This window comes from Protopterus annectens, chromosome 6.part0 (assembly GCF_019279795.1).
Source record: "Protopterus annectens isolate FY-2018-M chromosome 6.part0, PAN1.0, whole genome shotgun sequence".
NCBI classification, from domain to species: domain Eukaryota; kingdom Metazoa; phylum Chordata; order Ceratodontiformes; family Protopteridae; genus Protopterus; species Protopterus annectens.
Window position 1 is genome coordinate 1,195,474,085 of NC_056737.1, and position 72,089 is coordinate 1,195,546,173.

Here is a 72,089-nt window from a genome sequence, read left to right on the forward strand (position 1 = left end):
TGACTAGCTTGGTCTGCAAGGCTATGGAGTGCATCATCATGGAACTCATTAACAGAGACATTGGGAACCTCCAAACACTGGACCCTACCCAGTTCAGCTTTGTTAAGAGCAGATCATGCCTCCTAAACCTGGTGGACTTCTTTGAGACAATTACCAAGGCTATAGACGAGGGAAAGATGGTACACACAACCTACCTAGACCTCACAAAGACCTCCGATACCATTCCCAATTCTGGTATTATAGACAAGCTCACCAGCCTGAACATAAACCCCTATGTCACAAGATGGGTTTCCAACTGGCTCATGGACAGAACCCATATGGTGAGAGTTGCAGGAGCTAGGTCCAACTCTAAACTGGTTGCAAGTGGCGTTCCCCAGGGCTCAGTCCTGGGACCCCTCCTGTTTGGCATATACTTCTCAGAGGTACAGGCAAGCACAGGAGGACTATGGCTGACCAGGTTCGCAGACGACTGAAAACTAGGGGCTATAATTGACTCTCCAGCTGACACAGACATCCTCCAAAAGAGTCTCACTGAGACGGATACCTGGTGTCAAAATCATGGCCTCAAGCTAAATGCCAAAAAGTGCATAGTCATCCCCTTTGGAAAAAACAAAGTACCCACAAACTACCACATAGGCGGTAGTCTCCTAAATATGGAAGATGTAATAAGGGATCTGGGGACCGAAGTAGATAGTAATCTCACCTTTGATAATCAAATTGCCAAAGTGGTTAGAAAATCCTTCTATGTGGCCCACCTAATCACAAAAGGGTTCACATCCAGATCAAAAGAGTTCATTGTGCCCCTCTTCTCATCACTCATAAGACCCATCATAGAGTACAACACCCCATTTGGGATATACCTTACAAGGCACCTGCAACAGCTGGAAAGACCACTGAAGTACCTTACCAAGAGGATCACTGGCCTCAAACAGGTGCCCTATGCAGCTCAACTGAAGAAACTCCAGCTGTACTCAGTTGCATACAGTCTACTCAGAGGTGATCTCTGCCTGACATACAAGGCCATGTCCAACCCAGAATTTATGGACATGCTCCACCTAAAGAAAACCTTATCCCCTCGAGCCACACACTCTAGGGATGTAAACCTCACCACAACAATAAATAGGATGTGCTGGAGGGATAGATTCCTGTCCCAGAGACTTCCCATGCTTTGGAACAAGATTCCAATCTACATTAGGCAGAGCTCCTCGCTAACACTCTTCAAAAGAAACCTTAACGAGTGGATGGGAAACAGAAAGTTTACCCTGGGGGTCACTTCAGTGGCTCTGCTGGACAGAGGCACAGGGAACTAATCTAAGGGGGCGGCGAAAGCCAACACATTCTGGCTAGGCTTATAAATGCCTTTGGGCAGATAGCCTATTACCTACCTATGAACCTAAGAACCTAAACCACAACAGAACAATTCCATACTCACCAGCTTGAGGCTGCCATCCCACGCAGATTGGACGGACCTAGGTAGTTGTGGGAGAGAAGTACTGTCAGTAGACTTAGATGTGGCATTGGTACAGGATGGATGCAGCATGTCTCCACATTTACAGTACAACACACAATACTACAAAATTTGCTGTCCATCACCATAGATGTGCACTTCTGTGCATTAGAAAACACCATCCACAACTGCAGTCTGACCTGACACATGCACATAGATACTCTACAAATACAAGTATGTCTGCTACACTAGTCTAGTAATCTCCACTGAGGCCTTAACTGCACACTCCTCATCCACTGTCTGGGTTCCACCCACCTCCAGCATGTGGGTGGGTCTGTATCCTGATGTTGTACTGGGATGGGTGCTCCAAGGTTGCTGAGGAGGACCTCAGTGGGTTTCAGTGGGGGCTGCATGGCTGAGGCCCCACCTGTGGCTATGTGGTCCCTGGACACTGCAGCAGCCCTTTGCCGGGCATGGTGTATGAGTTCATTTGCACAATGCCGGACCTGCTAGTATGTACGTGCATGCAGGCCAACATCATTTACCCTGTGGACAAGGTCATCCCACAGGCCGATCCTCTCCCACAAATGTTGCTGGCTTCGGCCAAACATTATGGCATAGTTCCGTAGTATGGCTTCTATGATTATATTTGTCTGAGCCACTGAGAATGTTGACCTTTGCTGATGCAACATTGCACCTGGAAGACATAAAGAGGGAAACACATCACAGGACCTCATTCATTTGGCAACAGTATGTACAGAACCTGCACAGCTACATTGAATACCAGCAGCCACCACTCACAACCACAACATACCCCCGTAATCTATCAGCATAGTATCAGCTTGCCTTGCACTGCTGGTTCTGATGTGTCATATTCCCCCCAATGAGGGCTAGTTAGTTTCATAATCCTCTACCCCTCATTCATGTCTGTGTAGAGGGATGACATTGGCCATCTTCCATGTGGATGGGGCGGGGATGGTGCTACTTCTCATTCATGTCTGTGCAGAGGGATGACATTGGCCATCTTCCATGTGGATGGGGCATGGATGTTGCTACTTCTCATTCATGTCTGTGTAGAGGGATAACATTGGCCTTCTTCCATGTGGATGGGGTGTGGATGGTGCTACTCCACAGTCATGTCTGTGTAGAGGGATGACATTGGCCATCATCCATGTGGATGGGGCGGGGATGGTGCTACTTCTCATTCATGTCTGTGCAGAGGGATGACATTGGCCTTCTTCCATGTGGATGGGGTGTGGATGGTGTTACTCCTCATTCATGTCTGTGTAGAGGGATGACATTGGCCATCCTCCATGTGGATGGGGTGTGGATGTTGTTACTCCTCATTCATGTCTGTGTAGAGGGATGACATTGGCCATTTTCCATGTGGATGGGGCGGGGATGGTGCTACTCCTCATTCATGTCTGTGCAGAGGGATGACATTGGCCATCTTCCATGTGGATGGTGCTACTCCTCATTCATGTCTGTGTAGAGGGATGACATTAACCATCTTCCATGTGGATGGGGTGTGGATGTTGCTACTTCTCATTCATGTCTGTGTAGAGGGATAACATTGGCCTTCTTCCATGTGGATGGGGAGTGGATGGTGCTACTCCACAGTCATGCCTGTGTAGAGGGATGACATTGGCCATCTTCCATGTGGATGGGGTGTGGATGGTGCTAATCCTCATTCATGTCTGTGTAGAGGGATGACATTGGCCATCTTCCATGTGGATGGGGAGTGGATGGTGCTACTCCTCATTCATGTCTGTGTAGAGGAATGACATTGGCCATCTTCCATGTGGATGGGGAGTGGATGGTGCTACCCCTCATTCATGTCTGTGTAGAGGGATGACATTGGCCATCTTCCATGTGGATGGGGTGTGGATGGTGCTACTCCTCATTCATGTCTGTGTAGAGGGATGACATTGGCCATCTTCCATGTGGATGGGGCGGGGATGGTGCTACTCCTCATTCATGTCTGTGTAGAGGAATGACATTGGCCATCTTCCATGTGGATGGGGCGGGGATGGTGCTACTCCTCATTTATGTCTGTGTAGAGGGATGACATTGGCCATCTTCCATGTGGATGGGGTGTGGATGGTGCCAAGGCTTGATGTGACTACAGTGGATAATGGAGCTGGGAGCACATGCCTGAGTTCATGTAGGATGCGGGCAGGGATGTTATCAGGTCCCATGGATATACGTTTGTTGCCTTTCAGTAGGCAGTATTTATCTGCTCACTGGTGATAAGGGGAGGGGTGTGGGTGCAGTGCATGTCCACCTGTTGTGATGCTGTGCCAGGAGGTGATGTTTGCCCTAAACCTATCTTCAGCAGGTTGACTGTAGCTATGTTGTGTGTGTATGTAGTCTGATTGCCCACCATTACTGGTGGTTTGGTTTGTTACCACTGAGATTGCAGACATATGTGAAGATGGCCTTGTGATTGGCCTTAGTGGATGTGTCCAATTTATACTCATAGTTAGCCTTAAAGTACTCCACCTGTGACCTTATATACTTGATCAGACAAAGGCTGATGATGCCAAGTTGGTGCCAGCTCCTAATTTTCCCTGTACAGCCCATATAGGGACCAAGTATGTGGTCTGTGCATTGCTGCCCTCTAGCAAAGGGGGATTACTCTACTTCTACAACTCAAGTGCTCTGGGTTGCACTGCATCTGAAGTGTTTGTGTGTTTTAGCTGCTTTTCTGTATATATAGACTTCTCTGTATATGTAGACTAGCTACTTATTCTGCTGTGTTATGGCTCTTAAATCGTTTTTCAGTTGTGTACTTGCCTTGCTTCATTTAAAAAGTTTTAAATTGCTAATTTTGTAGAGTTTTAATTGCATTTACTGTTTAGGACTATACACTCAGCTTTGCTTTTCTCATGACTTTATTTTCTGTGTTCAGAGTTATCCAGACCTTGCTGTGGTAGAGGGAAGTCCTACTGCCTACGAGTAGGACTGGTGAGCATTGTACTGCCTATCTAATGCTAGAGGAGTGGTTTCCAGGTCTGAAATTGTAATTTTATTAGCCTTTTTTGGCTGATTTCTATCCCTTTCAACTTTCTGGCTTAAAAAAGCGTATGTTTGCACACTTTTCACATTGTACAGCACTGCGAGGCTATAGTTAAACTATTCCAGGTGCCAAAAAGTCTGCTCTTCAAATTTTCCCTTAGAACTAGCTGGTTTCTCAGTAGTAGCACTAAAGTCTGAACCCCTTTGACTAGCACTTGCTCTAGAACCTGCTGGAAAGAACTGGGAAGCCTAAAACTGATACAAGCACTCAGCTCTCCTTGTCAATAAGGAGAAATTTATCATAGGCACTAAACAGCCTATAACTGCAAAGTACCTTGCAAAGGTAAGGGAAAACAGCTCTTAAACTTTACAAAAAGCACCTAAACAGGCATGTCCAAGGGTCAGCTTCTGGTGATTTCTGCTGTCCACCTGGTGAATCTGGGCATACTGGGGTAATGCAGCAACTGCCTCATGTACACAGAGCATCCTCTCCTCCTACCACCCAACACTACAACCTGCAAGAGATGCACTTACATAGCTAAACTGGAAGCAAAGCTCTCTCCAGCCAAGATTGTGCTAGACAGTCAAGAGGAGAAGGTTAACACCTGCATTACAGCTCAAGCAACTCATAGCCCTTCAAAACCCACACCATCAACACCCACACATAGCAATACTAAACCCACATATGTGGAGGCCCTTAATATTAACCTGCCCAAGCAACAAGGACCTCCAAAGCCAAAACACAAACAAATACCAGTCACAACCAAAGTAACACATAGCTCACAACACCAGTGTGCCACCCAACAACAGCCCCTAAGGCAAGACAATGTACCCAACACTTTAGTCATAGGTGACTCTATACTCAGGCACACTGATGTCCCACTCAACAGGCTGAACAAGGAGAAAATTGCAGTCAGCTGCCTGTCGGGTGCCAGGATCCGCCACATAACGCATGCACTCAAGTCACTCCACAACAAGTACAAATATGACTCAGTCATTGTCCATGCTGGAGTGAATGACTTGAGACGTACCTCCCTGGACTACATGAAAAGAGACATGGAAGAGCTGTTGTATCATGTGACCCAGGCAGGTATGACCCTAGCCCTGAGTAGCATCTTGCCTTCGCCCAGAATGATGCCACAGTATAAGGGCAAAATGATTGACTTCACCAATTGGCTAAGCTTCTGGTGTCATTCAAAGGGGATCCAGTATTTGTCTGCCTGGGAAGACATGATCGACAAACCACGATGCTTTGCCAGAGATGGTCTGCACCTGTCACCCCTGGGATTCAGGTTACTGGCTAAAGCTCTTGCCACCCCTATAGTGCCTTTTTTAGACAAGGTTCAAAAGATAAAACCAACACTGTAACAGATACAAGCATGCAAAATCTGAAGGTAATGCTACTCAATGCTAGAAGTCGAAACCTCAAAATGCACTCTCTCGAGGCACTCCTAAAAATGGAGAACTTCGATATCTGTGCAGTAACTAAGACTTGGTTCAAGGCTCCAGAGAGCACCCCTGCAATACCAGGCTACAATTCTTACCACACTTTTCGGCCACAAAACCAAGACCGAAACACTAAAGGTGGAGTGTCCATATTCACCAAGGATATTCACACCTCCAGGCTAGTTGCCCAACACAATGCATCTGAAATTCTCCAGGTGCAACTAACACTAGGTAAGACTGCAATCCAAACTGTAACTTGCTACAGATCCCCCACCATGCCCCACGATTCTCACTACACCTTTCTAAACATACTGGAAAATATTAAGATACAACCAAACACCCTAATACTGGGTGATATCAACTACCCTGCCATTAACTGGGAAAACTACTCAGGTGCCAACTCCTTTTCTCAACGGTTCTTGCAATTCATAAATTCCAACACACTGGATCAACTAATCCATTGTCCCACCAGGGGCTCCAATATCCTAGACTTGGTCATTACCAACATGGGAGATAGATGCTCCACACCAGTGGTCACCCCCTCATTGGTCAGGTCTGACCATAAGCAAATCACCCTTGACATCCACATCCCACCCCACCCCCCAGTAAGGAAACCTCCTTAAAAAACTTCTCCAAAGCCAACTTCATGCTACTGAAGTCAGAAGTGACAAACTTCACAACACCCACGCAGATGGGATCTGGAAGTTCGACTGCAGAATCTTACTCTAAGGCACTGTACGAGCACATCAACTCTTGCATGAATCGTGCCATCCCAAATAGAACCAAGATGCTCTTCTCCAAAAAAAGGAAGTCAATCTGGTGGTCCCCTGCTATAAACAAACTATACAACAGAAGGAAGAAACTGTTGCAGAAAAGAGGAAAATCCCAGGATGCAAAAACTCCCTCACCAGCCTCAGTAAGAAGCTGAGATCCCTCATAAAATTTTCCAAAGCTAGTTACGAAAATAAAATTGCCAAAAATTCCAAAGACAACCACAAGACATTCTATAGTTATGTCAAGAATCTAAATGGCAATGCTCAGATATGCTCTGAGCTCAACAGAATGGCATTAAATATACTGATCCCAAGGATATTGGCAATATCCTGGCAGATCGATTTAGTGCCAACTTCACCCCGCTCTCACCCCCTAAAGGGCCCATCTCAATACCAAAAGATTGCCAAATTCCGATAGTCACAGCCACACAGGTAGAAACTGTTCTCTTCAAAGCAAAGAATACAGTATCCATGGGACCAAATGACATCCCAGGCTATGTACTACATGAACTACAAAATGAACTGGCACCTCACCTAAGTGTCATGTTTAATCATAGCCTCACCTCAGGCTTTGTGCCCACTGAGTGGCACACAGCTACATTTATCCCGCTCCACAAGGGAGGATTTTTTATTTTATTTTATTTTATTTTATTTTATTTTACATTTATTGACCGGGCTAGTCTGGCTGGATACATGTCCATTTTCAGCAGAGGCCCGAGGAGAAAAGCTCCACTATATACTAGTACATAAAACAGCACAGTAAGAGACTGGCATGTAAGTAACTACAGAACTAATGTAAAAGTAACAATTTACAGAACAGTATCAATTTAAACAGAAAAAAATGTCACGAGGATCCCCAATCCCATACTCTTTAGAGAAGCAGGAACTGGAATGAAAAAAAAAAGTAAACAAACATCGAGTCTAATACATTATTAACAATATTTACAGATATAATCAACATTTTGTGCCAGAGCAAACAGATTTAATGCCTAGACTTATACAGAAGGAAGCAAATACAAGGGTTCAAATAGAAGGTGAGATAACAGTTTGCAGTAATATATGTACTGTAAATGAGAAAGTGAAATTATAGGAATAGTAATATCCAAGTGGATGCCAGGTAAGCTGCAAAGGAGGAGTAGGAATAATGAGAGAGATAGTGGGAAAGAATGGATGTATAGCAACAGGCTAAGGAGAGAACTACAATGGAAGTTAGATGCTGATCCACCTTGGATCCTGGGAACTACCGTCCCATCAGTCTGACAAGCCTGATCTGCAAGGGCATGTGACGCATTATCATGGAACTTATAAACAAAGACATTGGCAACCTTCAAACAGTGGACCCCACCCAGTTTGGGTTCGTGAAGGGCCGATCTTGTCTCCTGAACCTGATTGACTTCTTCGAATCAGTCTCCAGAGCTGTGGATGAGGGTAAGGCGGTCCACACAGCCTATCTGGACCTTGCCAAGGCCTTCAACACCACCCCCCACTCTGGAATCATAAATAAACTTACTAAGCTGGGCATAAATCCCTACATCACTCGATGGGTTGCCAACTGGCTTATTGACAGAACCCAGACTGTAAAATTGGCCGACTCCAAATCCAGCTCCAGACAAGTGACAAGTGGAGTACCTCAGGGTTCAGTCCTGGGACCACTCTTGTTTGGCATCTACTTCTCTGAAGTACAGGCCAACACTAAGGGACTCTGGCTAACAAAGTTTGCAGATGACTGCAAACTGGGAGCCATTATTGAATCCTCAAATGATGTGGATATTCTACAAAAGGGCCTTACAGAAACAGTTGCTTGGTGCCAGAGCCATGGGCTCAAGCTTAATGCCAAGAAATGTATAGTTATCCCCTTTGGAAAAAAACATGTACCCATGAATTACAACATAGGTGGCAGGACACTAAACATTGAAAGTGTGATGAGAGACTTAGGGACACAGGTGGACAGTGGTCTCACTTTCGACAATCACATCGGCACAACAGTCAGGAAATCCTTCTATGTGGCACATCACTAAGGGCTTTTCATCCAGAAAAAAGGAGGTCATTGTCCCACTGTACTCATCCCTCATTAGACCCATTATAGAGTATAATGCCCCATTTGGTATGTACCTCACAAGACATCTGCAACAGCTGGAAAGGCCACAGAAATACCTCACTAAAAGAATCACAGGCCTAAAGCAGATGCCATATGCTGACCGTCTAAAAAAACTCCAGCTATACTCTGTGGCATATCGTCTACTCAGAGGCGATCTCTGCTTAACATACAAGGCCATGTTAAACCCTGAGCTGTTGGACATGCTCCACTTAAAGAAATCCCAATCCCTCAGAGCCACACGCTCCAGGGATCTAAACCTTATCATCACAATGAACAAAACATGCTGGAGGGATAGGTTCCTGACCCAGAGACTCCCCATACTCTGGAATAGACTGCCCATACATGTCAAGCAGAGTGCCTCACTGGCCCTCTTCAAAAGGAACCTTGATGATTGGATGGGAGATAGGAAATTCACCCCGGGCATCATGTCAGTCGCCCTGCTAGACAGGGGCCCAGAGAAGTAAATATTGTGGGAAGAAATATCCAGGGAATTGTTATGGCTAGGCTTGCATAGGCCATAGAGCCGATAGCCTAGTACCAACCTATGAACCTATTTAGTGGAGGCAGGTTTTACAAGTAAGGTATTGCTGAGTCCATACAGCTATGTTCATGTTCATATAGCTGTTTGTAGAAGGCATGGACACACAGTCATAACACAGTTGGACACTTCTCCAATTTCAAACTGATAATCATGCTTATTGTAGTACCCATGGCTGCCCATGGCTGTGTCAGGGCAATGCAACAACCAGTAACTGTAGAAATGTCACTCTGTTGGATGCACAGTAACTAAGATTACACACATGTACAACATGCACAGCTTATTTAACTGACATTTTGCATCCCATGTCTGTTGTTATGAGGCAGCCAGATACACCTACTCATACTGACATGTGCACAGGTAATGCCTGATATACATTTATGTTCTCTGTCAGTATGGCACACTGTATTCACACTCTTCCTGCCCAGTCATCCCTCTCAGCCCATTAGAGCAGGACATCTGTAGGATACCACACATACATGGACAATGGAACAAAATTAGTGACACTGTCTTAATATTGCTGTAACACACGAGTCATTCAATAGCACAGTAGCCTTTGCATTGACAGACATATCCTTGAGGATGTCCAACACGCATATGGCAGGAAGAGAGGAGAAAGGCTAGGAGTGTGGTAGTGAGAGTAAGAACTTTTAATGTTGGCAGTATGACTGGCATGGGACAGAGCTAGCTGATATGATGGCCATAGGAAGGTGGATATATTGTGTGTGCAAGAGACCAGATGGAAGGGGAGTACAGCTAGGTGTATTGGAGCCAGGTCACAATTGTGCTATCATGATGTGGATGGGAGGAGAAAGGCTGTAGAGGTTATCCTGATGGAACAGTATGCCAAGGTTTTTTTTGGAGGATGACATGAGTGTCTGACTGAGTCATGTTTATGAATCTGGAAATGGATGGTGTAATGATGAATGTTGTTAGTGCATGTGCTACGCAAGTTGCTTGTGTGATGGATGAGAAAGAGCAATGTGAAGACAGTTGGATGATGTGGTGATGACTGTACCCGAGGGTGAGAGAGTGGTGATTGTAGCAGATTTCAGTGGCCATGTTGGTGAAGGGAGCAGAGGGGATGAGGAAGGGATGGGTATGTATGGTGTTCAGCAAAGGAATGCAGACAGTGAGATGGTAGTGGATTTTGCAAACAGGATGGATATGGCTGTGGTGAATACATACTATAACAAGAGGGTGGAGCATAGGGTGACATACAAGAGTGGAGGAAGATGCACACAGGTGGAATATATCCAATGTAGGAGGGCAAGTTTGAAGGAGATTGAAGACTGTAAAGTGGTGACAAGGGACAGTGTAGTTAGGCAGCAGAGACTGTTGGTATGTAAGATGACGTTGATGATCAAGAAGAGGAGGAGTGTGAGGGCAGCACCAAGGATCAGATGGTGGGAACTGGAAAAGGGTGATTGTGAGGTGGAGTTCAGGAAGAGTTAAGACTGGCACTGTGTGGCAGTGACAATTTGCCAAATATCTGGGGAAGTACATCAGAGCTAGTAAGGGAGACGGCTAGAAAGGTGCTTGGTGTGACATGTGGATGGAAGAAGGATTACAAGGACACCTTGTGGTGGAATGAGGAAGTACAGGACAGTATACAGAGAAAGAGGTTGAGAATGAAGTGGGATTGTCGGAGAGATGAAAAAGTAGACAGCAGTATGGGGAGAGATGAGCTGCATGGCAAAGACAGAGGTGAAAAAGGCTAAGGATGAGGCATATGAAGAGTTGTATATGACAGGCTGGACACTAAGGAGGGATGACAGGACTTTTACTGGTTGGCTAAACAGAGGGACTGAGCTAGGAAATATGTGCAACAGTTAAGGGCGATAAAGGATAATGAGAGAAACGTACTCACAATCAAGGAGAGTGTGTTGAGCAGAAGGACAGAGTACTTTGAGAGGCTGATGAATGAAGAGAATGAGAGAGAGAGAGAGAGAGAGAGAGATGGTTGGATGATGTGGGTATGGTGAATCAGGAAGTGCAATGGCTTAACAAGGAGGAAGTAAGGATAGCTATGAAGAGGATGAATACTGGAAAGCCTGTTCGTCCACATGACATACCTGTGATAGCATGGAGGTGTTTAGTGGAAATGGCAGTGGTGTTTTTCACCAGATTGTTTAATGATATCTTGGAAAGTGAGAGGTTGCATGTGGAGTGGAGAGAAAGTGTTTGTGTGCCGTATTAAGAATAAGGTCGATGTGCAGAGCTGTAGTCACTACAGAGGGATAACATTAATCAGTCACAGCATGAAGTCATGGGAAAGAGTAGTGGAAGCTAGGTTAAGCAGGGCAGTTGAGTAGTGGTCAGCAGTATTTTGTCATGCCAGGTAAGAGCACTACAGATGTGATGTTTGCTGTGAGAGTGCTGATGGAGTAGTACAGAGGAGGTCAGGAGTTGCTTTGTGTCTTTCTGAATGAAGGGAAACCATATGACAGGGTGCCTAGAGGCGAGTTGTTGTACTGTATGAGGAAGTCATGAGTGGCAGAGATATATGTAAGACTGGTACAGGATATGTACAAGGGTGATGTGACAGAGGTGAGGTCTGCGGCAGGAGTGACAGACGCATTTAAGGTGGAGGTGGGATGACATCAGGGATCAGCTGTGAGCCCTTTCTTATTTGTAATGGTGATGGACAGGTTGACAGACAAAATCATACAGGAGTCCCCGTTGACTATAATGTTTGCAGATGACATTGTAATCTGTACTGAGAGTAGGGTACAGATTTAGGAGACCCTGTAGAGGTGGAGATATGCTGTAGAGAGGAGAGGAATGAAGGTCAGCAGGACTAAGACAGAATATCTGTGTGTAAATGAGAGACATGGTAGTGGAATGTTGAGGATGTAGGGAGTAGAGTTGGCAAAGGTGGATGAGTATAAATGATTGGGATCAACATTTCAGAGTAATGACAACTGTGGAGGACAGGTGAGAAAGAGAGTACAGACAAGATGGAGAGGGTGGAGAAGAGTGCCAGTACTGATTTGAGACAGACGAGTACCAGTAAAAGTGAAAGGGAAGGTCTACAACAGAGTAGTGAGACCAGCTATGTTATATGGGTTGGGGACAGTGTCATCGATAAAAAGGCAGGAGTCAGAGTTGGATGTGGCAGAGTTACAGATGTTATGATTTGCACTGGTTGTGACGAGGGTGGACAGGATTAGCAATGTGTATATGACAGGGTTAGCCCATGTTGGACGGTTTTGAGACAAAGCCAGAGAGGCAAGATTATATCAGTTTTGACATGTGCTGCAGAGGGATGCTGAATGTATTGGGAAGAGGATGACACTGCCAGGTAAGAGGAAAAGAGGAAGTCCTCAGATAAGATTCCTGGATGTGGTGAGACAGGACATGCAGGTTGTTGGTGTGACAGAGTAGGATGCAGAGGACAGGCAGAAATGGCAACAGATGATCCACTGTGGTGACCCCTAATGGGAGCAGCCAGAATAAAAAGATGTTGTAATGTCAGTCTTCACAGATTTGCCAATGTTTGCCAGACATAACACAACTATATGAGTAAATGACTAAAAATACAAGGCACACATATGGTCAGTGTGCATAACACTGGACAGTTTAATGGTATGAGCTCAGTATATGACATGCAGTTCAACCCATGTGTGCAACAGTAATTTACTATGCAAATACCATTTATAGGTCTCTCACATTTCTGAGACATCCAGGTATATCATAGTTGTATTCACAAGTAAGATATGGATATGTACGACATCCCAGTAGCTGGCCTAGCATTGTCACAGTCAGTATTGTTCAACACACACTGCAGTAGTAGTCATATGTCAGCCATCCTTTCCTGAGGTGACTCAGGGGCTTGACCTATGATCTATGTCACTGCAGGCAGACCCAAATGCTATGGCCATAGGTTCTGATCAGCATTATATCAGTACAGCAAGTCTTGTTGAGACATATATTTTACAGTTCCTATTTCCCATTCTTGCATACCCCCTACTGCAGTCCATTACATACTTACTTGTTTGACATGCCTGTTTGTTTTATTCAAGTGTAGGTGGTTATGTCCTGCTTGGTTTTTATGTTTCTTTTCCCTGTCTCTCTCTCTCTCTCTCTCTCACTTTTTCTGTAAAGGATATAGGGTGTACTTCTGTTTTTTATAGGCAGCAGTGTGGCTTTTGTAGGTAATGCTCATGAGCAGCTGATGGCCTGTGCACCAATTGGTGTCACCCATTTCATAATTGCATGCAGGACAGCTGTGTTGTTATTCATGTAGCCAATGGCATGTCAACACACTCCTATCATTGAGTACTTCATGTGACCGTTGCTCCTTTTCCTTCCCAGTGAGGACTTCATGGAGGTGTGTGAACAATAGCATCACAGAGGGTATTTGGAAATACCTCTTACAACCACAACTGTGGAGACAGGCCAACAGAATAGGGGAGAATGTTCCAGACATAGGGGCAGAATGTAAGTATTTGTGTTATACATTTGGATTAATGCTAGTCTAACAGGGTTTGTGTGGACAAGGAGTTCTTTGATGATTTTAACTCTGACAGTGTTATGTGTTTGACATAACTTTCACCTGTTGGACTATCCACAGAATGGCCAGAATTTGGACTCCTATTTTTGGTGTGTTCCTCAGACATTTTTGTCTTTGGAAAATCAGTAGCATACTCTGGGGATTGCTGTCAGTAACTGCTAAAATCCATTTGTGTTTCTGACCTCATGTTCCTCAGAAAAGACATGTTACAACTAACCCTGTTACAACAGCAACATTCTCAGTTTTATAACAGCAATATTTCAAATATGCCCCGGTTTTTGGGCCTCTGTCCCACAATTATGTAAGGCTTTGTCCTGATGTTATGCAGTAAGAGGTTGATAGGTATGGTATATGATTATTTAGTGCCTACATTCCTGACATTATCCCAGTGATGTATCAGGCTGCCAGCCATGTTATGTGTAGGAGGCCTTATATATGAGAGGAAAGCCTGGACATCTTGTGGGACTCTGTACAGTTGAGAGGTCTGTGTATTTCTGGTGATTGTTCACAGACTGACAAACAATGTTCTCAGTAGAAAAAACACTTTAATGTGAGGAGCAAAGCAACTCTTTCTATGTGGGTAAAACCACGCGTAAACTTAAAGATAGGATCACAGAACACAAGTCTGAAATTCGAAGATGTGTGGACACTAATGCTTTATATAAACACAGGCTATGTTTTGGTGAACAGCATGTATTTAAATTCAAAGCTATAGACCATGTTTCACCTTCTCTCAGAGGTGGTGATATCAATAATAAATTAGAAATTAAAGAATATAACTGGATAGTTAGATTAATGGGTGATTCACCCCCTGGTTTGAATAGAACTGTCAGCCTTAAACCTATTTTGGTCAGAACGAGTAGATCTAGATTATGAGATTCTTTCATTTATTTTATTTTTCATGTATTTGAGTGTACATTTTATTTTTAGGTATAAAAGTATACCTTTTATAAAAAATATACATTCTTGCCTTTTCAAATGTTTTTTGTTTTTTTATGTATGCATTATGCTGTTGCATTATTTTTTAGCTCTGCATATCTATTTTTATATGTCTTGTTTTGTTTTATTGATTGGGTCATGTGACTCCTTGGCTGTCGGTCATATGACTTTTTTAGACCTATATATACTCTGCATTTGCATTTGTATTTTCAGTATTGATAAAGCCGAAAGCTTTGCTCCTCACATTAAAGTGGTTTTTCTACTGAGAACATTGTTTGTCTTGCTGGACCTCTTGGCATTTGTGTTTGGATTGTTCACAGACTGTCAGGATTGTGTAGCAGTGTAGTGTGTAGATGTTATTTGGCCTGTTTAGGGAAGGGGGTAGATGTAAGTGTTATGGCTCCTTTTCTATCTGCCTGTGCATGCTGCTCCTGTTTCTGGTTGTCTATTGGCTGTATATGTTTGTAGGGGCAGACTGAGACATGTCCCATACCACAGTCAGGCATCATTCTACACTGTTAATAGGGTCAGTATATGTGGGGGTAAGTGTGTGAGTGGCAAACATGTTGAGATGTTTTTGTTCACACAGTCCTTATACTGTACTGTTCCTTTGGCTTACTGGTACGTCACTATGACTCTGGTTGTATCGGTTGTGGGTATGCACTTTCACATTGGTGTCTGTTTTACAGTGCTGTGACATCCCTGTAGTCACTGACATTCCCTAATGTAATGTTATGTCCAGATGTCTGTAGGACACAGTGTTGCCTGGGCCCATAAGTGTTGTGTATTTCTGAGACATCAATGGGCTGATGTGAGGATTTTAGTCACTAACTAGTGGGAAGTAATTGAGTCTTGGACTTGTGCTAATTCAGTCAATATATGTTAGGACAGACATGAGGGTGTTACTGCAGCAACTGTGTCAGCTTATCTACTCCAGTATTTCAGATATGTCCCTATTTCCATGGTTTTCTCCCCCACTTTTTCAGGCCTGGCCCACGTTCATTGCACTAAGGGGTTCTGAGCCCACCCAGGACTGTGTGGATTGTTGCAGTATGTCCAGGTTGATTGCTCATATTTCTGGTCTGTTCCACAGATGCATTATTTTCATATCCCTGGTAAAATCATTGTGAGGATCTGAGGATTTTTGTGAGTAAATTATAACATACATTTCAGGTTCAGAACTCACATCCTTCAGAACATATATGCTGAAACTAACCCTGTCACTCTGGCAACATTCTACATTTATAAGAGCAAGATTTGAAATATGTCCCTAGTTTTGTCCCATCCCCCCCCCCCCCCCAATTGGGACAGCCTTGGGCCAAATTTCTTGCAGTAAGAAGTCGGTAGGTATGGTTCTGAGGTATGACTCCCACTACATGTTATGAGCATATATATCTATATATTTAGGTCTACTTCATATGATTGACAGCTCATATGATCGACAACCAAAACATTCACACCAAAACACTGAAAGCTCATATGGTTGACAGCTCTTATGGTCGACACATAAATCCAAAGCATTATGCCCTTTTCCCATTGTAGCGCAACCCTAGAGTAGGAATAAATAGTTAGGGGGGGTGGGGCACAGCCCCTCCTACATTGGTGGTGCAGGGGCGTAGCCCCCCACATTATTTACATGACTATAATCAATTCAGTTAAAAGTATCCATATGTATGTTTAAACTCTATGATACATGTGGGAGGCTTCACCCCCCCACACCCCCCAATGTAGGGGGCTGTGCCCCCACACACCCCTAACTATTTATTCCTACTCCAGGGTCATGCTACAATGGGGAAAGGGCATAATGCTTTGGATTTATGTGTCGACCATATGAGCTTTCAGTGTTTTGCTGTCAGTCAAATGGTTATAGATCGTATGAGCTTTCAGTCATATGAAGTAGACCCATATATATATATATATATATATATATATATATATATATATATATATAGATAGATAGATAGATATATTCACATAGGTTCATAGGTTCATAGGTTCATACTAGGCTATCTGCCCTAGGGCATTTATAAGCCTAGCCAGAGTGTGTTTGGCTTTCGCCACCCATTTTAAATTAATTTTGCTATGCCTTTTTTTGAGGTTAGTATACTGTGCCTCTGTCGAACAGTGACACAGAAGTGATAGCCGGGGTAAACCTACGATCTTCCATACACTCATCAAGATTCCTCTTGAAGAGAGTCAATGTGGGACTCTGCCTAACCTGGACTGGGATTTTATTCCAGAGTGAAGGGAGCCTCTGGGTTATGAATCTGTCCCTCCAGCATGTCCTATTTATTTCAGTGCTGAGGTTCAAGTCTCGAGCGTAGCTTGATGGGATTTGGATTTTCTGAGGTGCAGCATGTCCATTAATTCCGGGTTGGACATGGCTTTATACGTCAGGCACAGATCGCCTCTGAGCAGGCGGTATGCCACTGAGTAGAGCTGGAGTTTCTTTAACCGGGCAGCATATGGCATCTGTTTGAGCCCTTTGATCCTCTTGGTGAGGTACTTTTGGGGTCTTTCCAGTTGCTGCAGGTGTCTGGTAAGGTACATCCCAAAAGGGGCATTGTACTCAATTATGGGCCTGATGACGGATGAGTAAAGAGGCACGATCCTCCCCTGATCTAGATGTGAATCCCTTCATGATTAGGTGGGCTATATAAAATGTTTTTCTAACCACTTTGGCCACGTGGTTGTCAAATGAGAGATTGCTATCAACTTGGGTCCCCAGGTCCCTAATGACTTCTTCTGTATTTAATGGATTACCACCTATGTGGTAATTTGTGGGCACTTTGTTTTTGCCAAAGGGGATGACTATACACTTTTTGGCGTTTAGCTTGAGGCCATGGCTCTGGCACCAGTTGTCTGTTTCTATGAGGCCCTTTTGGAGGATGCTTGTGTCAGCTGGAGAGTTGATTATGGTGCCCAGTTTGCAGTCATCTGCGAACTTGGTCAGCCACTGTCCTTCCGTGTTGGCCTGTACCGCTGAGAAATATATACCGAACAAGAGAGGTCTCAGGACTGAGCCTTGTGGGACGCCACTTGTAACTGGTTTGGAGTCTGACATGGCTCCAGCAATTCTAACCATGTGGGTTCTGTCCTTGAGCCAGTTTGCAACCCATCTAGTGACATAGGGGTTTATATTTAAGCTGGTGAGCTTATCTATAATGCCCGAGTGGGGTACTGTATCGAAGGCTTTTGCGAGGTCCAGGTAGGCTGTGTGGACCACCTTCCCCTCGTCAATGGCCTTGGTGACTGTTTCAAAGAAATTGACCAGGTTTAAGAGGCAGGATCTGCCCTTAACAAAGCCAAACTGGGTAGGATCCAGTGTCTGTAGGTCCCCAATATCTTTATTTATGAGGTCCATGATGATCCTTTACATAGCTTTGCAGACCAAGCTAGTCAGGCTTATGGGGCGACAGTTTCCAGGATCCGTTGAGGCACCACCTTTGTGGAGAGGGACCACTGTTGCTGTACGCCACTCTTTGGGTACATATCCTGTAGTAAGGCTAAGATTGAACAGTAGTTTTATGTTTGGGTTTAGCTCTTCTTGGAGTTCATGTAGGACGCAGCCCAGGACACCATCTGGTCCCATTGATGCTGTGTTTTTTGCTTTGGAGAGGGCGGCTCTTACCTGAGCATCTGAGATGTCAGGGGGGCAGCACTCTGTTGGGATAGATATTTGCCCTTTTGGTGGGGATGGGGAGGAGAAGTTTGCACTGAACCTGTCAGCTAGGATGTTGGCAATGTCTGTGGGCTCGGTGTATTTTTTGTCATTTTGGACTAATTCTGAGCATATCTGGGAATTCTCACCCAGGTTCCTAACATAACTAAAGAAAGCCTTGTGATTATCCTTAGTGTCCTGTGCAATTTTTCTCTTGAAGCTGGCCTTAGACGATTTTATGAGTGTCCGTAGTTTTTTGCTAATACTGATCAGAGATGCCTTCCCTTTTTGGGATTTTGCTCTATCATGTAGTAGCTTCCTCCTTCTATTGTATAGTTTGTTTATGGCTGGGGTCCACCAGACAGGACGTCTGCCTTTGGAGGATCGGGTCTTGGTTTTATTTGGGATTGCATGATCCATGCATTCCTGAAGGTGTTCACAGAATGCATTTATAAAGGATTCTGCGGTCTGGGCCATATTTTCCACAGGCCCGGGGGCTTTGAAGGATTTCGCCTCAGTTTTGAGGCATGTGAAATTTGCTTTAGAGAAGTTTTTCACTGCGGTTTTCTGGGCAGAGGGTGGGGTCGGGATGTGAATATCCAGTGAGATTAGTTTATGGTCTGATCTTACTAGTGAGGGATACACTTCTGGTCTGGAGCATAGTGTCCCCATGTTGGTGATGATCAGGCCCAGTATGTTTTCCCCTCTTGTGGGAGTGGTAACAAGTTGTTCCATAGCATTTGAGTTTATAAATTCTAGGAACCTTTGGGCTAGGGTGTTGGAGCTAGAGTAATGCTCCCAGTCTATGTTTGGGTAGTTGAAGTTGCCCAATATAATGGTGTTTGGAGAGACCTTCATATTTTCCAGTATTCTCAGGAAGGCCGAGTGGGGTTCCTGTGTTTGGGAGGGGGTCAGTAGCAGGCTATAAACTGGAAGGCAGTTTTACCCACAGTTAGTTGCACATGGATAGTCTGTGATGCTTCGTGCTGTGCCACCAACCTGGAGGTGTGGGTATCTTTGACGAATATTGATACTCCCCCTCCTTTTGTGGTTCGGTCCAAGTTTTGGGGCTGAAAAGCATGGTATGAGGTATAACCTGGTAGTGCTGGGGTGCTCTCGGGAGCCTTGAACCAGGTTTCTGTTACTGCACAGATATCGATGTTCTCCATGCTAAGGAGAGTTTTGAGTGCGTGCATCTTGAGGTTTAGACTTCTGGCGTTGAGTAGCATTACTCTTAGTTTCTTATCCCTTGTGATACCTATGGAGGTGGGTTTGTCTTTTGAGCCTTGCCTAAAAAAGGCACTATGGGGGTAGCAAGAGCCTTTGTCAATATCCGAAAGCCCAAGGGTGACAGGTGCAAGCCGTCCCTAGCGAAGCATCGTGGCTTGTCGAGCATGTCATCCCAGACTGACAGGCATTGGATCCCGTTTGAATGACACCAACACTTAAGCCAATTGTTGAAATTGATCATCTTGTCTTCATATTGTGGCATCATTCTTGGTGAGGGTAAGATGCTACTCAAGGTCAGGGTCATACTGGCCTGGGATACATGCTCAGAGAGCTCCTCTATGTCTCTTTTCATGTAGTCCAGGGAGGTACGTCTCAGGTCATTCACACCAGCATGGACAATGACTGAGTCATATTTGTACTTGCCTTGGAGTGACCTGAGTGCTTGTGTTATGTGGCGGATTCTAGCGCCCGACAGGCAGCTCACCGTGACCTTCTCCTTGTTCAGCCTGGTGAGCGGGACGTCAGTGTGCCTGATGATAGAGTCACCTATTACAAGTGTATCAGGTGTGTTGTTTAGCCTTAAGGGCTGTGACTGTTCGGCACACTGGCTTTGTGAGCTATGTGTTGCACGTGTTTTGTTTTGGGGTAGCGGTTGCTTGGGTGTCTACTTTGGAGGTCTCTGCTGCTTCGGCAGATCTTTATTTAGAGCCTCCAAGTATGTTTTTGTGTGATTATGTGTTTGGTTTGCTGTCGTGGTAGGTCTATGTGAGACTGGAATTGTAGTGAGTGTGGTTTCCTTCTCCTCCTGACTGGTTATGCCAGTACTGAGTTGAGAGAGCTTAGCCACCAGTTTGGCTATATGGTTGCATCTCTCACATGTGTTGGAATTTGTTGGGAGGAGGAGAGGGCTGTCTGTGTACATGAGGCAGTTGTAACATTGCCTCAAGATTCCCAGATTCACCAGCTGGACCGGAGAGGAGATTGACAACTGACCTTTGGACATGCTAGAATAGTATTGGGAATTCCTTTATTATTGAAAAAAGGGCCAATGGGGAACAAGGTACTCAAGGGGAGTCTGTGAGGGTGTAGTGCTTTTAATTTTTTAGAGATGACTTATACAATTGCTTTAGTGAGCAAGTGCCAGGTAACTTAAATGCAATGTGTTACAGGTAACTTAAATGCAAAAACGACATGGTCAACATTTCAGAAAGCTGAAGACCATATGGCCGAGACCATATAATCGACTTTTGAAATGTCAACCATGCAGAATGGGCATCTCCATACAGTGAAGAATGGAAAGATTTCCATCTTCCACACTGTAGTGTGATCTCAGAGTTGGTATATTTAAGTTTCAGGGGATGCAGGGGGGCTTGCCCCTCCTGCTAATAATGTTTCGGTTACTGATTGTTGTGTTTTTTTTTTTTTTTTTTTTTACATGATTGACATTTCAAAAGTCGATCATATGGTCTCGGCCATATGGTCTTCGCTTTGTGAAATGTCAACCATGTAAAATATATATATATATATATATATATATATATAGATATAGATATATAGATATATATTTCTATATATGTATAGTTTATATATATATATATATATATATATATATATATATATATATATATATATATATATATGTGTGTGTGTGTGTGTATATTTTATATGTATATCACTAAATTATGTATATATTTGCCCATATACAGTGGATAATATAAAAAGTTTACACACCCCTGTAAAAATGCCAGGTTTATGTGATATAAAAAAATGAGACCACAATAAATAATTTCAAAACTTTTCCCACCTTTATTGTGACCTTTAACCTGTACAATTCAGTTGAAAAACAGACAAATCTGTTAGGGGAAAAAACATAAAAAATAAAAAACATACAATAAGCTGGTTGCATAAGTGTGCACACCCTTAAACTAATACTTTGTTGAAGCACCTTTTGATTTAATTACAGCATTCAGTCTTCTTGGGTAGGACACTATCAGCATGGCACATCTTGATTTGCCAATATTTTCCCATTCTTCCTTGCAAAAGCGCTCCAAATCTGTCAGATTGTGAAGGCATCTCTTGTGCACGGCCGTCTTCAGGTCATCCCACAGATTTTCTATTTGATTTAGGTCTGGGATGTGGCTGGGCCATTCCAAAACTTTAATTTTCTTTTGATGAAGCCATTATTTTGTTGATTTGGATGTAGGCTTAGGGTCATTGTTGTGTTGAAAGATGAAATTTCTCTTCATCTTCAGCTTTCTAAGAGACACCTGAAGGTTTGTGGCCAAAAGTGACTGTTATTTGAAACTATTCATAATTCCCTCCACCTTGACTAAAACCCAAGTTCCAGCAGAAGAAAGCATGTTACTGCCACCACCATGCTTCACAGTGGGGATGGTGTTCTTTTGGTGATGCGAAGTGTTGTTTTTTCACCCAACATACTTTTTGGAATTGTGGCCAAAAAGTTCAACTTTGGTCTCGTCAGACCATAACACATTTTCCCACAAGCTCTCTGGAGATTTGATGTATTGTTTTGTAAATTTTAGTTGGGCCTGGATGTTTTTCTGTGTAAGAAAAGGCTTCCGTCTTGCAACCCTACCAACTAGTACTTGTCAGAAATTCCTGCAGCTCCTTTAGTGTTGCTGTAGGTCTCTTGGCAGTCTCCCCGACCAGTTTTCATCTTATCTTTTCATCAATTTTGGAGGGACGTCCAGTTTTTTGCAACATCACTATTGTCCCATATTTTCTCCACTTTTTGATGACTGTCTTCACTGTGTTCCATGGTATATCCAATGCTGTGGAAAATTTTTTGTACCCTTCTAACTGATACCTTTCAGCAATGAGATCCCTTTGATGCTTTATAAGCTCTCTGCGAACCATGGCTTTTGCTGTAGCAAGCAACTGAGTAAATGTCAGGAAAATCCTACTAGGACAGCTGAACTTTATTTGGGGTTAATCAGAGTCTCTTTAATTGATGGCAGGTGTGTACCCTAGAAGACAATGCTGTAATTAAATCAAAAGGTGCTTCAACAAAGTATTAGTTTAAGGCTGTGCACACACAACAAAATAATACTTTAAGGGTGTGCACACTTATGCAATCATCGTATTGTACATTTTTTTTATTTTTTCCCCTAACAGATTTGTTTGTTTTTCAATTGAATTGCACAGGTTATGGGTCACATTAAAGGTGGGAAAAGTTTTGAAATTATTTATTTTGGTCTCATTTTTTATATTACACAAACCTGGCATTTTAACAGGGGTGTGTAAACTTTTTATATCCACTGTATATGCATCTCCATACCTATATACATGTGTATATGTATAAATACAAGGCTTGACTGATTCTACAGAATCTTTTCCCTACTGTTGAATGAGCATATGTTGGAAAAAGCATCAGCAATCCCTTCAGCTAAACTGGTGTAGTGGTTCATTGCTCTGACTATGGTGTACAGGGCCCTGGATTCTAGACCTGTCAGGGCTGGTAATTTTGTTGTTCTTACTCATGCTTACACCAGCACTAATTCTTTAAAAGAAAAGAGAAAGGAGTGATAGGAAAGTGGTGGAAAAGGGGCACACAGAGGGAAGAACAATATGGAAGATAGCTACAGATGTGCAGAATAGGTGTACAAAAGGTCCATGGCTGTCCATTTCTTATACAGCAACAGCTGTGCCTTTGTACAGACTTTGGAGGTGAATTTGGACACTCAACCACCAGAGAGAGGGGTGAGGACAACAGAAATGTGTTGTTAAACCTGCTCAGCATAGCTGAGCATTGCAAACCATTGCTCATTGTTCCTTCTCATACTGTACCACACTAATGACTTCATTTAGTAAGTCTATATGATTCCCCTTGCATGGCATGGCTGTATGTGCTTTCATTACAATAGCAAGGGGTGTAACTATACTGTATGGGACACATGTATACATGGATGTTTTCACATGTTATATCCACTCACACATCCATTTTACACCAGCTACACTACTCTGTGTGACAAAAATAACTTACCACATATTTTAATGTGAACATAACACTTTTAACACTGCTTTCCCATGTAAATTTGGATTGCCTGTATTATTACTCGAACTGTGTACACCTGCATGCAAAACTGGGACTCTGACCACTACACTATCTTGATTTGGGGATTTGAGCTGTATATTTTTATTTATCACCTATTGGATATTAATATTATATTACTATATTAAATGGAGAGTATTTCAGTTTTTGGCCATGTCATTGAGGACTGCTGTCATGACATTATGGCATAAATTTCATTTCAGACATGTATCCTTCTGAACATTAATGCTAATGCATAACCTGTTTTCTATCAACTTTCTGCCTGTCCTCTGTGGAGATGGTGGAGATGGGATGACACCATTTCTGAGGCTGTGGTTGACTACACTGCAGAATGGGTCTGAGAGCCCATACCTGTGTTCATGTTGGATGCAGTCAGTAACTGTATCAGGCCTATGGAGACCTCTATGTGCTGCCTTTGAGAGGGCATTGCAGACCTGCTTCCTGATCATGAGTGGAGGGGGGCAGGTGCTGTACATGCACATGTGTACCTATGGGGGGACAGGGTGATGTTTACACTTCACCTGTCTGCAGCCAGTTTCCTATATCCATGGCATATGTGTATGTGGTATTATTGATCACCACTACAGGACAGATATGTGTGTTGCCTCTGGAATTGCAGACACACATCTGGAAGGCCTAGGGATTGACCTTGGTGGATGTCTCCAGTTTGTATTCAAACACAGCTTAGGGTACATCACCTGTGACCTTATTTGGCACCTGTTCCTTCTTGGCTCATCCTGCAATTATTTCCACCTATGATGTTAGTTGAGTATTGCTGCTGTCCACCACAGGCATTCAGCCTACCTTGAGAGGGGTTGATGTTGTCCTGTCAGGTATTGCTGAGGCCATAAAGCTATGTAGGTGCCCACATAGTATTGTGGTGTGGGCCTGGACACTGCTGCTAGTTCCAACATATGGAATGTCCTTCATGTGGGCCTTGCCCATTTTCCTTGTCTGTGTGGGGGGACATTATGGAGGTGTGGGGGCTACAGCTTCACAGACAGTAGGTGGAAATACCTTACAGGATAGAACAAGTACTGGAAAAGCGAAAAACAAACAAATATAAAAACAAAAATGCAGAAAGGTAGCAGTCTGTCGATACAAATCCACAAAATGTAAAGAGATTTTAATGCAGAATTAGTTTAATAAAGTAGCATTATCGCTGCTAGAAAAATCCGCAGCTTCTTCAGAAAAAACTTCTGGAACTGGAAGTTTTTTCTGAAGAAGCTGCGGATTTTTCTAGCAGCGATAACGCTACTTTATTAAACTAATTCTGCGTTAAAATCTCTTTACATTTTGTGGATTTGTATCGACAGACTGCTACCTTTCTGCATTTTTGTTTTTACAGGATAGAACATGTGGAGACAGGCCAGCAACCTGGGGGACAAAGCTCCAGATTGGGTACAGAGTGTATGTCATTAGTGCTGTTATATACATGGAGGGTTGCTAGAGTGACAGGGTTAGTCTGGACATGCATTTACTGGGTGACTTGACATCTGACAATGATATGCCTCTGACATACCTCTCAACTGGCATGTTGTCCACAGACTGGCCAGATGTTTGCCTGTTATGCTTGGTCTGTTCCTTGAACAACATCTGTTTTTGTGGGGTTGGTAGGATAATGTGAGGATTGTAGTCAGTAACTGTTGACATCCATTGGTGTTCCAGACATCATATCCTTCAGAGATGTTATGTTACAACAACATGTGTAACACCAGCTACTGTTTCAATTTGTAACACCATTATGTGTGAAATGTCCCTCTTTCCAGCCCCCTGTCCCACAGGTACATCATGTGTTGTCCAGGTGCCCTGCACTATGATGTGCAGAGGTATTGTATATCATTAATTACCAACTGCACTCCAGTTATCAGGCCAATGACCTGGCAAACTCCTGGCCATGGTATGCAGTGGTGGCCAGGATTATAGTTCCACACCCTGGTAAATCTGTGGAAATCTGTACATATGACAGTTATGTCTGTCTGGCCATTGTGAACAGACTGCCAAGATTGTGTAGCAGTGTTGTGTGTAGATGTTTGTTGGGCTGGGTAGGGAGAGTGGAAGATGTGAGCGCCATATATCCTTTACCTATAAGACTCTTCATGCTGCTACAGCTGCTGTCAGTCTATCATGTCTGTATGCTTGTAGGGGCTGACTATGAAATGTCCTGTAACACCTCAGGATTCCCAGTACACTGTGAATTGGGCCAGTATATGTTGGTATAGTGTGTGACTGGCAATCAGGATGCATTTGTTCAGACAGTCGTTCTACTCTAGAGTTTATTTTGGGTACTGGTATGTTGCTGTGACTGTGGTGCAAATGTTTTTGGGTGGACATTTTTGCACCACTTATCACATAAAGTATACTCCTGAAAGGCACTAGTTGCCGAGGTGCTATAGTGTTTTATTAAACCCTTGTTTTGTGGATTCTTCTGGCTTTGGTTTCTTTGTGTGATATTTGGTGCAGTTCCCCTTTTTTACAAGTTATTTTTGCACCACTCTCTGCTTTTCACTACAGTTCTACCCCTGTAGTGCATGCTATATTTGTCGATACATGGGTAATTGCCCAGAGGTGATGTGGAGAAGTGTCATGTTGGTCTTACTGTGCTTCATAAGGTGCTGGGGTGATATGTTTGGCAGCTGTCAGGGGATTTCCATTCTGTTATATCACTGCCGTCATACTTCTACACTGTCTGGAGGCCTAGATCCTGTCCAGATGAATGGCTCATATGTTTGGTCTGTTCCCCAGACAGTTGTTTTCCTTTGCTAATTAGTAGGATACTCTGGGGAATGTAGTCAGTAAATGCTAACATTTATTGGTGTTACTGACTTCATATCCCTCAGAAAAGATATGTTACAGCAAAGCCGGTAACACCAGCAACTGTCTACATTTATCACAACAATATGTCCAATATCCCCCTGTGTTTGAGCCCTTGTCCCCCAATTATGTCAGGCTTTGTCCAGATGCCATGCACTAAGAGGTTCAGAGGTATGTAGTATCATTATTTCTTGCATTCATTCCTGCTACCATCCAGTGATATCATAGACCCCTAGACATGTAACAAGGAAGTGGCCATAGATATGAGTTCTGTGCCTATACATTCTGTGGGAAACTGTACATTTGAGAGGTCTGTGTATGTATGCCCATTGTTAAAAGTCTGTCAGTGCTGTGTAACAGTATAGTGTGTAGATGTTATTTGGGCTGTGTAGGGAGGGGTACATATGAGTGTATTGGGCCCTTTCTATCTGACTATGCATGCTGCTCCAGTTTCTGGTTCTCTATTGCCTGTATATGTTTGTACATGCAGACCTTGGCATGTCACTTAACACCTCATGATTCCCACTACACTGTCACATGCGGCAGTATATGTAGGGGTAATATATGAATGGCAAACTGGATTTTGTTACTCACATCGTCATTATACTGTAGTGTTCAGTTTGCTTACTGGTATGTCGCTGTGACTGTGCTGCAATTTTTTGGGGGTATGCACTTTCACACTAGTGAATATTTTCCACTGGGGTTACATCCCTGTAGTGCCTGTTATATTTGCTAATGCATGTATAAAGCCTCAGAGCCGGACATGGGTAGTATGTCAGTCTGATAGTAGTTTGGACATTGCTCAGTGTAGTTTCCCTAAAGTTGTGTTATGTCCAGTTGTCTGGCCAATATCTTTGGTCTGGTCCCCATAACTGTTGTGTATTCCTGACACAACAGTGGGATGATGTGGGGATTGAGGTCACTAACTAATGGGAAGCAATTGAGTTGTGGAATTGTGTTGCTGTAGCAAATGTCTTCATTTGTTCATGGGTTCATAAGTTCATAGGTAGGTACTAGGCTATTGGCCCTAGGGCCTATACAAGCCTAGCCAAAAAGGTACCCTGGCTTTCGCCACCCAAGAAAATTATTTTCCTGTGCCCCTGTCAAGCAAAACCACAGAAGTGATCCCCAGGGTGTAACAGCAATATTTGAAATATATCCCTATATGTAGCCCATCACCCCTCCCTTTTATGCAGCCTTTGTACATGTTTCTTGCACCTACAGGTTGAGAGGGATCGTTCTGAGGTATAACTGCACTGCATGTTATATACATACATATATATATATATATATATATATATATATATAATATATTTTTTTTCTTTCCTTTCTTTATATCTTTAGATCTATACACAGAGACCATACAAACACTAGCCAGTCAGCTAATCTCAGACAACGTTTTGTGAGGTTTCAGCCAGAAACTAGGAGTTTATTGGTCGTTTTGGGCCAGTTTCCAGCTTTTTCCAGCCCCCTGGTATAAAACACGCTATACGCGCGTTAGCGCGATTTAGCGCGGAGTTGCCACAGTTGCACACTAGGGCAGCGCCGGTTAAGCAGGATTAAACTATTCGGGATACCTAAAGTCCACTCTTCAAATTTTCCCTTAAAACTACCTTCCTCAAACTATACTACTGATCTAATCAGCGTATCCTATAACTAAAAAGATCATCTCTACTTGACTCCAAGTAGACTATTCTCTATCTGTTTAACCTAGCACTTGATCCTACAGTACTTATTACCTTGATACGGCACTCTTATAGATAGCACCCCAAAAAGGCAAACCCCCATTTCTCGGTCACCCACGTCCCCCGGAATCTAGTTTAAAGTTTTTTTTGTCTAGTCCTTCTAGCATGTCGAGGGATCAGTTGCTAGTGTCCTCTCCTACTCAGCTGGTGAACCTGGGAATATTGAGGCAATGTTACAATTGCCTCATGTACACAGACAACCCTCTCCTCCTCCCACAAAACACAAATACATGCGAGAGATGCAACTATACGGCCAAACTGGAGGCTGAGCTCTCTCAACATAGGACTGGCAAGACCAGTCAGGAGGAAAAGGTTACCACACACACTATAGACCCAGTCTCACATAGTACCATCACAACCTCAAATCATACACATAAACACACAAAGACATACTCGGAGGCTCTGATCAAAAATCTACCAAAACAGCAGAGGCCACCAAAGCAGACACCCAAACAACCACCACCTCAGAACACAACACCTGAAACACATAGACCTCACAGTCAGAGTGTCAAACAGTCACAGCCCTTAAGGCCAAACACAATGCCAGACACACTAGTCATTGGTGACTCCATAGTCAGACACACTGACGTCCTGCTCACCAGACTGAGTAAGGAGAAGGTCACAGTAAGCTGCCTGTCGGGCGCTAGAATCCGCCACATAACGCAAGCACTCAGGTCGCTCAACAGCAGGTACAAATACAACTCAGTCATTGTCCACGCTGGTGTAAACGACCTGAGACATACCTCCTTGGACTACATGAAAAGAGACATTGAAGAGCTCTCTGATTATGTAGCCCAGGCAGGTATGACCCTGACCTTGAGCAGTATCCTACCTTCACCAAGAATGATGCCACAATACAGAGATAAGATGATCAGCTTTAACAATTGGCTTAAAATCTGGTGTCATTCAAAGGGGATCCAATGTCTGTCTGCCTGGGATGACATGCTGGACAAGCCACGCTGCTTCAAGGGACGGCTTGCACCTGTCACCCTGGGATTCCGGATATTGGCAAAGGCTCTTGCCACCCCATAGTGCCTTTTTAGGCAAGGCTCAAATTCTAAACCTACCACCCTAGAACACAAAAAGGAAAAACTAAGGGTAATGCTGCTCAATGCCAGAAGTCTTAATCTCAAAATGCACGCACTCGAGGCCCTTCTCAGTATGGAGAACATCGATGTCTGTGCTGTGACAGAAACCTGGTTCAAGGCTCCTGAGAGCACCCCAGCACTATCAGGTTATACCTCATATCATGCGTTCCAGCCCCAAAATCTGGACAATACCAAGAAAGGAGGGGGGGTATCCATATTCATCAAGGACACCCACACCTCAAGACTGGTGGCAACGCACGATGCATCGGAGACCATCCAGGTGCAATTAACCATAGGCAAGACTGCTCTGCAAATTGTAGCATGTTACAGGCCACCCTCACAAACTCAGGAACCTCACATGGCCTTCCTGAAAACACTAGAGGGATAAATGTATCACCAAACACCATCATACTAGGTGACTTCAATTACCCTAATATAGACTGGGTACACTACTCAAGCCCAAACACCCTAGCCCAAAAGTTCCTGGAATTCATAAACTCAAATGCCATGGAACAACTAGTCACCATCCCCACAAGAGGAGAAAACATACTTGATCTCATCATCACGAACATGGGAGCACAATGTTCAACACCGGAAGTATACCCCTCACTGGTGAGATCAGATCACAAACTAATCTCGCTGGAGGTCCTCATCCCACCCCCACCTGAAATAAAAAAGACCACAGTAAAGAACTTCTCGAAAGCCGACTTCACACTTCTAAAGACTAGTGTGGTCTCCTTTAAGGCCCCCGAGCAGGCGGAAAACAGTATTCAAGCTGCTGAGTCACTTACAAATGCCTTCTACCAGCACCTGCAGGACTGCATGGATAAGGCAATCCCAAGCAAAACAAAGACTCTTTGTACCAAAGGCAAGCGTCCAGTCTGGTGGACCCCAGCCATAAACAAACTCTACAACAAAAGGAGGAAGCTACTACAAGATAGAGCAAAATCCTTAAAAGGTAAGACACCCTTGATCACTATAAGTAAAAAACTAAGAGCTCTCATAAAATCATCCAAAGCAAATTTTGAGAGAAAAATAGCTAAAGACTCAAAAGACAATCATAAGGCCTTCTTTAGCTATGTTAGAAACCTGGGAGGAAACTCCCAGATATGTTCAGAACTAGTTCAAAATGATGTGAAGATTACTGATCCTACAGACATTGCCAACATACTGGCTGACAGGTTCAGTGCAAACTTCTCCCCTCCCCAAAAGGAGAGATATCTATACCAAGCGATTGCAGTCCCCAAACATCTCCAACACCCAAGTGAAAACTGCTCTCGCAAAGCAAAAAACACAGCATCCATGGGACCTGATGGTGTCCCCGGCTGTGTGCTCCACGAACTAAACGATGAATTAAACCCACAGCTAGGACAGCTGTTTAATCATAGTCTTACCTCTGGATACGTGCCCAGGGAGTAGCGCACTGCAACTGTGGTCCCACTTCACAAAGGCGGTGCCTCCACCGACCCTGGAAATTACCGGCCCATTAGCTTGACAAGCCTTATCTGCAAAGCCATGGAGAGGATCATAATGGACCTCATAAATAAAGACATAGGGAATTTGCAGACTTTGGATCCATCCCAGTTTGGCTTTGTCAAAGGCAGATCATGCCTTCTAAGCTTGGTTGACTTTTTCGAAACAGTCACCAAAGCCATTGATGAGGGAAAGGCAGTCCATACAGCCTACCTAGATCTGGCGAAGGCCTTCGATACAATACCCCACTCGGGTATCATTGAAAAACTCATCAGCTTAAATGTTAACCCATACATCACAAGATGGGTTGCAAACTGGCTGAGTGACAGAACCCACAGGGTCAGAGTTGCTGGCGCCATGTCAGACTCAAAGCCTGTCACAAGTGGTGTACCACAGGGCTCAGTCCTGGGCCCACTCTTGTTTGGCATCTACTTTTCCGAGGTACAAGCAAACACAGGAGGGTTATGGCTGACAAAGTTTGCAGATGACTGCAAACTGGGCGCCATAGTAGAAAACACATCTGACACAGATATCCTACAGAAGGGTCTCACAGAAACGGATAACTGGTGCCAGAGCCATGGCCTAAAGTTAAATGCCAAAAAATGCATAGTCATACCCTTCGGGAAAAACAAGGTTACCCCTAGCTACCAAATAGGTGGCAATCCACTGAGCACAGAAGAAGTTATCAGGGACCTAGGGACTCAGGTTGATAGTAGTCTGTCATTCGACACCCATGTAGCCAAAGTAGTTAGGAAGACCTTCTACATTGCCCACCTTATCATGAAGGGATTCTCGTCTAGATCAAGGGAGGTCATAGTCTCCCTGTACTCATCACTCATCAGACCAATGATTGAGTACAATGCCCCATTCGGAATGTATCTGACCCGACACTTGCAGCAGCTTGAGAGGCCACAAAAGTTCCTCACCAAAAGGATATAGGGCCTCAAACATCTGTCCTATGCTGCCTGACTGAAAGAACTCCAGCTCTATTCAGTCGCTTACCGCTTGCTCAGAGGTGACCTTTGCCTAACATACAAGGCCATGTCAAACCCAGATTTGATGAATATGCTTCACCTCAAAAAATCTAGATCCATCAGAGCCACAAGGGCGGGAGACTTAAACCTTGACACGGCTATTAATAGGACGTGCTGGAGGGATAGATTCATCACCCAAAGACTCCCTATGCTGTGGAACAAAATCCCGGTATATGTGAGGCAGAGCACCTCGCTGGCCTTGTTCAAGAGAAATCTTGACCAATGGATGGGAGATCGCAGATATACCCCAGGGATTACCTCAGTGTCACTGCTCGACAGAGGCACAGCAAAATAATGGGTATAGTTCCCCATACTAAAGGGGTGGCGTAAGCCACAAAACTATGGGCTAGGCTTGTAAATGCCCTCGGGCAGATAGCCTAGTATGAACCTATGAACCTATGAACCTATGAACTCAAGCCTTCAAACCACAACATTACCTCCACTACCAACATTTAAACTGCAACCTATCTCTACTACTCTCATCTGTAAACTCATCCAGAAACTTAAGCCTTGCACACCTTCTGCTGACCAAATACCATCAGAATACTTGCAAAAAGCAGCTAAGGTAATTGCATACCCTGTATCCATCCTCATTAACAGAACCATTACAGAAGGAACCATTCCACATTTGGAAAATCTCCCATATTATTCCCCTACATAAAGGTGGCAATTCAAATGATTATTCTAACTACAGGCCAATAGCACTATTATCTCCTTTAGCCAAAATAATGGAAAAATGCATGCACCAACAACTACTACATCATTTATCTCAACACTACATTCTAGCTAACTGTCAACATGGCTTTAGGCCATCACACAGTACCACAACTGCCCTACTATCTTTTATAGATACCATTAATAGAAACTGCAATAACAATAACCTCTCATCTGCTCTCTTTATCGACCTCTCAAAAGCTTTTGACATGGTCAACCATGCCCTTCTCATCAACATTCTAAAGTCCCTCTCCTTTGACTGTCAGACTATTAAATGGTTTAGGTCTTATCTGAGCAATAGGCAACAAGCAGTTCTCTGGCAAAACAACATATCATCCCTTCAGCCAGTTAGCCTCGGAGTCCCTCAAGGTTCTATTCTAGGACCACTTCTCTTTTCACTATTTATCAATGAACTCCACACAGCAATCCCCCAAGCCACCTGCATACAATATGCAGATGATTCTACACTAGTATGCACAGCAAACTCCCCTTCAGAACTCCATTCTCTAACCCAGAAAGTATTTAACATAGTAGAAACATGGTTTACAAATAGATGCCTCCTTCTCAATGCTAAAAAAACTAAGCTCATTCTCTTTACACCCACAAACAAATCCTCACACATATATTTCTCTGTTTTTTTCCAATAATGGTACTATTATACTCCCTGACACAACCACTAAACTGCTAGGAATAACTATTGACAATAACCTGACTTTTGACAGCCACATAAATAATACTATTAAAACTGTCAACAGAAAAATAGGCTCCTTATATAAGATCAAACCTTTCCTAACTCCTATAGCCAGAACCACAATTGCTCACTCACACTTAATCTCTACACTTCTGTACACCTCACCCATATATACTAACCTAAAGAAAATAATCTTACCAAGCTAGCAAATTCCTATAATTCCATTCCCAGATTTGCCACTGGCAACACCTTTAGAACTCACCACTGTCTGAATCTAAGGCAACTAGGCTGGCTTGAACTTCAAAACCAACTGATACTACCCCAACTCACCATTGCCCACAAGATTTTCTACCAACCCAACAGCACTCCTATTCTTTCCAATCTCATCCTCCCTTACAAAAATCTGAATTCCCTGTGCTACTCTAAGAAACTGCTTGCTTGCATAGGCAAGGCTAATAACCTGGCTGGAGACTCTCTTTTTTGTAACACAGTGGGAAAAAACTGGAACCTACTGCCCAACGAACTAACATTACTTTCTTCCTTGCCTTTCTTTAAACATAACCTCAAAAAACACCTCCAAACACACTGGTTATGCCCCTGTAGCAAGCCTGACTAACCATTTCCCTTTACTAAATATAGCTCCCTAAATTTCGAATTCCTACTATTCTCGCTTAAATTACTAACACTCCTAATGCATTTGTTACATACTAATTCCTTTTAAGATTGACTAACTGATACTCCCAAATTTATATGCCAACAAGCTCTCTCTAGTAGAATTATTACACTTAATTAACTAACTTCTTTCTCTATCTTATTAATACTGGTTGTAGAGCATACTTTCTATTTCTAAGCACGAGTCCTTGTTGTATTTTTATTAAAATCTTTTCTGTTAATGTCTACTTTTAATTCTTTAAATTTTAATTTTTAATTTTGTAATTCTATAATTGCCGGAACTTTTCTCCCCAGGCCTCTACTGAAAATGGAAATATATCCAGTTAGACTAGCCCGGTTAACAAATGTAAAATAAATAAAATAAAAAAAATGTATATATGTACATTTGTATTATGACTCTACTTTTTCATATATATGGTTTATCAGACACACACACACACACACACACACACATATATATATATATATATATATATATGTGTGTGTGTGTGTGTGTGTGTGTGTGTGTGTGTGTGTGTGTAAAGCTTTCTCCCTAATGTTGTATGCCTCTATTGCATGATATGTTTGAAAAAATGACATTATTTCTGACAGCTCTGATAGTGTAGTGATACATTCCTCTGACTATAGTATTCAGGATCATGGGTTTGACAATCGGGGCTGTTGATTTTTTTTCATTAATGTTAAATGACCAGAATGCATGATATGTTTGTTAAAGCATTACAGATTTTCATAGCTCAGATGGTGCAGTGGTAATTTGTTGTGATTGTAGAGGACAGCATCCCATATTTGAGACTTAGCAGGGCTGATTATTTTGTTGCTGGTCAGATGTTGATTTTTTTTCATTAATGTTAAATGACCAGAATGCATGATATGTTTGTTAAAGCATTACAGTTTTTCATAGCTCAGATGGTGTAGTGGTAATTTGTTGTGATTGTAGAGGACAGCATCCCATATTTGAGACTTAGCAGGGCTGATTATTTTGTTGCTGGTCAGAAGGCATGTTTAAGCATATTATACTTATAAATTTTTATAAATTTTTATTCTAAAATATTTATATACACATTATAATTTTACATTTACCTTCTATGAATCCCCCTATGTGCTTTCATTAGATTATATTCTTGTGTGACTGTACTGTATGGGACACTTGTGTTTATATGGGGGTTTCACATCTTTTCTACACTGACATCTCACTTTTGGAACTGCTACACTACCCTGGTTGACAAAAAAAAAAAAAATTGCTACGTAATTTAAGTTTACTAAAATAATTTTAACACTTCTTTCATGTAGGAAAATAAAGTGTCTGTCTTGGGACTTGAACCATGAATGTAAAGTTGCAACTCTAAGCCCTACACTATCTCAGCTTGGAAATTTTACCTATTTGCATTTAGCTGCTATGGGATATTTAAGCTATGCTAAGCTGATGGCCATAACGTGCACTCCCAGTTAGCTACACTTAAACATTCCTTAGGCTACTGGGAAAAAATTATAAATTATTATGAGATTATTCAGTTATATGGGTGCGTATTGTGGTGTTCTGACAACTACGCAATCATGAAATACTGGCATTGATTTGGCTTTCAGGCTTGTATCCTTCAGGGACTCTTGCTAATACATATCCTGTTATCAATCAACTTTCTAAGTATGTGAGGAGTTTTATTCCCCCCATCATGTTTGCCTTTGTTAACATGAACTGCTGTGAGGGAATGTTGACATACATTTGCTGTCAGACTTCTATCCTTGCGTGAATTCATGCTGATGCATGACTTGTTCTCTATCAACTTTCTATGTTTGTGGGGCTGTGCTTGTGCTTTTTCACTTTTGGGGATTCATCCCTTGTTATGTGCACATGTGCACACATTTCCTGCTTTAGCAGGTTGCAAAAGTGACATACGGGACTTTAGCAATGCAGGGGGTGTGTCACAGAACCTGTAACACACCCCCTGCATTGCTTTCTTATTGCCGTTTATAGGTTCATAGGTAGGTACTAGGCTATCTGCCCGAAGGCATTTATAAGCCTAGGCAGAATGTGTTGACTTTTGCTGCCCCCTTAGTTTAATGAGTTTTATTCTGAATTCATGTGATGGAGTCATTTATTCCTTATATGCATATTATTTTCAGTCATGGGATCATTTGCAAGCTCAAAGATCACAATGAAAGAAACCTATTTACCTAACATATTTACATACACAAAATACATGAATTAATGCACCACAGTTGAATGAGTTCCCAAGCTAAAATTTATGAGCATGTGACCTAAGTTGTGTTTATAACTTGCAAATTTAACAGCTATATTCATTTGCTTTTACTTTTAGAAATTATGTTGCTAGATGGCAGACATTTTAAACTCTATCTCACCAGTGTTAATAACCCTACTTTACAACAACAAGTTTTATTTCAGTGTCCACGTACATCACTTTCTGAGAGCAGGGGGCGTCTTTAGTGTCTGTGTACTACGCGGACACACCCCATGCACTCGTTCATGGTTCTTGTCCATGTAATTTAAACAGCACTACACCTTCATGTATATACAAAGCACACTGCTGTTCTAAACGGACACAAACCACTCTGTGCAAGAATAGTCTTATTCTTGCATGGAGCTTCATGAACCCAACTGTGTATCTGGTATTACTGACCTACTGCAGTCCTCTTGATTTACTAGAATACCAAACATTTTATGAGGGAGAGAACAAAAACTAAATCTTGCCTTGATAGCACGCCTATATAAATCAGTGATGCTTTGGAAAATTGTGGACACTTAAGCGGCATGGGCAACAAAGTGAAACAATTTCCTCCTCTGTACAATTACTGGCTTTATAAGCTGTTAGACCCCTCATTCTGCCACACATTCTGTTTGTTACTGTGACAGAGTGAAGTTCTAACAGCTTTCAAAAGCTTTTTTATCTTCTGCCTTTGTTCACTGCTGTTCCACACTGTCCATTGTTAATCCCTTACATGGGACCCCATCATAACAGAACTTAAATGTCCTTCACAAGTTTTTGTTAAACACCCCTATGACCCATTAAGATTGGGTCTCACACTAGGGATGCAGTTAACAAGTTTATCTTTTCCTCAGTTTGTGAGTGTAACTGGGTGTAACTGTATGGTCAGAGCTATGCCTAAGTCTGGGGATAGTATTTACTTTCAACAAGCGAGTAGAAACAGGTTTTAGCAACACAGTGTGTCAGAGGCTCAGACTTAATTTTAGCATTAGCACCTGTCTTATCTGACTTCCTATTTCTTTGTAAAACTTGTGGATCTACAAACATCTGCACTAGGAACCTAAATTTACACCAGTAACAAAACTAAACTGGCTGAAGGGGATACATTTGTAAGTCAATGTATTCCCAGCCAAGGAATGTTAGCAGTACAGGTCAAGCAAACTATTATTTAGGTTCATACGTCATAGGTGATTAATAGGCTAATGACTCTGGGGGGGCTTTTTAAACCTAGCCACACTTCCCAAGTGTATCTGTCAAGTTTTGTTAGACTAAGGTTATTTCAAGGGGTATATGTAGGCTTCAAAATGAGTGGACAATCATTTAAAGCTGCCCCTGTCTACTAAAGATAGAGGTGCCAGCTGGGGATAAACTTGCAATTCTGCATCCATTTGTCCAAATTAAAATAGAATTGAGTTTCGAAAGAACATTGCTTCATATGGATGGGAAGTCTGTTCCAGAGAAGGGGTATTCTGTGTTAAAAAACACAAATGGAAAAACGGAGAATAAAAAACTAGTAACCACAAATGTTCTCCATTGACAGGATCCAATGAAGGTAGTCCCACAGAGTTCAAAAGTATGTACTGGTAAAAGTAATATCACTCAAAAGACTCTTCAGTCCATAAACCAGACAGTCTGATAGTCTGATAATACAAAAGTATTTATTGAATGAACAGATGAAACCCAACTCAATACAAATACACAAAGACTGTTTTGAATAAAAGATTAAGTGTTTTCATTTCCCCACAGGAAACTTCATCAGAATCTAGTCTCAGCAGTAGTCTCTGTTATACATACCTGTCCCTCCAACAAGTCCTATGAAGGGGTGGTCTCTGTTATACATACCTGTCCCTCCAACATGTCCTATGAAGGGGTGGTCTATGTTATACATACCTGTCCCTCCAACATGTCCTATGAAGGGTGGTCTCTGTTATACATACCTGTCCCTCCAACATGTCCTATGAAGGGGTGGTCTCTGTTATACATACCTGTCCCTCCAACATGTCCTATGAAGGGGTGGTCTCTGTTATACATACCTGTCCCTCAAACATGTCCTATGAAGGGGTGGTCCCTGTTATACATACCTGTCCCTCCAAAGTGTCCAATGAAGGGGTGGTCTCTGTTATACATACCTATCCCTCCAACATGTCCTATAAAGGGGTGGTCTCTGTTATACATACCTGTCCCTCCAACATGTCCTGTGAAGGAGTGGTCTCTGTTATACATACCTGTCCATCCAACATGTCCTATGAAGGGGTGGTCTCTGTTATACATACCTGTCCCTCCAACGTGTCCTATGAAGTGGAAGTCTCTGTTATGCACATCTGTCCATCCAACATGTCCTATGAAAGGGTGGTCTATGTTATGGATACCTGTCCCTCCAACATGTCCTGTGAAGGGGTGGTCTTTGTTATACATACCTGTCCCTCCAACATGTCCTATGAAGGGGTGGTCTCTGTTATACATACCTGTCCCTCCAACATGTCCTATGAAGGGGTAGTCTATGTTATACATACCTGTCCTTCCAACATGTCCTATGAAGGAGTGGTCTCTGTTACACATACCTGTCCCTCCAATATGTCCTATGAAGGGGTGGTCTCTGTTATACATACCTGTCCCTCCAACATGTCCTATGAAGGGGTGGTCTCTGTTATACATTCCTGTCCCTCCAACATGTCCTATGAAGGGGTGGTCTCTGTTATACATTCCTGTCCCTCCAACATGTCCTATGAAGGGGTGGTCTATGTTATACATGCCTGTCCCTCCAACATGTCCTATGAAGGAGTGGTCTCTGTTATACATACCTGTCCCTCCAACATGTCCTATGAAGGGGTGGTCTCTGTTATACATACCTGTCCCTCCAACATGTCCTATGAAGGGGTGGTCTCTGTTATACATACCTGTCCCTCCAAAATGTCCAATGAAGGGGTGGTCTCTGTTATACATACCTCTCCCTCCAACATGTCCTATGAAGGGGTGGTCTCTGTTACACATACCTGTCCCTCCAAAATGTCCTGTGAAGGGATGGTCTCTGTTATACATACCTATCCCTCCAACATGTCCTATGAAGGGGTGGTCTCTGTTATACATACCTGTCCCTCCTACATGTCCTATGAAGGAGTGGTCTCTGTTATACATACCTGTCCCTCCAACATGTCCTATGAAGGGGTGGTCTCTGTTATACATACCTGTCCCTCCAACATGTCCTATGAAGGGGTGGTCTCTGTTATACATACCTGTCCCTCCAAAATGTCCAATGAAGGGGTGGTCTCTGTTATACATACCTGTCCCTCCAACATGTCCTATGAAGGGGTGGTCTCTGTTACACATACCTGTCCCTCCAACATGTCCTGTGAAGGGGTGGTCTCTGTTATACATACCTATCCCTCCAACATGTCCTATGAAGGGGTGGTCTCTGTTATACTTACCTGTCCCTCCAACATGTCCTATGAAGGGGTGTACTCTGTTATACATACCTGTCCCTCCAACATGTCCTATGAAGGAGTGGTCTCTGTTATACATACCTGTCCCTCCAACATGTCCTATGAAGGGGTGGTCTTTGTTATACATACCTGTCCCTACAATGTGTCCTATGAAGGGGTGGTCTCTGTTATACATACCTGTCCCTCCAACATGTCCTATGGAGGAGTGGTCTCTGTTATACATACCTGCCCCTCCAACATGTCCTATGAAGGGGTGGTCTCTGTTATGCATTCCTGTCCCTCGAACATGTCCTATGAAGGAGTGGTCTCTGTTACATACACCTGTCCCTCCAACATGTCCTATGAAGGGGTGGTCTCTGTTATACATACCTGTCCCTCCAACATGTCCTATGAAGGAGTGGTCTCTGTTATACATTCCTGTCCCTCCAACATGCCCTGTGAAGGAGTGGTCTCTGTTATACATACCTGTCCCTCCAACGTGTCCAATGAAGGGGTGGTCTCTGTTATACATACCTATCCCTCCAACATGTCCTATGAAGGGGTGGTCTCTGTTATACATAACTGTCCCTCCAACATGCCCTGTGAAGGAGTGGTCTCTGTTATACATACCTGTCCCTACAACATGTCCTATGAAGGGGTGGTTTCTGTTATACATACCTGTCCCACCGTGTCCTATGAAGTGGCATTCTCTGTTATGCACATCTGTCCCTCCAACATGTCCTATGAATGGGTGGTCTATGTTATGGATACCTGTCCCTCCAACATGTCCTGTGAAGGGGTGGTCTTTGTTATACATACCTGTCCCTCCAACATGTCCTATGAAGGGGTGGTCTCTGTTATACATACCTGTCCCTCCAACATGTCCTATGAAGGGGTGGTCTCTGTTATACATTCCTGTCCCTCGAACATGTCCTATGAAGGAGTGGTCTCTGTTACACACACCTGTCCCTCCAACATGTCCTATGAAGGGGTGGTCTCTGTTATACATACCTGTCCCTCCAACATGTCCTATGAAGGGGTGGTCTCTGTTATACATACCTGTCCCTCCAACATGTCCTATGAAGGGGTGGTCTCTGGTATACATACCTGTCCCTCCAACATGTCCTATGAAGGGGTGGTCTCTGTTAAACATACCTGTCCCTCCAACATGTCCTATGAAGGGGTGGTCTCTGTTATACATTCCTGTCCCTCCAAAATGTCCTATGAAGGGGTGGTCTCTGTTATACATTCCTGTCCCTCCAACATGTCCTATGAAGGGGTGGTCTATGTTATACATGTCTGTCCCTCCAACATGTCCTATGAAGGGGTGGTCTCTGTTATACATACCTGTCCCTCCAGCATGTCCTATGAAGGCCTGGTCTCTGTTATACATACCTGTCCCTCCAACATGTCCTATGAAGTGGTGGTCTCTGTTATACATACCTGTCCCTCCAACATGTCCTATGAAGGGTGGTCTCTGTTATACATACCTGTCCCTCCAACATGTCCTATGAAGGGGTGGTCTCTCTTATACATACCTGTCCTTCCAACATGTCCTATGAAGGGGTGGTCTCTGTTATACATACCTGTCCCTCCAACATGTCGTACGAAGGGGTGGTCTCTGTTACACATACCTGTCCCTCCAACATGTCCTGTGAAGGGATGGTCTCTGTTATACATACCTGTCCCTCCAACATGTCCTATGAAGGGGTGGTCTCTGTTATACATACTTGTCCCTCCAACATGTCCTATGAAGGAGTGGTCTCTGTTATGCATACCTGTCCCTCCAACATGTCCTATGAAGGAGTGGTCTCTGTTATACATACATGTCCCTCCAACATGTCCTATGAAGGGGTGGTCTCTGTTATACATAACTGTCCCTCCAACGTGTCCTATGAAGGGGTGGTCTCTGTTATACATACCTGTCCCTCCAACATGTCCTATGAAGGGGTGGTCTCTGTTATACATACCTGTCCCTCCAACATGTCCTATGAAGGGGTGGTCTCTGTTATACATACCTGTCCCTCCAACATGTCCTATGAAGGGGTGGTCTCTGTTATACATACCTGTCCCTCCAACGTGTCCAATGAAGGGGTGGTCTCTGTTATACATACCTATCCCTGCAACATGTCCTATGAAGGGGTGGTCTCTGTTATACATACCTGTCCCTCCAACATGACCTGTGAAGGAGTGGTCTCTGTTATACATACCTGTCCCTCCAACATGTCCTATGAAGGGGTGGTCTCTGTTATACACACCTGTCCCTCCAATGTGTCCTATGAAGTGGCAGTCTCTGTTATGCACATCTGTCCCTTCAACATGTCCTATGAATGGCTGGTCTATGTTATGGATACCTGTCCCTCCAGCATGTCCAATGAAGGGGTGGTCTCTGTTATACATACCTGTCCATCCAACATGTCCTATGGAGGAGTGGTCTCTGTTATACATACCTGCCCCTCCAACATGTCCTATGAAGGGGTGGTCTCTGTTTTACATTCCTGTCCCTCGAACATGTCCTATGAAGGAGTGGTCTCTGTTACATACACCTGTCCCTCCAACATGTCCTATGAAGGGGTGGTCTCTGTTATACATACCTGTCCCAACAACATGTCCTATGAAGGGGTGGTCTCTGTTATACATTCCTGTCCCTCCAACATGTCCTATGAAGGAGTGGTCTCTGTTACACATACCTGTCCCTCCAACATGTCCTATGAAGGGGTGGTCTCTGTTATACATACCTGTCCCTCCAACATGTCCTTTGAAGGGGTGGTCTCTGTTATACATACCTGTCCCTCCAACGAGTCCAATGAAGGGGTGGTCTCTGTTATACATACCTATCCCTCCAACATGTCCTATGAAGGGGTAGTCTCTGTTATACATACCTGTCCCTCCAACATGCCCTGTGAAGGAGTGGTCTCTGTTATACATACCTGTCCCTACAACATGTCCTACGAAAGGGTGGTTTCTGTTATACATACCTGTCCCACCGTGTCCTATGAAGTGGCATTCTCTGTTATGCACATCTGTCCCTCCAACATGTCCTATGAATGGGTGGTCTATGTTATGGATACCTGTCCCTCCAACATGTCCTGTGAAGGGGTGGTCTTTGTTATACTTACATGTCCCTCTAACATGTCCTATGAAGGGGTGGTTTCTGTTATACATACCTGTCCCTCCAACATGTCCTATGAAGGGGTAGTCTATGTTATACATACCTGTCCTTCCAGCATGTCCTATGAAGGAGTGGTCTCTGTTACACATACCTGTCCCTCCAACATGTCCTATGAAGGGGTGGTCTCTGTTATACATTCCTGTCCCTTGAACATGTCCTATGAAGGAGTGGTCTGTTACACACACCTGTCCCTCCAACATGTCCTATGAAGGGGTGGTCTCTGTTATACACACCTGTCCTTCCAACATGTCCTATGAAGGGGTGGTCTCTGTTATACATACCTGTCCCTCCAACATGTCCTATGAAGGGGTGGTCTCTGGTATACATACCTGTCCCTCCAACATGTCCTATGAAGGGGTGGTCTCTGTTAAACATACCTGTCCCTCCAACATGTCCTATGAAGGGGTGGTCACTGTTATACATTCCTGTCCCTCCAAAATGTCCTATGAAGGGGTGGTCTCTGTTATACATTCCTGTCCCTCCAACATGTCCTATGAAGGGGTGGTCTATGTTATACATGTCTGTCCCTCCATCATATCCTATGAAGGGGTGGTCTCTGTTATACATACCTGTCCCTCCAACATGTCCTATGAAGGGGTGGTCTCTGTTATACATACCTGTCCCTCCAACATGTCCTATGAAGTGGTGGTCTCTGTTATACATACCTGTCCCTCCAACATGTCCTATGAAGGGTGGTCTCTGTTATACATACCTGTCCCTCCAACATGTCCTATGAAGGTGTGGTCTCTCTTATACATACCTGTCCTTCCAACATGTCCTATGAAGGGGTGGTCTCTGTTATACATACCTGTCCCTCCAACATGTCCTATGAAGGGGTGGTCTCTGTTATACATACCTGTCCCACCAACATGTCCAATGAAGGGGTGGTCTCTGTTATACATACCTGTCCCTCCAACATGTCCTATGAAGTGGCAGTCTCTGTTATGCACATCTGTCCCTTCAACATGTCCTATGAATGGCTGGTCTATGTTATGGATACCTGTCCCTCCAGCATGTCCAATGAAGGGGTGGTCTCTGTTATACATACCTGTCCCTCCAACATGTCCTATGAAGGGGTGGTCTCTGTTACACATACCTGTCCCTCCAACATGTCCTGTGAAGGGGTGGTCTCTGTTACACATACCTATCCCTCCAACATGTCCTATAAATAGGTGGTCTCTGTTATACATACCTGGCCCTCCAACATGTCCTATGAAGGGGTGGTCTCTGTTATACATACCTGTCCCTCCAACATGTCCTATGAAGGAGTGGTCTCTGTTATACATACCTGTCCCTCCAACATGTACTATGAAGGGGTGGTCTCTGTTATATATATACTTGTCCCTCCAATGTGTCCTATGAAGGGGTGGTCTCTGTTATACATACCTGTCCCTCCAACATGTCTTATGAAGGGGTGGTCTCTGTTATACATACCTGTCCCTCCAACATGTCCTATGGAGGAGTGGTCTCTGTTATACATACCTGTCCCTCCAACATGTCCTATGAAGGGGTGGTCTCTGTTATACATTCCTGTCCCTCGAACATGTCCTATGAAGGAGTGGTCTCTGTTACACACACCTGTCCCTCCAACATGTCCTATGAAAGGGTGGTCTCTGTTATACATACCTGTCCCTCCAACATGTCCTATGAAGGGGTGGTCTCTGTTATACATTCCTGTCCCTCCAACATGTCCTATGAAGGAGTGGTCTCTGTTACACATACCTGTCCCTCCAACATGTCATACGAAGGGGTGGTCTCTGTTATACATACCTGTCCCTCCAACATGTCCTATGAAGAGGTGGTCTCTGTTATACATACCTGTCCCTCCAACATGTCCTATGAAGGGGTGGTCTCTGTTATACATACCTGTCCCTCCAACGTGTCCAATGAAGGGTTGGTCTCTGTTATACATACCTATCCCTCCAACATGTCCTATGAAGGGGTGGTCTCTGTTATACATACCTGTCCATCCAACATGTCCTATGAAGGGGTGGTCTCTGTTATACATACCTGTCCCTCCGTGTCCTATGAAGTGGCAGTCTCTGTTATGCACATCTGTCCCTCCAACATGTCCTATGAATGGGTGGTCTATGTTATGGATACCTGTCCGTCCAACATGTCCTGTGAAGGGGTGGTCTTTGTTATACATACCTGTCCCTCCAACATGTCCTATGAAGGGGTGGTCTCTGTTATACATACCTGTCCCTTCAACATGTCCTATGAAGGGGTAGTCTAAGCTATACATACCTGTCCTTCCAACATGTCCTATGAAGGAGTGGTCTCTGTTACACATACCTGTCCCTCCAACATGTCCTATGAAGGGGTGGTCTCTGTTATACATTCCTGTCCCTCGAACATGTCCTATGAAGGAGTTGTCTCTGTTACACACACCTGTACCTCCAACATGTCCTATGAAGGGGTGGTCTCTGTTATACATACCTGTCCCACCAACATGTCCTATGAAGGGGTGGTCTCTGTTATACATTCCTGTCCCTCGAACATGTCCTATGAAGGAGTTGTCTCTGTTACACACACCACATACCTGTCCCTCCAACATGTCCTATGAAGGGGTGGTCTCTGTTATACATACCTGTCCCTCCAACATGTCCTATGAAGGGGTGGTCTCTGGTATACATTTCTGTCCCTCCAACATGTCCTATGAATGGGTGGTCTCTGTTATACATACCTGTCCCTCCAACATGTCCTATGAAGGGGTGGTCTCTGTTATACATTTCTGTCCCTCCAACATGTCCTATGAAGGGGTGGTCTCTGTTATACATTCCTGTCCCTCCAACATGTCCTATGAAGAGGTGGTCTATGTTATACATGCCTGTCCCTCCAACATGTCCTATGAAGGGGTGGTCTCTTGTATACTTACCTGTCCTTCCAACATGTCCTATGAAGGGGTGGTCTCTGTTATACATACCTGTCCCTCCAACATGTCCTACAATGGGTGGTCTCTGTTATACATACCTGTCCCTCCAACATGTACTATGAAGGGGTGGTCTCTGTTATATATACCTGTCCCTCCAACATGTCCTATGACGGGGTATTCTCTGTTATACATACCTGTCTCTCCAACATGTCCTATGAAGGGGTGGTCTCTGTTATACATACCTTTCCCTCCAACATGTCCGATGAAGGGGTGGTCTCTGTTATACATACCTGTCCCTCCAACATGTCCTATGAAGGGGTGGTCTATGTTATACATACCTGTCCCTCCAACATGTCCTATGAAGGTGTGGTCTATGTTATATATACCTGTACCTCCAACATGTCCTATGAAGGGGTGGACTGTGTTACACATACCTGTCCCTCCAACATGTCCTATGAAGGGGTGGTCTCTGTTACACATACCTGTCCCTCCAACATATCCTATGAAATGGTGGTCTCTGTTACACATACCTGCCCCTCCAACATGTCCTATGAAGGGGTGGACTCTGTTATACATACCTGTCCCTCCAACATGTCCTATGAAGGGGTGGTCTCTGTTATACATACCTGTCCCTCCAGCATGTCCTATGAAGAGGTGGTCTCTGTTATACATACCTGTCCCTCCAACATGTCCTATGGAGGAGTGGTCTCTGTTATACATACCTGTCCCTCCCACATGTCCTATGAAGGGGTGGTCTCTGTTATACATTCCTGTCCCTCGAACATGTCCTATGAAGGAGTGGTCTCTGTTACACACACCTGTCCCTCCAACATGTCCTATGAAGGGGTGGTCTCTGTTATACATACCTGTCCCTCCAACATGTCCTATGAAGGGGTGGTCTCTGTTATACATTCCTGTCCCTCCAACATGTCCTATGGAGGAGTGGTCTCTGTTACACATACCTGTCCCTCCAACATGTCCTGTGATGGGGTAGTCTCTGTTATACATACCTGTCCCTCCAACATGTCCTATGAAGGGGTGGTCTCTGTTATACATTCCTGTCCCTCCAACATGTCCTATGAAGGGGTGGTCTCTGTTATACATTCGGGTCCATGCAACATGTCCTATGAAGGGGTGGTCTCTGTTATACATACCTGTCCCTCCAACATGTCCTATGAAGGGGTGGTCTGTGTTATACATACCTGTCCCTTCAACATGCCCTATGAAGGGGTTGTCTCTGTTATACATACCTGTCTTTCCAACATGTCCTATGAAGGGGTGGTCTCTGTTATACATACCTGTCCCTCCAACATGTCCTATGAAGGGGTAATCTCTGTTATACATACCTGTCCCTCCAACATGTCCTATGAAGGGGTGGTCTATGTTATACATACCTGTCCCTCCAACATGTCCTATGAAGGGGTGGTCTATATTATACGTACCTGTCCCTCCAACATGTCCTGTGAAGGGGTGGTCTATGTTATATATACCTGTAATTCCATCATGTCCTATGAAGGGGTGGTCTCTGTTACACATATCTGTCCCTCCAACATGTCCTATGAAGGGGTAGTCTCTGATACACATACCTGTCCCTCCAACATATCCTGTGAAGGGGTGGTCTCTGTTACACATACCTGTCCCTCCAACATGTCCTATGAAGGGGTGGTCTCTGGTATACATACCTGTCCCTCCAACATGTCCTATGAAGGGGTGGTCTCTGTTAAACATACCTGTCCCTCCAACATGTCCTATGAAGGTTTGGTCACTGTTATACATTCCTGTCCCTCCAAAATGTCCTATGAAGGGGTGGTCTCTGTTATACATTCCTGTCCCTCCAACATGTCCTATGAAGGGGTGGTCTATGTTATACATGTCTGTCCCTCCATCATATCCTATGAAGGGGTGGTCTCTGTTATACATACCTGTCCCTCCAACATGTCCTATGAAGGGGTGGTCTCTGTTATACATACCTGTCCCTCCAACATGTCCTATGAAGTGGTGGTCTCTGTTATACATACCTGTCCCTCCAACATGTCCTATGAAGGGTGGTCTCTGTTATACATACCTGTCCCTCCAACATGTCCTATGAAGGTGTGGTCTCTCTTATACATACCTGTCCTTCCAACATGTCCTATGAAGGGGTGGTCTCTGTTATACATACCTGTCCCTCCAACATGTCCTATGAAGGGGTGGTCTCTGTTATACATACCTGTCCCACCAACATGTCCAATGAAGGGGTGGTCTCTGCTATACATACCTATCCCTCCAACATGTCCTATGAAGGGATGGTCTCTGTTATACATACCTGTCCCTCCAACATGTCCTGTGAAGGAGTGGTCTCTGTTATACATACCTGTCCCTCCAACATGTCCTATGAAGGGGTGGTCTCTGTTATACATACCTGTCCCTCCAACATGTCCTATGAAGTGGCAGTCTCTGTTATGCACATCTGTCCCTTCAACATGTCCTATGAATGGCTGGTCTATGTTATGGATACCTGTCCCTCCAGCATGTCCAATGAAGGGGTGGTCTCTGTTATACATACCTGTCCCTCCAACATGTCCTATGAAGGGGTGGTCTCTGTTACACATACCTGTCCCTCCAACATGTCCTGTGAAGGGGTGGTCTCTGTTACACATACCTATCCCTCCAACATGTCCTATAAATAGGTGGTCTCTGTTATACATACCTGGCCCTCCAACATGTCCTATGAAGGGGTGGTCTCTGTTATACATACCTGTCCCTCCAACATGTCCTATGAAGGAGTGGTCTCTGTTATACATACCTGTCCCTCCAACATGTCCGATGAAGGGGTGGTCTCTGTTATATATACTTGTCCCTCCAATGTGTCCTATGAAGGGGTGGTCTCTGTTATACATACCTGTCCCTCCAACATGTCTTATGAAGGGGTGGTCTCTGTTATACATACCTGTCCCTCCAACATGTCCTATGGAGGAGTGGTCTCTGTTATACATACCTGTCCCTCCAACATGTCCTATGAAGGGGTGGTCTCTGTTATACATTCCTGTCCCTCGAACATGTCCTATGAAGGAGTGGTCTCTGTTACACACACCTGTCCCTCCAACATGTCCTATGAAGGGGTGGTCTCTGTTATACATACCTGTCCCTCCAACATGTCCTATGAAGGGGTGGTCTCTGTTATACATTCCTGTCCCTCCAACATGTCCTATGAAGTGGTCTCTGTTACACATACCTGTCCCTCCAACATGTCATATGAAGGGGTGGTCTGTGTTATACATACCTGTCCCTCCAACATGTCCTATGAAGGGGTGGTCTCTGTTATACATACCTGTCCCTCCAACATGTCCTATGAAGGGGTGGTCTCTGTTATACATACCTGTCCCTCCAACGTGTCCAATGAAGGGTTGGTCTCTGTTATATACCTATCCCTCCAACATGTCCTATGAAGGGGTGGTCTCTGTTATACATACCTGTCCATCCAACATGTCCTATGAAGGGGTGGTCTCTGTTATACATACCTGTCCCTCCGTGTCCTATGAAGTGGCAGTCTCTGTTATGCACATCTGTCCCTCCAACATGTCCTATGAATGGGTGGTCTATGTTATGGATACCTGTCCGTCCAACATGTCCTGTGAAGGGGTGGTCTTTGTTATACATACCTGTCCCTCCAACATGTCCTATGAAGGGTGGTCTCTGTTATACATACCTGTCCCTTCAACATGTCCTATGAAGGGGTAGTCTAAGTTATACATACCTGTCCTCCAACATGTCCTATGAAGCGGTGGTCTCTGTTACACATACCTGTCCCTCCAACATGTCCTATGAAGGGGTGGTCTCTGTTATACATTCCTGTCCCTCGAACATGTCCTATGAAGGAGTTGTCTCTGTTACACACCTGTCCTCCAACATGTCCTATGAAGGGTGGTCTCTGTGATACATACCTGTCCCTCCAACATGTCCTATGAAGGGGTGGTCTCTGTTATACATTCCTGTCCCTCCAACATGTCCTATGAAGGGTTGTCTCTGTTACACCACATACCTGTCCCTCCAACATGTCCTATGAAGGGTGGTCTCTGTTATACATACCTGTCCCTCCAACATGTCCTATGAAGGGGTGGTCTCTGGTATACATTTCTGTCCCTCCAACATGTCCTATGAATGGGTGGTCTCTGTTATACATACCTGTCCCTCCAACATGTCCTATGAAGGGGTGGTCTCTGTTATACATTTCTGTCCCTCCAACATGTCCTATGAAGGGGTGGTCTCTGTTATACATACCTGTCCCTCCAACATGTCCTATGAAGGGTGGACTCTGTTATACATACCTGTCCCTCCAACATGTACTATGAAGGGGTGGTCTCTGTTATATATACCTGTCCCTCCAACATGTCCTATGAAGGGTGGTCTCTGTTATACATACCTGTCCCTCCAACATGTCCTATGAAGGTGGTCTCTGTTACACATACCTGTCCCTCCAACATGTCCTATGAAGGGGTGGTCTCTGTTATACATACCTGTCCCTCCAACATGTCCTATGAAGGGGTGGTCTCTGTTATACATACCTGTCCCTCCAACATGTCCTATGAAGGGTGGTCTCTGTTATACATATCTGTCCCTCCAGCATGTCCTATGAAGGGGTGGTCTCTGTTATACATACCTGTACCTCCAACATGTCCTATGAAGGGATCAGGTATGTTATACATACCTGTCACTACAACATGTCCTATGAAAGGGTGGTCTCTTTTATACATACCTGTACCTCCAACATGTCCTATGAAGGGGTGGACTCTGTTACACATACCTGTCCCTCCAACATGTCCTATGAAGGGGTGGTCTCTGTTACACATACCTGTCCCTCCAACATGTCGTATGAAGAGGTGGTCTCTGTTACACATACCTGTCCCTCCAACATGTCCTATGAAGGGGTGGTCTCTGTTACACATACCTGTCCCTCCAACATGTCGTATGAAGGGGTGGTCTCTGTTATACATTCCTGTCCCTCGAACATGTCCTATGAAGGAGTGGTCTCTGTTACACACACCTGTCCCTCCAACATGTCCTATGAAGGGGTGGTCTCTGTGATACATACCTGTCCCTCCAACATGTCCTATGAAGGGTGGTCTCTGTTATACATTCCTGTCCCTCCAGCATGTCCTATGAAAGAGTGGTCTCTTTTACACATACCTGTCCCTCCAACATGTCCTATGAAGGGGTGGTCTCTGTTATACATACCTGTCCCTCCAACATGTCCTATGAAGGGTGGTCTCTGTTATACATTCCTGTCCCTCCAACATGTCCTATGAAGGTGGTCTCTGTTATACATTCCTGTCCTTCCAACATGTCCTATGAAGGGGTGGTCTCTGTTATACATACCTGTCCCTCCAACATGTCCTATGAAGGGGTGGTCTCTGTTATACATACCTGTCCCTCCAACATGTCCTATGAAGGGGTGGTCTCTGTTATACATACCTGTCCCTCCAACATGTCCTATGAAGGGTGGACTCTGTTATACATACCTGTCCCTCCAACATGTCCTATGAAGGGGTGGTCTCTGTTATACATACCTGTCCCTCCAACATGTCCTATGAAGGGGTGGTCTCTGTTATACATACCTGTCCCTCCAACATGTCCTATGAAGGGGTGGTCTCTGTTATACATACCTGTCCCTCCAACATGTCCTATGAAGGGGTGGTCTCTGTTATACATACCTGTCCCTCCAACATGTCCTATGAAGGGGTGGTCTCTGTTACACATACCTGTCCCTCCAACATGTCCTGTGAAGTGGTGGTCTCTGTTATACATGTCCTATGAAGGGGTGGTCTCTGTTATACATACCTGTCCCTCCAACATGTCCTATGAAGGGTGGTCTCTGTTATACATACCTGTCCCTCCAACATGTCCTATGAAGGGTGGTCTCTGTTATACATACCTGTCCCTCCAACATGTCCTATGAAGGGTGGTCTCTGTTACATACCTGTCCCTCCAACATGTCCTATGAAGGGTGGTCTCTGTTATACATACCTGTCCCTCCAACATGTCCTATGAAGGTGGTCTCTGTTATACATACCTGTCCCTCCAACATGTCCTATGAAGGGTGGTCTCTGTTACACATACCTGCCCCTCCAACATGTCCTATGAAGGGGTGGTCTCTGTTATACATACCTGTCCCTCCAACATGTCCTATGAAGGGGTGGTCTCTGTTATACATACCTGTCCCTCCAACATGTCCTATGAAGGGGTGGTCTCTGTTATACATACCTGTCCCTCCAACATGTCCTATGAAGGGTGGTCTCTGTTATACATACCTGTCCCTCCAACATGTCCTATGAAGGGTGGTCTCTGTTATACATACCTGTCCCTCCAACATGTCCTATGAAGGGTGGTCTCTGTTATACATACCTGTCCCTCCAACATGTCCTATGAAGGGGTGGTCTCTGTTATACATACCTGTCCCTCCAACATGTCCTATGAAGGGGTGGTCTATGTTATACATTCCTGTCCCTCCAGCATGTCCTATGAAAGAGTGGTCTCTGTTATACATACCTGTCCCTCCAACATGTCCTATGAAGGGTGGTCTCTGTTATATATACCTGTCCCTCCAACATGTCCTATGAAGGGGTGGTCTCTGTTATACATACCTGTCCCTCCAACATGTCCTATGAAGGGGTGGTCTCTGTTATACATACCTGTCCCTCCAACATGTCCTATGAAGGGTGGTCTCTGTTATACATACCTGTCCCTCCAACATGTCCTATGAAGGGGTGGTCTCTGTTATACATACCTGTCCCTCCAACATGTCCTATGAAGGGGTGGTCTCTGTTATACATACCTGTCCCTCCAACATGTCCTATGAAGGGTGGACTCTGTTATACATACCTGTCCCTCCAACATGTACTATGAAGGGGTGGTCTCTGTTATACATACCTGTCCCTCCAACATGTCCTATGAAGGGTGGACTCTGTTATACATACCTGTCCCTCCAACATGTCCTATGAAGGGGTGGCCTCTGTTATACATACCTGTCCCTCCAACATGTCCTGTGAAGTGGTGGTCTCTGTTATACATACCTGTCCCTCCAACATGTCCTATGAAGGGGTGGTCTCTGTTATACATACCTGTCCCTCCAACATGTCCTATGAAGGGGTGGTCTCTGTTATACATACCTGTCCCTCCAACATGTCCTATGAAGGGGTGGTCTCTGTTATACATACCTGTCCCTCCAACATGTCCTATGAAGGGTGGTCTCTGTTATACATACCTGTCCCTCCAACATGTCCTATGAAGGGGTGGTCTCTGTTATACATACCTGTCCCTCCAACATGTCCTATGAAGGGGTGGTCTCTTTTATACATACCTGTACCTCCAACATGTCCTATGAAGGGGTATGTTATACATACCTGTCACTACAACATGTCCTATGAAAGGGTGGACTCTGTTATACATACCTGTCCCTCCAACATGTCCTATGAAGGGGTGGTCTCTGTTATACATACCTGTCCCTCCAACATGTCCTATGAAGGGGTGGTCTCTGTTATACATACCTGTCCCTCCAACATGTCATATGAAGGGTGGTCTCTGTTATACATACCTGTCCCTCCAACATGTCCTATGAAGGGTGGTCTCTGTTATACATACCTGTCCCTCCAACATGTCCTATGAAGGGTGGTCTCTGTTATACATACCTGTCCCTCCAACATGTCCTATGAAGGGTGGACTCTGTTATACATACCTGTCCCTCCAACATGTCCTATGAAGGGGTGGTCTCTGTTATACATACCTGTCCCTCCAACATGTCCTATGAAGGGTGGTCTCTGTTATACATACCTGTCCCTCCAACATGTCCTATGAAGGGTGGTCTCTGTTATACATACCTGTCCCTCCAACATGTCCTATGAAGGGTGGTCTCTGTTATACATACCTGTCCCTCCAACATGTCCTATGAAGGGGTGGTCTCTGTTATACATACCTGTCCCTCCAACATGTCCTATGAAGGGTGGTCTCTGTTATACATTCCTGTCCCTCCAACATGTCCTATGAAGGAGTGGTCTCTGTTATACATACCTGTCCCTCCAACATGTCCTATGAAGGGTGGTCTCTGTTATACATACCTGTCCCTCCAACATGTCCTATGAAGGGGTGGTCTCTGTTATACATTCCTGTCCCTCCAACATGTCCTATGAAGGGGTGGTCTCTGTTATACATACCTGTCCCTCCAACATGTCCTATGAAGGGGTGGTCTCTGTTATACATACCTGTCCCTCCAACATGTCCTATGAAGGGTGGACTCTGTTATACTTACCTGTCCTTCCAACATGTCCTATGAAGGGGTGGTCTCTGTTATACATACCTGTCCCTCCAACATGTCCTATGAAGGGTGGACTCTGTTATACATACCTGTCCCTCCAACATGTACTATGAAGGGGTGGTCTCTGTTATATATACCTGTCCCTCCAACATGTCCTATGAAGGGGTGGCCTCTGTTATACATACCTGTCCCTCCAACATGTCCTATGAAGGGTGGTCTCTGTTACACATACCTGTCCCACCAACATGTCCTGTGAAGTGGTGATCTCTGTTATACATACCTGTCCCTCCAACATGTCCTATGAAGTGGTGGTCTCTGTTATACATACCTGTCCCTCCAACATGTCCTATGAAGGGGTGGTCTCTGTTATACATACCTGTCCCTCCAACATGTCCTATGAAGGGTGGTCTCTGTTACATACCTGTCCCTCCAACATGTCCTATGAAGGGGTGGTCTCTGTTATACATACCTGTCCCTCCAACATGTCCTATGAAGGGTGGTCTCTGTTATACATACCTGTCCCTCCAACATGTCCTATGAAGGGTGGTCTCTGTTATACATACCTGTCCCTCCAACCTCCAACATGTCCTATGAAGGGGTGGTCTCTGTTATACATACCTGTCCCTCCAACATGTCCTATGAAGGGTGGTCTCTGTTATACATACCTGTCCCTCCAACATGTCCTATGAAGGGTGGTCTCTGTTACACATACCTGTCCCTCCAACATGTCCTATGAAGGGTGGTCTCTGTTATACATACCTGTCCCTCCAACATGTCCTATGAAGGGTGGTCTCTGTTATACATACCTGTCCCTCCAACATGTCCTATGAAGGGGTGGTCTCTGTTATACATACCTGTCCCTCCAACATGTCCTATGAAGGGTGGACTCTGTTATACATACCTGTCCCTCCAACATGTCCTATGAAGGGGTGGTCTATGTTATACATACCTGTCCCTCCAACATGTCCTATGAAGGGTGGTCTCTGTTATACATTCCTGTCCCTCCAACATGTCCTATGAAGGGGTGGTCTCTGTTATACATACCTGTCCCTCCAACATGTCCTATGAAGGGGTGGTCTCTGTTATACATACCTGTCCCTCCAACATGTCCTAAGAAGGTGGTCTCTGTTATACATACCTGTCCCTCCAACATGTCCTATGAAGGGTGGTCTCTGTTATACATACCTGTCCCTCCAACATGTCCTATGAAGGGTGGTCTCTGTTATACATACCTGTCCTCCAACATGTCCTAAGAAGGGGTGGTCTCTCTTATACATACCTGTCCTTCCAACATGTCCTATGAAGGGGTGGTCTGTGTTATACATACTTGTCCCTCCAACATGTCCTATGAAGGAGTGGTCTCTGTTATACATACCTGTCCCTCCAACATGTCCTATAAAGGAGTGGTCTCTGTTATACATACATGTCCCTCCAACATGTCCTATGAAGGGGTGGTCTCTGTTATACATAACTGTCCCTCCAACGTGTCCTATGAAGGGGTGGTCTCTGTTATACATACCTGTCCCTCCAACATGTCCTATGAAGGGGTGGTCTCTGTTATACATACCTGTCCCTCCAACATGTCCTATGAAGGGGTGGTCTCTGTAATACATACCTGTCCCTCCAACATGTCCTATGAAGGGGTGGTCTCTGTTATACATACCTGTCCCTCCAACGTGTCCAATCAAGGGGTGGTCTCTGTTATACATACCTATCCCTCCAACATGTCCTATGAAGGGGTGGTCTCTGTTATACATACCTGTCCCTCCAACATGTCCTGTGAAGGAGTGGTCTCTGTTATACATACCTGTCCCTCCAACATGTCCTATGAAGGGGTGGTCTCTGTTATATATACCTGCCCCTCCAACGTGTCCTATGAAGTGGCAGTCTCTGTTATGCACATCTGTCCCTTCAACATGTCCTATGAATGGCTGGTCTATGTTATGGATACCTGTCCCTCCAGCATGTCCAATGAAGGGGTGGTCTCTGTTATACATACCTGCCCCTCCAACATGTCCTATGAAGGGGTGGTCTCTGTTACACATACCTGTCCCTCCAACATGTCCTGTGAAGGGGTGGTCTCTGTTACACATACCTATCCCTCCAACATGTCCTATAAATAGGTGGTCTCTGTTATACATACCTGGCCCTCCAACATGTCCTATGAAGGGGTGGTCTCTGTTATACATACCTGTCCCTCCAACATGTCCTATGAAGGAGTGGTCTCTGTTATACATACCTGTCCCTCCAACATGTCCTATGAAGGGGTGGTCTCTGTTATACATACTTGTCCCTCCAATGTGTCGTATGAAGGGGTGGTCTCTGTTATACATACCTGTCCCTCCAACATGTCTTATGAAGGGGTTGTCTCTGTTATACATACCAGTCCCTCCAACATGTCCTATGGAGGAGTGGTCTCTGTTATACATACCTGTCCCTCCAACATGTCCTATGAAGGGGTGGTCTCTGCTATACATTCCTATCCCTCGAACATGTCCTATGAAGGAGTGGTCTCTGTTACACACACCTGTCCCTCCAACATGTCCTATGAAAGGGTGGTCTCTGTCATACATACCTGTCCCTCCAACATGTCCTATGAAGGGGTGGTCTCTGTTATACATTCCTGTCCCTCCAACATGTCCTATGAAGGAGTGGTCTCTGTTACACATACCTGTCCCTCCAACATGTCATATGAAGGGGTGGTCTCTGTTATACATACCTGTCCCTCCAACATGTCCTATGAAGAGGTGGTCTCTGTTATACATACCTGTCCCTCCAACGTGTCCAATGAAGGGTTGGTCTCTGTTATACATACCTATCCCTCCAACATGTCCTATGAAGGGGTGGTCTCTGTTATACATACCTGTCCCTCCAACATGTCCTATGAAGGGGTGGTCTCTGTTATACATACCTGTCCCTCCGTGTCCTATGAAGTGGCAGTCTCTGTTATGCACATCTGTCCCTCCAACATGTCCTATGAATGGGTGGTCTATGTTATGGATACCTGTCCCTCCAACATGTCCTGTGAAGGGGTGGTCTTTGTTATACATACCTGTCCCTCCAACATGTCCTATGAAGGGGTGGTCTCTGTTATACATACCTGTCCCTCCAACATGTCCTATGAAGGGGTAGTCTATGCTACACATACCTGTCCTTCCAACATGTCCTATGAAGGAGTGGTCTCTGTTACACATACCTGTCCCTCCAACATGTCCTATGAAGGGGTGGTCTCTGTTATACATTCCTGTCCCTCGAACATGTCCTATGAAGGAGTGGTCTCTGTTACACACTCCTGTACCTCCAACATGTCCTATTAATGGGTGGTCTCTGTTATACATACCTGTCCCACCAACATGTCCTATGAAGGGGTGGTCTCTGTTATACATTCCTGTACCTCCAACATGTCCTATGAAGGAGTGGTCTCTGTTACACATACCTGTCCCTCCAACATGTCCTATGAAGGGGTGGTCTCTGTTATACATACCTGTCCCTCCAACATGTCCTATGAAGGGGTGGTCTCTGGTATACATTTCTGTCCCTCCAACATGTCCTATGAATGGGTGGTCTCTGTTATACATACCTGTCCCTCCAACATGTCCTATGAAGGGGTGGTCTCTGTTATACATTTCTGTCCCTCCAACATGTCCTATGAAGGGGTGGTCTCTGTTATACATTCTTGTCCCTCCAACATGTCCTATGAATGGGTGGTCTATGTTATACATGCCTGTCCCTCCAACATGTCCTATGAAGGGGTGGTCTCTTGTATACTTACCTGTCCTTCCAACATGTCCTATGAAGGGGTGGTCTCTGTTATACATACCTGTCCCACCAACATGTCCTACGAAGGGTGGTCTCTGTTATACATACCTGTCCCTCCAACATGTACTATGAAGGGGTGGTCTCTGTTATATATACCTGTCCCTCCAACATGTCCTATGACGGGGTAGTCTCTGTTATACATACCTGTCTCTCCAACATGTCCTATGAAGGGGTGGTCTCTGTTATACATACCTGTCCCTCCAACATGTCCGATGAAGGGGTGGTCTCTGTTATACATACCTGTCTCCAACATGTCCTATGAAGGGGTGGTCTATGTTATACATACCTGTCCCTCCAACATGTCCTATGAAGGGGTGGTCTATGTTATATATACCTGTACCTCCAACATGTCCTATGAAGGGGTGGACTCTGTTACACATACCTGTCCCTCCAACATGTCCTATGAAGGGGTGGTCTCTGTTACACATACATGTCCCCCCAACATATCCTATGAAATGGTGGTCTCTGTTACTCATACCTGCCCCTCCAACATGTCTTATGAAGGGGTGGTCTCTGTTATACATACCTGTCCCTCCAACATGTCCTATGAAGGGGTGGGCTCTGTTATACATACCTGTCCCTCCAGCATGTCCTATGAAGGGGTGGTCTCTGTTCTACATACCTGTCCCTCCAACATGTCCTATGGAGGAGTGGTCTCTGTTATACATACCTGTCCCTCCAATATGTCCTATGAAGGGGTGGTCTCTGTTATACATTCCTGTCCCTCCAACATGTCCTATGAAGTGGCTGTCTCTGTTATGCACATCTGTCCCTCCAACATGTGTTATGAAAGGGTGGTCTATATTATGGATACCTGTCCCTCCAACATGTCCTGTGAAGGGGTGGTCTTTGTTATACATACCTGTCCCTCCAACATGTCCTATGAAGGGGTGGTCTCTGTTATACATACCTGTCCCTCCAACATGTCCTATGAAGGGGTAGTCTATGCTATACATACCTGTCCTTCCAACATGTCCTATGAAGGAGTGGTCTCTGTTACACATACCTGTCCCTCCAACATGTCCTATGAAGGGGTGGTCTCTGTTATACATTCCTGTCCCTCGAACATGTCCTATAAAGGAGTGGTCTCTGTTACACACACCTGTCCCTTCAACATGTCCTATGAAGGGGTGGTCTCTGTTATACATACCTGTCCCACCAACATGTCCTATGAAGGGGTGGTCTATGTTATACATTCCTGTCCCTCCAACATGTCCTATGAAAGAGTGGTCTCTTTTACACATACCTGTCCCTCCAACATGTCCTATGAAAGGGTGGTCTCTGTTATACATACCTGTCCCTCCCACATGTCCTATGAATGGGTGGTCTCTGGTATACATTCATGTCCCTCCAACATGTCCTATGAAGGGGTGGTCTCTGTTATACATACCTGTCCCTCCAACATGTCCTATGAAGGGGTGGTCTCTGTTATACATTCCTGTCCCTCCAACATGTCCTATGAAGGGGTGGTCTCTGTTATACATTCCTGTCCCTCCAACATGTCCTATGAAGGGGTGGTCTATGTTATACATGCCTGTCCCTCCAACATGTCCTATGAAGGGGTGGTCTCTGTTACACATACCTGTCCCTCCAACATGTCCTGTGAAGTGGTGGTCTCTGTTATAATACCTGTCCTTCCAACATGTCCTATGAAGGGGTGGTCTCTGTTATACATACCTGTCCCTCCAACATGTCCTATGAAGGGGTGGTCTCTGTTATACATACCTGTCCCTCCAACATGTCCTATGAAGGAGTGGTCTCTGTTATACATACCTGTCCCTCCAACGTGTCCTATGAAGGGGTCGTCTCTGTTATAAATACCTGTCCCTCCAGCATGTCCAATGAAGGGGTGGTCTCTGTTATACATACCTGTCCCTCCAACATGTCCTGTGGAGGAGTGGTCTCTGTTATACATACCTGTCCCTCCAACATGTCCTATGAAGGGGTGGTCTCTGTTATACATTCCTGTCCCTCGAACATGTCCTATGAAGGAGTGGTCGCTGTTACACACACCTGTCCCTCCAACATGTCCCATGAAGGGGTGGTCTCTGTTATACATACCTGTCCTTCCAACATGTCCTATGAAGTGGTGGTCTCTGTTATACATTCCTGTCCCTCCAGCATGTCCTATGAAGGGGTGGTCTCTGTTATACATTCCTGTCCCTCCAACATGTCCTATGAATGGGTGGTCTCTGTTATACATACCTGTCCCTCCAACATGTCCTATGAAGGGGTGGTCTCTGTTATACATACCTGTCCCTCCAACATGTCCTATGAAGGGGTGGTCTCTGTTATACATACCTGTCCCTCCAAGATGTCCTATGAAGGGGTCGTCTATGTTATACATACCTGTCCCTCCAACATGTCCTGTGAAGGGGTGGTCTATGTTATATATACCTGTACCTCCAACATGTCCTATGAAGGGGTGGACTCTGTTACACATACCTGTCCCTCCAACATGTCCTATGAAGGGGAAGTCTCTGTTACACATGCCTGTCCCTCCAACATGTCCTATGAAGGGGTGGTCTCTGTTATACATTCCTGTCCCTCGAACATGTCCTATGAAGGAGTGGTCTCTGTTACACTCACCTGTCCCTCCAACATGTCCTATGAAGGGGTGGTCTCTGTTATACATACCTGTCCCTCCAACATGTCCTATGAAGGGGTGGTCTCTGTTATACATTCCTGTCCCTCCAACATGTCCTATGGAGGAGTGGTCTCTGTTACACATACCTGCCCTCCAACATGTCCTATGACGGGGTAGACTCTGTTATACATTCCTGTCCCTCCAACATGTCCTATGAAGGGGTGGTCTCTGTTATACATTCCTGTCCATCCAACATGTCCTATGAAGGGGTGGTCTCTGTTATACATACCTGTCTTTCCAACATGTCCTATGAAGGGAAGTTCTCTGTTATACATACCTGTCCCTCCAACATGTCCTATGAAGGGGTGGTCTCTGTTATACATACCTGTCCCTCCAACATGTCCTATGAAGGGGTGGTCTATGTTATTCATACCTGTCCCTCCAACATGTCCTATGAAGGGGTGGTCTATGTTATATGTACCTGTCCCTCTAACATGTCCTGTGAAGGGGTGGTCTATGTTATATATGCCTGTACCTCCAACATGTCCTATGAAGGGGTGGTCTCTGTTACACATATCTGTCCCTCTAACATGTCCTATGAAGGGGTGGTCTCTGATACACATACCTGTCCCTCCAACATATCCTGTGAAGGGGTGGTCTCTGTTACACATACCTGTCCCTCCAACATGTCCTATGAAGGGGTGGTCTCTGTTATACATACCTGTCCCTCCAACATGTCCTATGAAGGGATGGTCTATGTTATACATACCTGTCACTCCAACATGTCCTATGAAGGGAAGGACTCTGTTATACATACCTGTCCCTCCAACATGTCCTATGAAGGGGTGGCCTCTGTTATACATACCTGTCCCTCCAACATGTCCTGTGAAGGGGTGGTCTCTGTTACACATACCTGTCCCTCCAACCTGTCCTATGAAGGGGTGGTCTCTGTTATACATACCTGTCCCTCCAACCTGTGCTATGAAGGGGTGGTCTCTGTTATACATCCCTGTCCCTCCAACGTGTCCAATGAAGGGGTGGTCTCCGTTATACATACCTGTCCCTCCAACATGTCCTATGAAGGGGTGGTCTCTGTTATACATACCTTTCCCTCCAACATGTCCTGTGAAGGGGTGGTCTCTGTTACACATACCTGTCCCTCCAACATGTCCTATGAAGGGGTGGTCTCTGTTATACATACCTGTCCCTCCAACATGTCCTATGAAGGGGTGGTCTATGTTATACATACCTGTCCCTCCAACATGTCCTATGAAGGGGTGGTCTCTGTTATACATACCTGTCCCTCCAACATGTCCTATGAAGGGGTGGTCTCTGTTATACATACCTGTCCCTCCAACATGTCCTCTGAAGGTGTGGTCTCTGTTATACATATCTGTCCCTCCAACATGTCCTATGAAGGGGTGGTCTTTGTAATACATACCTGTCCCTGCAACATGTCCTATGAAGGGGAGGTCTCTGTTAAACATACCTGTCCCTCCAACATGTCCTATGAAGGGGTGGTCTCTGTTATACATGCCTGTCCCTCCAACATGTCCTATGAAGGGGTAGTCTCTGGTATACATACCTGTCCCTCCAACATGTCCTATGAAGGAGTGGTCTCTTTTATACATACCTGTCCGTCCAACATGTCCTATGAAGGGGTGGTCTCTGTTATACATACCTGTCCCTCCAACATGTCCTATGAAGGAGTGGTCTCTGTTATACATACCTGTCCCTCCAACATGTCCTATGAAGGGGTGGTCTCTGTTATACTTACCTGTCCCTCCAACATCTCCTATGAAGGGGTGGTCTTTGTTATACATACCTGTCCCTCCAGCATGTCCTATGAAGGGGTGGTCTCTGTTATACATACCTGTCCCTCCAACATGTCCTGTGAAGGGGTGGTCTCTGTTATACATACCTGTCCCTCCAACATGTCCTATGAAGGGGTGGTCTCTGTTACACATACCTGTCCCTCCAACATGTCCTATGAAGGAGTGGTCTCTTTTATACATACCTGTCCCTCCAACTTGTCCTATGAAGGGGTAGTCTCTGTTATACATACCTGTCCCTCCAACATGTCCTATGAAGGGATGGTCTCTGTTACACATACCTGTCCCTCCAACATGTCCTATGAAGGAGTGGTCTCTGTTATACATACCTGTCCCTCCAACATGTCCTATGAAGGGGTGGTCTCTGTTATACATACCTGTCCCTCCAACATGTCCTATGAAATGGTGGTCTCTGTTACACATACCTGTCCCTCCAACATGTCCTATGAAGGGGTGGTCTCTGTTACACATACTTGTCCCTTCCAACTTGTCCTATGAAGGGGTGGTCTCTGTTATACATACCTGTCCCTCCAACATGTCCTATGAAGGGGTGGTCTCTGTTATACATACCTGTCCCTCCAACATGTCCTATGAAGGGGTGGTATCTGTTATACATACTTGTCCCTCCAACATGTCCTATGAAGCGGTGGTCTCTTTTACACATACCTGTCCCTCCAAAATGTCCTATGAAGGGGTGGTCTCTGTTACACATACCTGTCCCTCCAACATGTCCTATGAAGGGGTGGTCTCTGTTATACATACCTGTCCCTCCATCGTGTCCTATGAAGGGGTGGTCTCTGTTACACATACCTGTCCCTTCCAACTTGTCCTATGAAGGGGTGGTCTATGTTATACACACCTGCCCCTCCAACATGTCCTATGAAGGGGTAGTCTATGTTATACATACCTGTCCCTCCAACATGTCCTATGACTGGGTGGTCTATGTTATACATACCTGTCCCTCCAACATGTCCTATGAAGGGGTGGTCTCTGGTACACATACCATGACAACAATGCAAGGATGTCATCGTTCCATTGTACTTGGTCCTTATCAGACCAGTCATTGAGAACAATGAACTCTCTGGTATGTACCTGACCAGGCATATGCAGCACCTGGAGTATATAATCGAGGTTCCTCATAAAAAGAATTCATGACCTAAACAACATTGGATGGGAGAAAGGAAATTCACCCCAGGGATCACGTCAGTCACCCTGCTAGACAGGGGTCCAGGAAAGTAAATAATGTGGGAAGAAATAGCCAGGGAATTGTTATGGCTAGGCTTGTATAGGCCCTTGGGCTGATAGTCTAGTACCAACCTATGAACCTATGAACCTATGAACACATACCTGTCCGTCCAACATGTCCTATGAAGGGGTGGTCTCTTTTATACATACCTGTCCCTCCAACATGTCCAATGAAGGGGTGGTCTCTGGTATATGTCCCTGTTCCTCCATCATGTCCTATGAAGGGGCAGTCTCTGTTATGCATATCTGTCCCTCCAACATGTCCTATGAATGGGTGGTCTATGTTATGGATACCTGTCCCTCCAACATGTCCTGTGAAGGGGTGGTCTCTGTTATACATACCTATCCCTCCAACATGTCCTATGAAGGGGTGGTCTCTGTTATACATACCTGTCCCTCCAACATGTCCTATGAAGGGTTGTTCTCTGTTATACATACCTGTCACTCCAACATGTCCTATGAAGGGGTGGTCTCTGTTATACATACCTGTCCCTCCAACATGTCCTATGAAAGGGTGGTTTCTGTTATACATACCTGTCCCTCCAACATGTCCTATGAAGGGGTGGTCTCTGTTATACATACCTGTCCCTCCAACCTGTCCTATGATGGGGTGGTCTCTGTTACACATACCTATCCCTCCAACATGTCCTATGAAGGGGTGGTCTCTGTTATATGTACCTGTTCCTCCAACATGTCCTATGAAGGGGCTGTTTCTGTTATGCATATCTGTCCCTCCAACATGTCCTATGAATGGGTGGTCTATGTTATGGATACCTGTCCCTCCAACATGTCCTGTGAAGGCGTGGTCTTTGTTATACATACCTGTCCCTCCAACATGTCCTATGAAGGGGTGGTCTCTGTTATACATACCTGTCCTTCCAACCTGTCCTATGAAGGGGAAGTCTATGTTATACATACCTGTCCTTCCAACATGTCCTATGAAGGAGTGGTCTCTATTATACATACCTGTCCCTCCAACATGTCCTTTGAAGGGGTGGTCTCTGTTATACATGCCTGTCCCTCCAACATGTCCTATGAAGGAGTGGTCTCTGTTATACATACCTGTCCCTCCAACATGTCCTATGAAGGGGTGGTCTCTGTTATATGTACCTGTTCCTCCAATATGTCCTATGAAGTGGCAGTCTCTGTTATGCACATCTGTCCCTCCAACATGTCCTATGAATGGGTGGTCTATGTTATGGATACCTGTCCCTCCAACATGTCCTGTGAAGGGGTGGTCTTTGTTATACATACCTTTCCCTCCAACATGTCCTATGAAGGGGTGGTCTCTGTTATACATACCTGTCCCTCCAGTATGTCCTTACCTGTCCTTCCAGCATGTCCTATGAAGGAGTGGTCTCTGTTATACATTCCTTTCCCTCCAACATGTCCTATGAAGGGGTGGTCTCTGTTATACATACCTGTCCCTCCAACCTGTCCTATTTATGCTGCTGATGAGGTTTACATCCCTTGATGAAGTAATTCTGATGCTATTTGTTTTGTGAATGTGTAACAGTTCCATCAGAGCAGGATAAGAAGATGCTTTGAAAACCAGACATATATCATCTGTCAGTAATTTGTAGGAGGCCTAATACTGGGTTTAGGGCTTTGAGGCAGCCCATTTAGGCCATGTTGTTTAGGTCATGAATTCTTTTTATGAGGAACCTCTATTATATACTCCAGGTGCTGCATATGCCTGGTCAGTTACATACCAGAGAGTTCATTGTTCTCAATGACTGGTCTGATAAGGACCAAGTACAATGGAACGATGACATCCTTGCATTGTTGTCAATGACTGGTCTGCTAAGGACCAAGTACAATGGAACGATGACATCCTTGCATTGTTTTCAATGACTGGTCTGATAAGGACCAAGTACAATGGAATGATGACATCCTTGCATTGTTCTCAATGACTGGTCTGATAAGGACCAAGTACAATGGAATGATGACATCCTTGCACCAGGACGCCTTTGCTTGTAAGTTGCGCAATACAGAATGATGTCCATACTTTGTTAGATACATGATGGCCACTATCTATGCATTCTGAAATCCCTGACCACAAGAGCTACTCTTAGTGGTGTATTATCAGTATGGTAGTTTCCAGGGGTATCTCGCTTCCCAAAGGATACTGTTATGCATTTCTTGACAGCCTTTAAGGCTAGTTTTGATGACTGCATTGGTAATCACAAATTTGCCCCAGGGATATCATGCATGGCCCTGCTCAAATTAAAAGGTGAGCATTATTAAGTACCTCAAAAGTATGACAAGAACATTTAAGTGTGTCTACATAAAGGTATATGGTTAGGCATCTTATGGTCCCCATGATTACTTGTCCAGTATTATTTCTATATATGTTCCTCTGTCCTTCAAAGGGCAGTCCTCATTTGGGAAGTTACCATATTTTAAATGAATATCTATCCATCTATCTTTCTATCTATCTTTCTATAAATTGTAGAAATATAAAGTTGTGTTCAAAATACCTTAAGAAGATAAACACAAAATAAACAACAACAACAAATACAGTGACTAATTATTTTTGTAAAAAAGTGAAAGCAAGTCTTTTATATTTGCCGCGGTTACAGTTTATCCTGCACATGTTTGCATTTTAGTAAGAAGTCTCAAGTTTGATCCATCTAAAAGTCTGGCAAATCTACTTAATTTAAACATATACCTTAGTGTCACCTAACCATAGCACCAAAAAGCCATTTGACAAGAGTCTCTAAGGCCCAGGTTAACCTCAAAGAGGATATATGTGTGAGAATGTGGACTTCATTCAGCCATGCCTATAGCCAGCATAATAATACAGCTGCATATCAAATTCTAACGTTTCTGACCATAAAGGTGCACTGCACCAAAGAAACATGGTTACCCAACTTGCCCCAAGCAGAAAGTCCCTCAGATTATTTTTATTTATTTATTTATTTATTTTACTTTTGTTAACCAGGGGTGTCTGACTGAGCCAAAAAGGCCCTTTTTCAGCAGAGGCCCGGGGAGAAAAGCTCCAAGAAAAAATACAGACACATTTAGTTATTTAGACATAATCAGTATGCACACAAATTACAAGAGACATGTTTTTACAGTGGTATGTGGCAAATAAACAGTTACAGTGGAGAGAACAAACAAAAAATATTACTTTTAAAAATAAAGGTAATAGATTTGTGGTGTACAGCTGAAATTTGGAACATAGGTAAAATACATACATAGTACACAGGTACAGTACATACATTGTAGATTAGCCAGTCTTTTGTGAGTAAGATTGAAAACTATTATCAAGTGCTATAGATTTTGTATGTATATGTTATCTACTTTCACTAGCCTGGTGAGCAATCATGGCACTGCCAACTTTGCTTGAGATGTTGCCTGATGAGGTCTTTAAAGGAGGCTTTGAATGATGTGTTTTGAATGCTAGTAGGGACAGAGTTCCATTTTTTAGCCACTGAACTACTATATAGTGCATCTCCAATGCTATTGTAGCTGTTGGTGACTTCTAGTAGTAGTTTGCTTGATGATCTAAGAGGCCTTTTGGCTGATTGATGTTGTACTAGGTTTTTGAGAGCAGGACACTTATTGGGGAGGTAATAGATAGAATGACAGAGGCAGAGCTGATTGTAGGTTAGGGGTTTGGGCAGTTCAAGCCAGTGGAGCTGTTTTAAAACAGTACAGTGATGAGTTCTATATGAGCAATTTGCAGCAAAGCGGGCAATTCTGTTATAGCAGGCTTCCATTTTGCTTAGTTCAGTTTGTTGAGATTAGTCAGAATGGGAGATGCATAGAGTAGGGTGGATAAAAGTTGGGAGCGAGCAATGGCTGATCTTGTGTTGTTGGTAAGAAATGGTTTGATACGGTAGAGTGACCCCAGTTTGGCATGTACTTTTTTAATAGTTAAGTTGAGATGACTATCAAATTTTAGGTGGGAGTCTATGGTTATTCCCAATAGCTTAGCCTGTGCCACTAGAGCAATTGGAGTAGCATTTGTGGAGTAGATAGTGTTTTTGTTAGAAGTGGTTATAATCATAATCTGAGTTTTCTTTGGATTGATGATAAGTTGGGCTTTGGTAAGGTAGTTTTCAACGCCAGAGAATGCTAGTTGTGTTGTTTGCAGGAGGGTGGGAATGTTTTGTGCAGCACAGATTAAGGTAGTGTCATCTGCATACTGAATTATAGATGCATGCTGTGTGGAGGTATGGAGGTCATTTGTGAAGACTGTGAATAGTAGTGGTCCTAAGATAGAACCCTGTGGGACTCCTATAGTTATGGGCAGCTGAGGAGAGAGAGAATTTTCGCATTTCACAGCTTGGTACCTGTCAGTTAAGTAGCTTTGGAACCAGGTAAGAGTGGAATTTGATAGATGATATTGGTTTAGTTTGATTAGCAGGATTTGGTGTGAGACTGTGTCAAATGCTTTGGACATATCCAAAAAAAGAGTTGACACTTTTAGGCCTTCATTTTTGAGATGGTTTACTGTGTCTGTGAAGCAGAGGAGGGCTGTAGGGGTACTATGGGCAGGTCTGAAACCATGCTGAGTAGGTGACAGGATGTTGCTGTCTAGCAGATAGTTTAGCATCTGGGTATGGATGCATTTTTCTTGGCCAAGGGGGAGAGTAAAGCAATGGGTCTGTAGTTATTAAGTTCAGTGGAGGTCCCGCCTTTATGTATGGGTGTAACATAGGATATTTTCCAGAGTTTGGGCACATAGTTTTCAACAATTGATCTGTTTATGAGAATGGAGACTGGGATAGCAATAGCATCTGCTGTGAGTTTCAAGAAATAGCTGGGGAGTAGGTCGGCTGCTGTTGATGAGGTTTTTAGTTTGGAGAGCATGCTTTTGATTGAAGTGGTGGAAACTGTTTTGAGGGTAAAGCTTGTATTAGTGTTATTTGTGTTGGGGGGGGATAGTGAGGAAGGAACTGTCCTGTGATACTAACGATAGAATTGAGTTCACAAAGTGGGAGGTGAATTGTGTTTCGATGGGAACGTTAGTGTCATGGGTGGTTGGCTTGGGGGTAGCCTTTTGGGTGGTTTTAGTAGCTAATTTACATTTTTCCCAAAAATTTGCAGGTTGTGTTGGTATTTAGTTTGTAATGTTGTGTAGTAGGATTTTTTATCCAGCCTAATGCATTTTTTTGCACGGTTGCACAGTTCGTGGTACTTAGTTAGGCTTTGTGTTTCTTTGTTTTTTTGATAGTAAAGCCAGGCAGTGTCTCTGGACTTGAGGATTTGTTTGGTTTCTTTATTGAGCCAGAGGTTTGTAGAGGTTCTAACCTTGATTTTGCGCAATGGAACGACAGTGTCTAGGTGTTGTAGAAATGTTTTGTTGAAATATGCTACAGCCTGGTCAAGTGGGAGGGTTTTTAGGGGGATTCAGTCACAGTTACAGAGTAAAGTGTTGAGGACCTCAGGAGAGATTTTTTGTGTTTCTAGTGGATATATAGATATGGTTGTTCTACTAAGTACAAAGTATATTATGTTGTGGTCACTTAAGGTGTCTGGGAGACTGCCTGTGTGAGGGTACAATGTGGGTTGTTAGTTAGGACCCAGTTAAGGATGGATTCCCTTTTAGATTTTTTATCACATCTAGTTGGAATTTAGACTAGCTGCTGGTAGTCATGGAGATTTATTAGATTACTTGGTGGTTCTGATATACAGATGAACCAATCTAAGTTGAAGTCCCCCAGAATAAGGGTTTCTTGTGAGTATGTGGAAGAACACCAGGATAAGAAGTTTTCAAGGCTAGCAGGTATATTACCAGGTAGAATATAGATCACAATTGTGGTGATGACCTTTTTACGGTGAAGTTGAAGTTGTGAGATAAGTATGCCCCAATTATTGGGGGAGGGGTAGAAGTTTGGTAATTGATGGACAGTTAAGTTGGACTTGTACAGTAAGGCAGTTCCACCCCCTTTATGAAGTGGTCTGTCTTCTCTAATGATATTGTAGCCGGTAGGGAGAATGCCTGAGTTAGCTATGTTTTTATTTAGCCAGATTTCTGTTAAAGCAACTATGTCTGGGGAGTAGTGTGCTATTGTGGCCTGGAGTTCAGGTATTTTATTTTTGATACTTCTAATATTAATATTTAGCATTAAAAGATGGTTGGTTTTGCTGCTGTTGTTGATTTGCCCAGGGATGAAGAAAGTGGGGGTGTTATGTTCGGACATTTGTGTTGGAGCAGTTTGTGCTGGACAGGATGGATTTGGGCCTGGGTTGGGGTGGATATCCCCACTTATGGTGAGCCTGGAGTTAAAATGGTTATATAGATGTTGGAGTTTGGTGAGGAGTGTGAGAAAGTATTGTGTTTTTTTGGAGTAGGAATGAGAGCATATGTGTTTAGTTCTGAGTTGGTCCGTTATGTAGTTCTTGAATAACTGTGGGCAAATATTATTATAATGTGTGGTGTTTGTGTACGAGAGTGCATAATGCAGTGTTATGCTACTAAGTTTAGGGATATTGCTAGAGTGATAACTTGTGGTGTTGTAAAGAATTATGAGAAGACAGACTAGACTTAGTTGTGTGATAGTCATGGTTATAAAGTTTAAGTTGTTTCTAGGTGGGGGGTCTGAATAGGAATTATAGGGTTGCACTACATGTGGATGGGGAAGTAGTGTGGGTGATTTAAAAATGCCTAGTGGGAATGAGAGTGATTGGGAGTATTTTGTGTGGAGCAAGTTGGTGTAGTATAATGTGATATGACTTGAGGAGCTGTGATTGGTGGAGGTGATGTGAGGGTGAGCTGTGGGTGTTGCTGTGATTACTATAAATGTAGAGGTAGTGGGGGTGGGAGGGATTAGGGGGCAGGGCAGGGGAGTGGAGAGAGCCTGAGCATTAGCGAGGGCAAACGGAGCTGGGCAGAGTCAAACAAGACAAGAGAAAAAAATAACTATTACTTTACAAATCTGAACACTTTTAAAACAAATTCCTGAGGTGTAATGGCTTACCAGCAAGCAGAATGTAATTGCTGAAGAGCACTTGTGTCCTGGTGGGAGACTAGAAATTTAAAGATAGCTCCATGCTCAGCAGGATTCTAATATAGACTTTGTATTGGAGGAGGGAGATAGCACAAGGGGTGTAAACCAGGTGGAATGCAAAGAAACCAGAGAGGCAATCAGTGGAAATCAGTGAAGGCCTCAGAGGGGGTAAGTAATAATTCAAACTACCTGTAAAGTGAAGGAGAGAAGAGACAGGAATGTTTATTAAGGTTGGGAGTGTGTCTTCACTTTGACTTGCTGATTAGTATCCAGTTTGTGCACAGATTAGAGTAGGGAGATACATTAGCAATGAAGGGGAATGTATAGAGATGCAAATAAACAGGTGGGCCTCCAAGTGATACAAACTAAGGCAGAGAGCACTGAGAGGGCTGCTTGATGGTTAATTTAGTCACAGGGATGTGAATTAAATGTATGCTGTTTATTGGACAGTTAGGAATACTGTACTAGTGGGGGGGGGGACACAAGGCTACAACAGTCAGTTTTATTAGCAAGCTGAGAACTACTAAGAAATACTGCTAATGTAATAGCTTCACTCTCATAAAACATACAAGTAGAATGCCTGGGTGACTGACCCTGCTCTTGAGGCTCAAAATGTATATCCTTGTTTAGTTTGCAGTACTGATTCCTTCTTCTACTGTATGGGTGGAGTGGTAGCCACAGACTACAGATTTGCTTGAGTGTGCTCCTGCTCTTGAGGCTCAAAATGTATATCCTTGTTTAGTTTGCAGTACTGATTCCTTCTTATACTGTATGGGTGGAGTGGTAGCCGCAGACTGCAGATTTGCTTGAGTGTTCTCCTGCTCTTGAGGCTCAAAATGTATATCCTTGTTAAGTTTGCAGTACTGATTCCTTCTTATACTGTATGGGTGGAGTGGTAGCCGCAGACTGCAGATTTGCTTGAGATTATGTCTCCTAGAGCTAAACTATAACTAACATGTACAAGATGCATGGACAGTTATAAGGTCTATGACTTAACTTTGACATTGTTCGCATTAAACATGGTTACCCAACCTGCCCCAAACAGAAAGTCCCTCAGATTATGTCTCCTTGAGCTAAACTATAACTAACATGTACAAGATGCATGGACAATTGTAAGGTCTATGACCTGACTTTGACATTGTTCGCATTAAACATGGTTACCCAACCTGCCCTAAACAGAAAGTCCTTCAGATTATGTCTCCTAGAGCTAAATAAAACTAACATGTACAAGATGCATGGACAATTGTAAGGTCTATGACCTGGCTTTGACATTGTTTGCATTAAACATGGATACCCAACCAGCCCCAAACAGGAAGTCCCTCAGATTATGTCTCCTAGAGCTAAACTATAACTAACATGTACAAGATACATGGACAGTTGTAAGGTCTGTGACCTGACTTTGACATTGTTCACATTAAACATGGTTATCCAACCTGCCCCAAACAGAAAGTCTCTCAGATTATGTCTCCTAGAGCAAAAATATAACTAACATGTACAAGATGCATGGACAGTTGTAAGGTCTATGACCTGACTTTGACATTGTTCACATTAAACATGGTTACCCAATCTGCCCCAAACAAAAAGTCCCTCAGATTATGTCTCCTAGAGCTAAAATACAACTAACGTACAAGATGCATGGACAATTGTAAGGTCTATGACCTGACTTTGACACTGTTTACATTAAACATGGTTACCCAACC